This window comes from Eriocheir sinensis, chromosome 35, assembly GCF_024679095.1.
Source record: "Eriocheir sinensis breed Jianghai 21 chromosome 35, ASM2467909v1, whole genome shotgun sequence".
In the NCBI taxonomy this organism is placed as follows: Eukaryota; Metazoa; Arthropoda; class Malacostraca; order Decapoda; family Varunidae; genus Eriocheir; species Eriocheir sinensis.
Window position 1 is genome coordinate 15,686,877 of NC_066543.1, and position 70,663 is coordinate 15,757,539.

At 42.0% G+C, this 70,663-nt stretch overlaps 5 protein-coding genes and 1 long non-coding RNA gene across 7 annotated transcripts in view; 4 read left to right on the forward strand and 2 right to left on the reverse strand.

Moving 5' to 3' along the window:
* Positions 1-5,607: 5,607 nt before the first annotated feature.
* LOC127007476 (perlucin-like protein) lies at positions 5,608-22,669 on the reverse strand. Its single transcript, XM_050878548.1, has 6 exons — positions 22,157-22,669; positions 18,249-20,139; positions 9,940-10,149; positions 9,551-9,625; positions 7,455-7,656; positions 5,608-7,136 (listed from the first exon to the last, which is right to left on the reverse strand). The coding sequence occupies exons 2-6, from the start codon at positions 18,475-18,477 to the stop codon at positions 7,124-7,126; spliced, it is 729 nt and encodes a 242-aa protein (XP_050734505.1). The 5' UTR covers positions 18,478-20,139; positions 22,157-22,669; the 3' UTR covers positions 5,608-7,123.
* A 3,397-nt stretch (positions 22,670-26,066) lies between these two features.
* On the reverse strand, positions 26,067-32,674 carry LOC127007477 (40S ribosomal protein S3-like). Its single transcript, XM_050878549.1, has 6 exons — positions 32,576-32,674; positions 30,081-30,228; positions 28,279-28,450; positions 27,247-27,434; positions 26,720-26,823; positions 26,067-26,211 (listed from the first exon to the last, which is right to left on the reverse strand). The coding sequence occupies exons 1-6, from the start codon at positions 32,603-32,605 to the stop codon at positions 26,110-26,112; spliced, it is 744 nt and encodes a 247-aa protein (XP_050734506.1). The 5' UTR covers positions 32,606-32,674; the 3' UTR covers positions 26,067-26,109.
* A 539-nt stretch (positions 32,675-33,213) lies between these two features.
* LOC127007479 (mitochondrial import inner membrane translocase subunit Tim13-like) lies at positions 33,214-36,506 on the forward strand. Its single transcript, XM_050878551.1, has 3 exons — positions 33,214-33,396; positions 34,396-34,464; positions 35,434-36,506. The coding sequence occupies exons 1-3, from the start codon at positions 33,292-33,294 to the stop codon at positions 35,530-35,532; spliced, it is 273 nt and encodes a 90-aa protein (XP_050734508.1). The 5' UTR covers positions 33,214-33,291; the 3' UTR covers positions 35,533-36,506.
* Positions 36,507-38,594: 2,088 nt separating this feature from the next.
* Positions 38,595-52,602, forward strand: LOC127007480 (replication factor C subunit 1-like). Its single transcript, XM_050878552.1, has 19 exons — positions 38,595-38,617; positions 38,785-38,838; positions 39,868-40,033; positions 41,635-41,816; positions 42,482-43,198; positions 43,815-43,994; positions 44,517-44,616; positions 44,744-44,904; positions 45,338-45,569; positions 45,686-45,754; positions 46,022-46,168; positions 46,296-46,519; positions 47,155-47,349; positions 47,673-47,824; positions 48,003-48,120; positions 48,907-49,052; positions 49,324-49,537; positions 51,124-51,303; positions 51,899-52,602. Exons 2-19 carry the CDS (start codon positions 38,836-38,838, stop codon positions 52,019-52,021), a joined length of 3,309 nt encoding a protein of 1,102 aa, XP_050734509.1. The 5' UTR covers positions 38,595-38,617; positions 38,785-38,835; the 3' UTR covers positions 52,022-52,602.
* Positions 52,603-60,055: 7,453 nt separating this feature from the next.
* Positions 60,056-65,922, forward strand: LOC127007478 (uncharacterized). Its single transcript, XM_050878550.1, has 5 exons — positions 60,056-60,283; positions 62,714-62,906; positions 63,640-63,721; positions 64,270-64,338; positions 64,695-65,922. The coding sequence occupies exons 2-5, from the start codon at positions 62,779-62,781 to the stop codon at positions 64,881-64,883; spliced, it is 468 nt and encodes a 155-aa protein (XP_050734507.1). The 5' UTR covers positions 60,056-60,283; positions 62,714-62,778; the 3' UTR covers positions 64,884-65,922.
* A 4,284-nt stretch (positions 65,923-70,206) lies between these two features.
* The window catches only part of LOC127007483 (uncharacterized), a 7,330-nt gene continuing 6,873 nt past the window's right edge, over positions 70,207-70,663 (forward strand). The window contains exon 1 of one of the 2 annotated variants that reach the window (XR_007760265.1): positions 70,207-70,316. This is a non-coding gene — a long non-coding RNA (uncharacterized LOC127007483). The remainder of the gene's footprint in view (positions 70,317-70,663) is intronic. The other variant, XR_007760264.1, reaches the window with a different exon arrangement.

Below are 70,663 nucleotides of genomic sequence, written 5' to 3' on the forward strand. Positions count from 1 at the left end.
ACGAGCGTCTTGTTGTGGTGCGTTATTGATGTGCGGCTCCATAATTTCCCTTAGGTACGAAGCACGACAAACCAGTCGTAGCGACCCGTGCCACAAACCTCGGAAGAAAGGGGAGCAGGAAAGGGAGAGAGGGAAGGGAGGAGGGGGAAGAGGATAAAGGCGAGGGAGATGGGAGGACAAACGAAGAGGAAAAGAAGGAGAGGGAGGGGAAGAGGGGGGGGTAATCCGATGAGGGAGGGGATTTTTATGATGAGGATATATCAAGTGCATGGAGGGAGGGAGGGAGGGAGGGAGAGAGAAAGAGAGAGGGAGAGGAGGGAGAGGCGATGGGTATATACATTTCATCCCTCGCCTATTTGTCATCAATATGTATCTATCAATTTAATCTGGTTTTATTTATCTGTTGACTTATTGTTTTTGTTAATTAACTTGTTTATTTGTCGACTCACGAATGGAAACTACTCTTTTTTTTTATCTTGCTGTACACACACACACACACACACACACACACGTCCTTATATGGCTGGTTCTTGTCCAACTGTCAATCATCACCCCTTCTCTCTCTCTCTCTCTCCATATCTTCCTCATTTCTTACTTTCCTCTGTTCTTTCTCTTCTTCATACCCCTTTTTTTTATCTTCCTTCATTCGCTACCTCCAACGCTTCACTCTTTTTCTCTCTCTTCCGTCTTTTCCTTTCTCGTCTCTTCCTTCATTTCTCTCCCCTCTCCTCCTCTTCATATTTCTCCTTCCACTAATCCGGCACTTCATCTAACTCCATCATTCTTCTCAGCTCTCCCTCTCCCTCGCCCTCCTCGGCCTCATCTGAGTCTTCACCGTCTTGATCTTTACTTTATTCGTTAGGGCGTCCTGCTACAAATCCCTTTCAGGCTGCTCGAAAATTGGGCACCTGGGGGAACATGGGAACGGTAATCTGTGACAACCCGGATAGTGTGTTTGTAGCGTCGTCGCCTCAGCATACCTGGTGCTCCGCCCCTACACAGCTGCTGCTCCACCCTACAAACCTACTCCGGTAATCTCCAGGAAAAGACTCAAGGACCCCGCCTCCAGCACACCTGCGGGCAGTGATAATTCTATCCAGCCGCCGCCAGTTCGGAGACTCGCTAATACTGCCCCGAGGCCTGTGAGGTCAAGTCAGCAACCACCAGTCTCCCCGCAACACCCACACGCATCACAACTCACTCCCTCTCGTCTCGTTCATCTACGCGCCGTCGCCGCCTCCGACCGCGTACATTAGCGTATACAAATAAACCTAAGACTGCTTGACTGTGCTTTTCCATCAGTGTCCTGGCTAAGAAGAACACTACATGTTTGCCTTGTGTCATGGTGTAGTAATTTCTCACCCACCACAGGTTCAAGGAGGCCACGAGCAGCTGCAGCATATGCCCCAGCTACCTTACTACAAAACTACTAATGATGATGATGATAAGAAGAGAGTAAGAGACAGAGGGCGTTGGTAAAGCCTTTGTACTGCAGTGGACGAGTAATGGCTGACTAGGAGGATGATGAAGATTAGTTCCTTTATTTTCTCTTGGCAATTATGTGAAGAGAGGAACCCTGAGCTCTTTTGATCAACAAGGGTGACACAAGCCTCGGTCCTTTACTTTGGTCGGTCCTAAGGTCTGCGAAAGCCAGTATTTGTTAGGTCAGAGGCGGTAACCCAACTCTAAAGCCGAATTCAGATTATTCATACATACATAAAGACAGACAGACGCGTTCTAATGATGGCTACAAAGAAGATTGACTATGAAGATTTAAGGACTCAGGAACTTAACGTATGTACAAAGATCAGAGGCGGTAACCCAACTCTGAGGCCTAATTCAGAGCGCAGGTTGTGTAAAGCCCCTATTTTTAAGCGTATCGGCCCCTCGGTTGGCCTGTTTGAAAAAGTTTGAAAGTTAGGTCAGAGGCGGTAACTCAACTCTGAGGCCGAATTCAGAGAGCAAGTTGTTAAAGCCCCTATTTTTAAACGGATCGGCACCTCGATTAGCCTGTTCGAAAATCCTTTGGTATTGAAGTTGCTGGGATATTCAAGCTGTGTTTTATGATCCTCGTGATAGTTTGACACGACTTCTGCATCGTGAACGGGAAAATTACCCATGAAAATCCGGTCAATCTGCTTTGTGGCCTTGGGAAGTAGTCTCTCATTGAAGTTGCTGGTGTTTTCATGGACTGTTTTGTGACCCTGGTGATAGTTTTACATGACTTCTGCATCGTGAACGGGAAAATCACCCATGAAAACCCGGTCAATCTTCTCTGCGGCCTTGGCAAATAGTCGTAATGGAACCCCGCTACGTTTAAGAATACGGGCATCTCTTTCCATCTGGGATTCGTTATGATACAGAATTTCCACCACCACTTGGATACTACGGCTTATATTTGCATCCTTTTCCACTGCCAGCCTCCCTCCCATGCCTCTGCGCTAACTCAATTCCATAAAACTTACTGATATCATTAGCATAAACCATATATTAGGGGGGGAGAGAGAGAGAGAGAGAGAGAGAGAGAGAGAGAGAGAGAGAGAGAGAGAGAGAGAGAGAGAGAGAGAGAGAGAGAGAGAGAGAGAGAGAGAGAGACATACAGACTGACACATACATACATACATACATACATACATACAAACACAGACAGACACATTCATTCATACATACATACATACAGACACAGACAGACGCGTTCTAATGATGGCTACCAGCGTACGGAGAAAGGCAATAAAGATTAAAGTGAGTGAGCTAAAAAGTCACTGATTGAAATATTAGATCCTCTCTGTTACGGTGACCCTCGACAAAGGAGGTCAGTTCGTGGCTGAATCATCCCCATACATCGACGAGGAGGTGGGCGCGGGGGGGCGGCACGTGTAACCCCCTTCACCGTGCAACCGCCTCCAGGTCGCGCGCCTCACCGAGTGCGCCGCCAGGCAGTCAAGGTTCCTCCCCCTACAGGACTCTTCCCCCATAAAAAGAGTGTTTAGATGAGTGGCCAAAAGAGAGGTTAATTTCATGCTTTCCTTTGCCATGAGCTTAACAGGCGTCCCTTTTAGCTCCCCTCCTGCAGACACCATTTATAGGTTTCCCCTTGCATAGTCACCAGGCGTCCCTTAAATGTCCCCTCCCGCAGGCAGGATCTATCAGCTGTTCTTTAAAGGCCCATTCCACTGGCAGGATTTATCAGCTTTTCCCTCCCATGAACTAATAGGCGTCACTTAAAGGTTCCACATGCAAATTTATTAATATTTCCTGCCATAAGCTTTAGATGTGTCCCTCCGGCAACCCCTTAAGGTTCATCATAAAGAAAGAAGACGGTGAGCAAGATTGATGTTCATGAAGTCCCTGTACCATGGTGCACGGGTCAACATGGGCTAGAGTTGGTAACACTACACAGTCACCCTGGGCACGCACTCTGACGGCCATTACGAGGCGGCCACATTCATGGTCGGGGGTCAAGGAGCATCGATTTATACAGGCTATCTGGTAATAAGGTTGCCGGAACTGATCTTATGGCGAGGCAAGTCCACGCAGCCTGGCCAAGAGTAAAAGCCGCGAGTGAAAGCCCTTCAAACGGCCGTGTGCCAGGCATGGACTCTCAACCTCCCAGCCAAGAGATGAGTAGTGTATCTTGAAGTCAACCGCCCAAGGTGTTAAGTTTTGCATTTTGTGACATTTTAAGCTATCTGACTACCTCGTACTGTACCTAATCATTCAATAATACTCCTCACCTCCACCTCTCCGAGTAAGTGGTGGCCTTCCATGTGGCTCGGAACATTTATGCGACACACCCACAGAGGGCTGTGCACGAAGCACCGGGTTAGTCCCAGGTCAGTGTCCCTAATACAGAAGGATATAGATTCCCTCGAATCAGTACAAAGAAGATTGACTATGAAGATTCTAGGACTCAGGAACTTAACGTATGTACAAAGACTAAAAAATATAAAAAAAAGTGTTTCAACTTAAGGCCGCCTAGCCTCTTGTAGTCTCCCTACATCCTTGGCCGCCGCTGGCAGCCCTGCCACCATCAAAGTTAGCTTTTCATGGCGGCCACGCCTTTCATGGGGCGCGCGCCGCCTACTGCAAGGCATCAAAGCGGCATCAGTCGGTGGGATCCTCAGACTCTTAAAGAGTTATTAAAGCGAGTCCTCCGGTCCACAGTCATTATTCATCGTCCTCTCCTGAATAACTTATCTGTCATGAATCTGGATCAGAATCAGTTTAACGGTGACGCTCTTTCAAAACTCGACATTGAGTAGAGTACTCACACACACCACCACCACCAGCAATGGAGGACAGCAAAGGTTACATAAAGTGATGGAAAATGGTTAACAAACATACTTCTTCTTTAGGCTTCACTGAGCATGACACCACCGACGATGAATTATATGTGTTGCTGGCGAGGATTGGATACAAAAGGTCAAAGAGGGGGTCAATCAGGTTCTATTGAGTGTTTCTTTAGGTTCACGGTACAGAAGAAGGCTCAAACTACCACCAGGGCCATAAAACTAGTCCTGGAAATGCCCCAAACTCCTTCGAAAGCCTTGTCAAATATGTGAACTTGGGCGCCTAAATGTTTAAGAATGCGGCCCTAAAGTTTATGGCAGCATGTTATCGATATTGCGTCATTCACTGTCACACTTTTGCCTCAGATTTTAGCCGACACGATACACGAACAAGTACTGAAGGACGGCCGATACTGCAAGGTTACGTAGTGTGGAGACAGGCAGCGGGTAGATAAATACTATAATGAATTATATAACGGGGTAATACAACACGCTTATATAGGGAAGTGTGTCCAGTAAAATTCTCTCTCTCTCTCTCTCTCTCTCTCTCTCTCTCTCTCTCTCTCACACACACACACAACACACAAAGGAACTAGGGGTTACCTTTTTTTTTAGTCAGTATTTCCGCATCGACGAGGTTCACTTTAATCTCTCAGGCGGAACAGTTTATGTGAGAGAGAGAGAGAGAGAGAGAGAGAGAGAGAGAGAGAGAGAGAGAGAGAGAGAGAGAGAGAGAGAGAGAGAGAGAGAGAGAGAGAGAGAGAGAGAGAGAGAATTTACCTTCCGTCAGACGTCCAAACAACCATCAAATGCAGACTTTAATTAAACCAAGAGAGGAAAACATGAAACACACACACACACACACACACACACACACAGTGTTGCTATATTAAACGTCCACATCAAAGGAAGCATATGAAAAAAACTGGGCCATGAAAATGAAATAGTGTGTGACATCTGTAAGCTGCCTGGGTTTTTAGTGTGTGTGTGTGTGTGTGTTAACTAGTACTGTCAGTGTTATTTATCATGTCTTCACTAATAATAATAATAATAATAATAATAATAATAATAATAATAGAGCAGTAATAATGAGTAATAATAATTATGACCATCAAACAAATGTTTCTATTGGTATTCTGTTCAGTTCAAACGTTTATACTAAATAACTCATATATATATATATATATATATATATATATATATATATATATATATATATATATATATATTGTAGCAGGTTCACTAACAATACGTCAAATAGTAGCTTTTCATACTTTCCCCTCCTTTTCTTACAAGGTCTTTAGATGAAACTGATCAAATCGTTAGCATCTGTGCGGTCACTGCAACCTTCCCGAAATAGGTTAGCACGGTGTTTTCAGAAAATGATGTACAAGAAAACATTCGCCCTACGCTGACCCAGTCCATGATGCTCTCGTCAGCTCACGTCCAACAGAATAATCCTCTTCTTTTTGTGTCCTTTGTGAATCACATTTATCACTTTCTTCATCATGTTCGTGATGTATCTAGTTAACATGGAAGAACACGGTTCTCTCAAGTAAACGTAATTCATATTAACTTCTCTTCCTTATTGCTATTTTCAATAACCATATTTTCGCTTTTTACCACCTTTAGTAGATACTTGCCATCTGCCTGTGTGCTCCTGAAAGGCAACACTTATGACCCAGTGACTCTAGGAACCAGACTGAAGAATAGACAGGTCACCCTTACAATGCTGTGCAGTAGGAGAAAGTAAGGCTTGAAGGTTAACTACAAAATCTGGTTGAGTTGCGGAGTCGGTGTGACTTACCAGCATACCGAGTGAGACTCGTATGCCCCACTTGATGCTTTGCTGCTTCACCCAAATTACAGTCTGAGCTAATCAGGCTGGTAAGAGACACGCCAGTCCTCGTCGACAAATCGACTTAGACGGCGTCAGCCGATAAAGTCGGCGCCTTCTCCATGAGTCGTCACCCGACTAGGAGGCTCATGGCCCCTCCGAGGAGGGACTTATATTAATCTTTGAACAACAACATAATCAGGGTATATCTTATAAGTGGCTCATGCTGACATATATATACCTGAAATCATTCACTGATGTGGCCTCAACGATTGTGTTACCTGCCTGATAACCATCAGGAGCTGACCAGCGTGCAGCGGGAGAGATTGAGGAGAAAGGACATAACTACCATAATATGCATAAATAGTTCATCGACAAAAATACATAGTACTTTATGTTCCTGCTTAATGCTAGATAAAGAACGGCACCAACAATATAAACAAACATCTACAACAACTACAAAACAATAACAATAGTAACTACAGCAAATATATGCACGACAACAATAACAACAATAATAATAATAATAATAATAATAATAATAATAATAATAATAATAATAATAATAATAATAATAATAATAATAATAATAATAATAATAATAATAATAATAATAATAATAATACATGAACAACTACACACATACATACATTAACAACCTGCCAAACTTAATACCATACGTACTTTCTCTTCCCTTCTATAAAACTAAGCTCGAACACTACCCCCTCTTCCAAACATCTATTACCACTCTACATACCCCGCTACCGTCCCCTACTCTCCTCCAGCACCCACCAACCTCGCATCCGAAGCCTATCTGTCTCCTCGCCCTGCAGAGTGGTAACAGTGCGCCGCCGCCAATATAATGTGCTTGGTCGCCTCACAGCACCAGTGGGAGAGGGGCTCGGCAGGTGCAAGTTGGCTGGTCATTCTCAGTGTCGTATGTTGATGAGTTGGTGATGAAGGCAATAGGCAGCACAACGCAACGAGGACTGCAATGCTACCACAGACTCCTACGGTGGAAAGAGAATGAGGAAGGTGGTTGTTAGAAAAATATAGATGAGACCCTGAAGAGGCGGTGTCAGGTAGTAGAGTGAGAAAGAGAAGAGGCCCAGAAAAGACGGTAAAGAGTAGTAGTGTCAGAGAGAGGATGCTGAGGAGGAAATGAGAGCGATGGGGTTGAGGAAAAGAGAATATGCGTTCCTTTTCTTCCTCTGCGCCCTTATCCAATGCCTACCACAATACACTTCACATCCATACACTCAAATCTACCTCTTCTTCCTCCTCCTCCTCCTCCTCCTCCTCTTTCATACTACCTTCTTTCAAACTACCTTCTTTTCCTCTTCTTCTTCCTCTTCCTCCTCCTCCACACTTGCACTTGGTTGACGCTGTGTTCGCAGAGGAAATTCATGTCGAACTCGCAGTGGAAGTCGGCCCACTGGTACCCGAGCAGGCCGCCAACCAGATACATGCAGTGCTGGTCCCCGCCGCTGGGCTGAGACGGGCCCCAGTTGCTGTAGCTCACCAACTGGCCTGAGAGGGTGGGATCGGTGGAGGCAGGATTAAAAAAATGATGTCTCAGGGTTAGCTCACCAATTGGCCTGCGGGGGATCGGTGGAGGAAGGATTTAAAGAGGTGTTTCAGGGTTAGCTCACCAACTGACCAGCGGAAGATCGGTGAAGGCAGGGTTAACGGAGAGGTTTCAGGGTTACTGGTATACGAAGGGTCGGTTTTGAAGGAAAGGTGTTATCTCAAGAGTGAAGATAAGGCTATGAATAAAGATATACAGATTGCCGACGTTCGGGGCGAGTGGTAGGGGCCGGAGTGAGTGTGTAAGTGGTTTTCCAAAGGGGATGCTCCAGGAAGGGTGTGTGGACGGTGGAGTACGAAGAGAAGAAGCTCCGTTTACAGACAGTTTCCAGGGGACGAGATAGATAGATAGATAGAGGTTAATAGATAGAGAGAGATATATATACAGACACAGACGGACAGGCAGACAAACAGAGTGAGAGAGAAAGAAAAAAATAAAAAAAGAGAGGGGGGGAGGGGTGTGTATATGGTGTGACTTGTTTTTTTTATTATTATTATTATTATTATAGCACGAAGGGAGTATTAGGATGAGCAGCAACAGGGGGTGGTAGCTGCTAATAATAATAAAGGTATGTAGGATATCAAGACAGTAATATGAAGGGGGGAAAAAGTAATAGATAGACAGAGGTTAATAGATAGAGAGAGATACAGACACAGTAATCTAGTAGCGTCAATGCTTCTGTGGAGACTAAACTGATACAGGCAAAAATAGTGAGAAAACAATAACATACATTAGTCTGTATACGAGGAAAGTTGTTGGATAAATATTACTTACTGTTAATAATCACTACAACTAAACCCACTGTAATTTTATCACGCGCTATTCTCCTTTCCTCCCTAGCTCTTTCCTGCCCTCCCTCCCTCTCTAACTTTTTCCATCCCTCCTTCCTTTCTTTCTCTGGTCGGTCACGTACGATTGTCAAGCTAGCCGCCTTCCAGTGACAAGCACCACCGCCCTCGTGACCGTGTTCCAGTACGTGCCTTCCCTACCAACGCCCCGCGAGACACGACAGACTGCCTCCTGCTGGGGTCCCGATCATGTTGCTCTTCTAATACCCTGGAAACCTACACTTGTACCGTAAACTGTGGAAAACATTGAAACTACAAGACCACTGCAAGACCCAGCAGAGCCCAAGACAGCCTGGCATGGTGCAGCAAGACTTAGTGCGGTGCTTAACTGATTCACGGGACAACATAACTCAGCAAGGCCCTCAGCACTCCTTCCTTCCTCAGCAGCACAGCCCAGAACGAAGCACAGTGGCCCAGAATAGCCCCTCGCGGTACACACACACTAGCACAGTAGAGCACAGTACACCTCAACATGACCCTCAGCACTCCTTTCCTCAGCACAATGCCCCGCGGTCCTAAACAGCTCCTCGCGGCCTCCACACACTAGCACCGCCCGGCTCGGTCCACCTCCGTCCCGCCGACACGCTCTCACGCCATAAACCCAACCCAGGCGATGTAATCAAGCCAGCGGGTGTCCGGGCCATCAGATACAAATGAATTCAATGGCGTATAATAGCCCCCAACGCCTTTTTGTGAGCTTCCGGCTGAAACACAACTAACGCCGGCAGCCGCTCCTGTTGGGATTTACGTAATTTAATGCAACGCGCTGCACGTATTTCATGGCTGGTGTTTTAAAGAGTTCCGCGGGTGGAATATAATATCTTCATTAATACATTCATCACCCGCTTTATGAATTCTGCGTTTGATGATGATTGACCCTCTCCCCCCCACTCTCCACATGGCCACCTGCCCCCCTACCCTCACACCTGAATATGCCCTCCCTCCCCTCCCTCACCTGCAGTACCCATCCCCCGTCCCCCTCACTCACCTGTAGGGAACCACGCCCACTTTCCGTTGTGCCCGTTGTCAGACCCGCCCACCCACACGCCGCTGTTGTGGTTGCCTGCAAGAAGAGAGTCATTACGATTATCTACCATAGTCACAGAGAAAATCAATCCGGCTTTCATGGGTAGTTTTCCCGTTGAAGAGGCTGAAGACGTGTAAAACTATCACTAGGATCACAAAACAGTCCATGAAAATCCCTGCAACTTCTACGAGAGACTTTTCAAACAGGTAAACTGAGGGGCCGATACGTTTAAGAACACTGGCTTTAGTTTTTTCCTCCTTGCTTTCATCTCTAACACCTCCGATTCCTTCTTCTCCATCGTTAACCTCTACCCTCCTCGTCCTCCTCTTCTCGTCCCTGCACCTCCTTACCATTCAGCGTCAGCCACTTCTTCACGTAGTAGTTCTCCTCGGCCGTCTCCAGCGTGGCCAGGGAGACGCCGCGGCCGAAGGAGTGACAGAACTCGGCGGCGCGGAACCAGTTGAGAGGGAAGTAGCCGTAGAAGTAACACCGGGACCCTAACTTCTGGAAGGCCATAGGGCAGGGCGAATCCAGGCCCTGAAGAGAGTTGCGGCTCGGGGCTGAAACAGAGGGAGCGAGGGGAGATAGATATGAAAGAGCTGAAAAGAGAAAGGAAGAGAGAAAAGAAGAAAGCAATGATGGAAACATGAGAAAGGAAGAAGTGTGAAAGATGAGAAATGAAGGATGGACGAAGGTAGGGAGGGGAGGTTAAATGGTTAAATAAATGGAGAAAATAGAAAAAAGAAGAAGAAAAAGAGGAAATTGACAAAGAGAGAAAGAAAAAGGAAAAAAACTGAAAATGAGATAGAGGGGGAGGAAAGAAAGGTAGAGAGAAGTGGTATAGTACATTGACAAACATAAAAGGTTAAGTAGAAGTAGGTTTAGAAAAAAGAAAAAAAAGAAATGAGAGAGAGGAGAAAGAAGGAAAAAGAACTGAAAAAAGACTAACTAAGGAGAAGGTAGAAAGAAAGGGTATAAGATAAGTAAACAACAAAGTATCAAAAAAAAAGTTAAAGTTTAGGAAGAAGTTTAAAAAAGATGGAAAGGAGAAGATGACAGAGAGGAAGAGGTCAGGGAAATGAGAGAGGAAGAAAGATAGAAAAGAAGAAGGAGAAAGAATAAGGAAATGGACAAAGGTTAGGTATCAAGGGTAAGGATAAGAAGATTAGAGGTAAGAAAAGAAGAGATGACAGAGAAGAGAGGAAGAGGAGAAGAGATGAGAAGAAGGGGCAAGGAGAAGAAAAAGAAAGGAAAAGAAAATAAAAGGTGAAAATTAAATGGAAGCAAGTAGAAAGAAAAGAGAAAAGAAGAAAGAGAATAGAAAATGAGAACGAAGAGTGGATTAGATGAATAGGAAATTAGGATAAGAAGGACGGAAACGAAGAAAATAAGAGAGAGAGAGAGAGAGAGAGAGAGAGAGAGAGAGAGAGAGAGAGAGAGAGAGAGAGAGAGAGAGAGAGAGAGAGAGAGAGAGAGAGAGAGAGAGAGAGAGAGAGAGAGAGAGAGAGAGAGAGAGAGAGAGAGAGAGAGAGAGAAGGTGGAAGGAGTATTAAAGGAAGGTATCAAGATGGATGGAACAGCTGTGGTGGGAGTAAGGAATAAATATCTGCCTCCTTTTACGTCTTCCTCTGTTCTTTGAAAGTAAATGTGAAGCTAAAAATAAAAAAATAAAATAAATGAGTAAAAAATAAGAAATAAAGCAAAGAATTAACTGATGGAATAAAAGAAAAATAAATTGCATAAAAGCACAGCAAAAAAATGTATATTCAACATCGAATGGAAGGAGAAACACACACACACACACACACACACACACACACACACACACACACACACACCGCAAATTTTGTCATAATATAAATAAATAAAACACTTCAGAGATTCTTGCATTAACGTTTCTTCACAAAACTCTTTAAAACCAGAAAAGAAAATGGAAGTTTAAAAGAGTCACGCACATGAAAGCATTACACACACACACACACACACACACACACACACACACTGGCCAGTCAATGCCTTCCACGCTCTATATGCGAAGCTGGCGTGAGAGAGAGAGAGAGAGAGAGAGAGAGAGAGAGAGAGAGAGAGAGAGAGAGAGAGAGAGAGAGAGAGAGAGAGAGAGAGAGAGAGAGAGAGAGAGAGAGAGAGAGAGAGAGAGAGAGAGAGAGAGAGAGAGAGAGAGAGAGAGAGTATAATCTTATTCCATTTTAGGGTATAAGCAAGCTCTTCTCTCTCTCTCTCTCTCTCTCTATTGTAATTCATGTCTATTATAATTCATGTGTCTATTGTAATTACTGAGTATCTACTGTAATTTGCGTAATAACCACTTAGGTGGATAGTAAAAAATCTGAATTTGAATCTGAATATGAAAATCTCTCTCTCTCTCTCTCTCTCTCTCTCTCTGGCTCCGTGCACGCGCCGACAATGTGCAAAGTTAATGAGCAGAAAAAAGCGCAGCGGCGGAACACGAGGAGGCGGCGAGCGTGAGCCAGCAGCGTCTTCAAATGCTCGGGAGTATTATGCTTGCTATTCTGGTCTGGGGGAAGGTTATTTTATTTCTTATTATAATTTCTTTTTCTTCTTCTTTTTGATCTTCTTCTTCATCTTTTTATTCTTCCTCTTTTTTCACGGAGGTTGTTGGGGGTTGGAGGGTGAGTTGTTGTTTTTTTTTTCTTTTTCTTTTAGTTTTTGTTTTTTAGGGCTGGTGGTGGCTGGGGGTAGCTTTGTGTTCTTACTTTGAACTGGTTTTCTTTCTCTCTTTTTTTTTCTTCCTTTCTTTGCTTTATTTCATTCTGTCTTTCTTCTTTTTCTCTTTCCTTTCTTTCCATTATTTCTTTCCTTCTTTATTTTCTTTTTTCGTTCTTTCTTTTTGTTTCTTTGTTTATTTCCTTCCTTCCTTCCTTCCTTCCTTCCTTCCTTCCTTCCTTCCCCCTCTCTCTCTCTCTCTCTCTCTCTCTCTCTCTCTCTCTCTCTCTCTCTCGTCTCTTATCAGTAACATCAAACAATTCACAGTTTTCATGGTCGGCGGTAACGGCACATGGACAGGAAGACGGTTAACGCTGAGTTTGTAAACACTCGTAGGAGTCTCTCGACCATATTCTTAAACCTTTCAAGCCCAAGCACACTTATTTGACACGGTTTTTGTAAGAGTTTCGGGCATTAACAGAGATAGTTGAATGACCCTTCTAGTAGTTTGGCCCTTCTTCTACGACATGAACGAAATAAAACACTCATGGGAACGCGTTTAATCTCTTTTTCGGCCTCTAGAATTTATTGATGTAAGAGCAGGAAGCGTCTAAGAATACCGACTTCTGTGGGAGCTATGTCAGACCCTTGGCCACCTCTCACCCTCGCTCGGCCGCTACGAATGACTGCTGTGATGATGAATAAGAATGATTGCCACCCCCCACCCTCAAGGATTCAGGCCAAATACCAGACTTATGAGTGTACCTGTAACCTGGAGACTGATATATAGTGTAGTCAGTGAAAAGTGTAAAGAGACAGCTCACCCGTTTTCATATTTATTTATTGATTAGTGAATCCAATTATTTATCAAACTTTCGCGCACGTGGACGCGACATACGTGTCACTGTAATTGTCTGGTCCAAAAGCACAGCTTAAGATTGACGCGACTGTCGCGTCACAGGGACAAAAAAAAATCACCAAAAATTATGTAATTCTCATTGACGCGTGATACTTGGTCTGTAGACAGGCTAGCACATGTCGGCTCGAGGTAAGCTGATAGACCCTTCTGGCCAGGAAATCTTCCTGGGTGACAGAACAGAAAATCTCTTCAGTTGACTCTCTCTAGCGGTCGCGGACTGGTTAGTGTGTCAAGATGGGTGCAGGGTTCAATATTTTTTTTCTTTCAAGCCTAACTCATCAACTATACGTCATATAAGAAATCTGAATCTACCATTGTATAGATAATGATCTGTTCTTTAAAATGAAACCATAAAAAATAAAAAATAACTATAACAGTTAATAAGTTAATAAATTAATAAGTGGAAAAAGTAAACTTTTTTTTTAAATCGTTTTTCGGTTTTCAAATTTATGACCGTTATAATTGGTGTATCAAAATTCCGTTTGTTGCGCTAATTAGCTCATAAATGTCTCCTTCTTTTGTTATTGTACACAATTTGTTATATTTCTACTCCTTCTATGTGAAAATGTGAAGTTTTTTTTTTTCAGAAATCGGTTCGTGTCACTTCATACATTATTTTCTTTCTTTCCAGATGAAAGAGCTTACAATATACGGTGGAATGTATCTAGTTTCACAAAAGTGAACCGAGCAAGACATTCGACAAGCGAGTTTCGAAAAAAATTATACCGCGCGATCAAGGTAGCCAGTTAGGTGTGCGTTTTTGGACGAGAAAATCAGATGGGAGGGTGTGCGCGAAAGTAGAGAGATGACTCGACTTACGGCTTCTACTTCCCTTTATTCCTAAATGTAAAAACAATATATAATTGGGGATTTGTGGGCCTTGAAGTGTTGAAAATATAGAAGGAATGTAAAGCTTAAAAAAATATAGATATATATATATATATATATATATATATATATATATATATATATATATATATATATATATATATATATATATATATATATATATATATATGCACGAAAAAAAAATGGATGTTTGGTAATTCTGCCAAGGATATATTTTTGTTGTTGTTCTTTCTGTGAAATGAAAATAAAATGTAGGAAGAAATTAAATATGAAACGTCGAATAAAAATTATATATGGAACAGAAAATAGTTTGCGTGAGTAAAAGGATTACAAAGAGATGGACGTCCGGAAAGGGTAGAGAGAAATGGAATACGTATTCCATGAATATTGTTGAAGTAGGTTTACGAGCATAGAATGTTAAGTGAAAGAGATATCAAAGGTGAAAAAGAAACACAAAAACGTATCAAATATAACATAGAGGTATACCAGGTTTTGAGCGCATCGGGTCTAGAGTACGAGTAAATCAAGACTTATTTGCCGACCTACTGGAGGTTGAAATACCTGGGAGCACAGAGTAGGGCAAGCGGTGACACAGACCGAAAAATAAATTGCAGGACACAGGCGGGATGGAAAAATATGGCACGATTTGTTAGGTGTAGGTACTTTGTAATAAGAATATACCAGTAAAGTTGAAGGGGAAAGGTATTATAAAGGCCGCGGCCACACAGAGAGCGAGAAAGCGAGCGAGAGCGGCTAGGCGAGTTTCTGTGGCCACACAAAAAGCGAGGCGAGGCGAGGGTTGTCATAGCAACGCGACCCGCATTCTACAGATAGACCATCATCTGGACATAATGGCATACGTGCTGAAATCGTTTTTACAAGAGAATGGTATGATGAAGTGCCACGTGTTCTCATGGCTCAAGAAAGTGTGAGACATGTCAGTGTTAACACTAAAGCTGTATGCATATTTTATCTTGCAGACGATACATAGGACTTAATGAAAAAAGCTACTCAAGAATTGGCAAACATGTGAGAGAATCGAAGCATGTCCCTGCCCTAAAGGAGCAGAACGTACCCTGGCAACAGTTGTTGTGTGCACACATCCATTCATCCCTCGCCCACGCACCGCCGGTGCACACGAAAGATGAGGTGAAATGTTTTAATAAATAGCTCCGTGCTTTACTTATTTGGCGTTTTTTTTTTTTTTTAATCTGTATACACCATCGTGTTCAGGAGGCTTTTCTCTATAAGATGGAATTGTTTGTTTTAGTACTCATTTCATAGCCGCTGCAAATGGTAGTTATATGTAAAATGTGTTATAAACATTATGGAGTGATTCTTTAGCTTCAACTTTTCACTATTTATTTAGTTTTGGTTTTATTGAGTTTTCACAAACATATTTGAGTTATGCAATCACTGCTGCGTTTAACGGTGTTAACCAAAATGCCTTAGCTAGTGTATGAGTTGCGTTACGCCAAATAATAGGGAAGCATGTCTGTGATGTCACTCCTTCTGACCGAGCAATCTCGCGCGAGAAAAGCGAGAAAAGTTAATCGTCAACTCTTCTCGCTTTCTCGCCTACCAGTTCGCTTTCTCGCCATTACCTGCTCGCTGAAAGTGTGGCCACCTCTACTGATTATAATGTATTAAAGTTTCTCGCTCTCACTCTCGCTCGCTTTCTCGCTCCCTGTGTGACCGCGGCCTTATAAATGTTGTGACGCCTACGATGATGTGAGGACTGGAATTAAGCCATACCAATGAAGAGGATGAATGAATGGATGTGACTGGATGTGGCAGAGATGAGGATGCTGAGGTGGACGATTGGGATCATGAGATAAGACAGGAGTAAGGAAGAACGTTCAAGTTAGAGAGATGTCAGTTAAGTACAAGAAGCGAGACTGATTATATGTACAGACACGGGAAGAAACGAGAGAATGATTATGCTGGACGGAGAGTGTTGGAAATGGAACCACCTGGAAAAAAAAGAGGAAGACCAAGAAGACGACGACAAAGAAGATAAAGATGAAGCTAAAGATGAAGATGAAGAAGAACAAGAACATCGAACCACTGAACCTGATCTGAGGAAAGACAGGATTGGAGGAGAAGAATATTATGTTTGCCAAAGGAAGATGGGAAATACTAATCAAAAACAGCGGCCTCGTATACAACTCAAAAATAAAAGCTAAAACAGAACTGAGGGCCGAAATCAATTTTAGCCTGAATATAAAAACGAAGGTACTGGGTCTCTGTTACATGACCGTTACAACAGAAGAATAAAAAGATAAAATGTCGCGAGTTTTTTTTATATGTAGCTCGACACAGTTCTGCTTCGACTATTATTTTTTTTAAGTCATTCCTCACACTATATTTTTACCTTACAATTTGCTACGCTTGTTAAACTTAACTGGCGCTGATCTTTCGCTTTTTCTACTACCGATGCGAGGCGGAGAGGAAAAAAAAGAAACCAAGTGAAAGTTCGATTTATGCCTCGGATGATATACGGCAAATGAGGGAAAGGGAAAATTTGAAAGTGATATCCATGAATCACTAATGTCTATACCTGTGTGTGTGTGTGTGTGTGTGTGTGTGTGTGTGTGTGTGTGATGATACCGTAAATGGAAAACAGATTACGTTTGTGTGTGTCTGTGTGTGTGTGTGTGTGTGTGTGAGAGAGAGAGAGAGAGAGAGAGAGAGAGAGAGAGAGAGAGAGAGAGAGAGAGAGAGAGAGAGAGAGAGAGAGAGAGAGAGAGAGAGAGAGAGAGAGAGAGAGAGAGAAGGGGGGTTCTTCCGTATGTCATTCAGTCAGTCACGACCACTAAACCATCAAGAGAGAGAGGAAACAAAGACAACCAAGCTCTGCAAATAAAGAAATTAAGGACTTTAAAACACCTTGCTACCTGACCTCCCCCTTCGATACCTGCCCCGTCTCACCCCGTTCCACTCAACACCCCGGCCAGATCCAACTCATACCGTCCCACCCCACCCCCATATTCTCAAGTTCAAGTTCAAGGGGCTTAACACACCCACATTGGTTAAGGCTTTGATAGACGTTAACGGTAAGTCCATGGGTAGTTTTATGAGCCCAGTGATAGTTTGACAAGGCTTCTGCTGTACCATGAACGTAAAAAACACTCCTGAAAACCCGACTTACCTCCTATGTGGCCTTGGGAAACAGTGATTGTGGGGGCAAAAAAAAGCGTCTGCGAATATGGTCTTCGATTCGGAACCTACACGATCTCGGCCCCAAATGTGTGTGTGTGTGTGTGTGTGTGTGTGTGTGTGTGTGTGTGTGTGTGTGTGTGTGTGTGTGTGTGTGTGTGTGTGTGTGTGTGTGTGAGTCGGAGTCCAAAACCCAACGGACAGGGAAAGACAAACAGAAAAACAAAAAACTAACAAAAAGGCTAATTCGGCGCTGATTCGGTCCCTGACGGAGGCCGATTCACAAACACGGGAGCACAGATGAGTGTTTGCCTTTCTGACGCGGAATGACACTAGATCACGTGATGAAGATAAAACAAGAAAAAAGAAAAAAAGAAAGGTATATGTATTTCTCTTGATTTTCGCTTCGTCAATCAAGAAAAAATTAATACCCACTGAAATGGAATAAAAACATCTGCATAGCTATTTGAATCCTTAATGGTACGAAATAGCATCGGCCCCTCAACTTACGATAAAAGGTACCACGAAAATGAAGAGCTTATAATTCCTCCTCTTGAAATTATTTTGTAATCTTGCCAAATGTTAAAGGTAGGATAAAACCTCCGGGATAAATGTTACAACAGGCAAAAAGTCAAGCAAACGCCTCAGAAGAGAAATATATGCAAATGATCACGATAAAAAATAAAACTAGTGACAAATAATAAAAACAATGAAATCAATGGAATGAAAAAAAGTTCAAGGGTATAATAAGAAATAGAGGATAAGAAAATAAAGAAAAATATGGAAACCAATAACAAAACAATAATTAGGGCATATAAAGACAAACAAAAGCATATAATAAAGTAAATGAAAAGTGTTTAAATATAGATAAACAAATACAGATAAACATATATAACTTAGCAAACAAATAAAAACAAGAATTAGGGAATACACAGACGTACAAAAGCATATAAAGTAGACACATAAATGCTTAAGAAAAAACAAATCAATAAATACAAATGTAACACAGCAAGCAAATAAAAAACAAAAACATTCATCTATACTCACCCAAAGTGGACCGATTCGTCTTGCCTTCCACCGGGCTCACCAACACCACCACCACCGCAACCACCATCACGACCATGACCTTCACCATCTGCTTCCACGCCGTGCCACAGCCCACTATCTTGCGTCTCCTGCACCCTCCACGCCTCTCGACGCAGCATCCCCCGCCACCGCGCCCACAGCATCTGAGGGGGGCCATGGCACTTTCTCTCATGGCACTCTCAGGCACCATCTCGTCACCGCCTAGTTCGTCATCGCGTGTGCTGGGTCACGGCCTCGGCTTATGAGTTTCAAGAGTCTGTTTTTCTTCTTTTCTTATCCGCCTCTCGTTGTTGCGTGGTTTGTTTCTTCGTTCGCTGTCACTGGTTCGGAAGATTGGTTAAACAGGTTGGAGTATTTGTTCTGATCTTGTAGTCGTTGTTGTCTTTGTTTTAGCTTTGTTCTGCTCACTCATATAAAAGTTCCAGTGTTTGTTTTGAGCTTGGTATAGTTGTCTTTGTTCTGTCTTTGGTCGTTCGTTCACTCATAAGAAAAGTTCCAATGTTTGTTTTGATATTGTGATTGTCTTTGTTCTGTCGGTGTTCGTTCACTCGTAAAAAAAAGTTCCGATGTGTTTTGATATTGTGATTGTCTTTGTTCTGTCGGTGTTCGTTCTGTCGTTCACTCGTAAAAAAGTTCCAATGTTTATTTTTGTCCTATGGTTGTCTTTCTTGTATCTTTGTTCGGTTTGTGCAGTCTTAATAGTTCCAATGTTTGTTTTTATCTTGCAATTGTTGTTTTTGTTGTATTTGTGTTCGGTTCGTTCGTTATCGCGGTCACTGGCTCAAGGTTGTGGCTTACACGCTTCGAATAATTGTACTACTCTCGTTATTGTTTTTGTTTTCCTTTACTTCTTATTCTTGTGTTTCTCAGTTTAGTCGTCGTCTTCAGCGTTTCCAGTTTATGGGGCACTTCGTTCAGGTCGGTTTGGTTTGCGTCTTCGTTGTCTTGTTCCTGTTATCATTTGCAGAAACTCACCCGAACTTGAACTTTTGGATGGCAACGAAGTGGACTCGTGACTTATTTTTCCTTGTTTACTGTTAGTTTCCCTATTTATCACTCCAGTCACTCCCGCACATGTTTTCTATATACCGATTCTTGGAGGTCCTTCATAATGATTCTTCGGGGGGGGGGGAGGTGCTTGACTTCACTGGTTTAATATTTGCAGTCTGCTTCCTCTTGGGTGCTCACGGAGTTTCACAGCGAACACGCAGACAAACACTAATCGCCAGACACGTCCGGCTTGATGCACAGGCGAACGCACAAACACAAACGGACCTTTACGCACACACACGAAGTAAAAGGTTCTGCGAAAAGAAAAAGTCACTGTTTACCCTCTCCATCAGACATGCTTCGTGGTTGCCAACTTTGCTTCTTGTTCTTGTTGATCTTGATGCTGATGTGGGACTTCGTGGAGAGAGTTCATGGATTGGTTGGTTAAATATTCAGTCATTATTTCTTACATTCCAGTCCTTAGGGATATTTTTTCTTCTGGTTTCTGGTTGCGACATTTTTCTTTTCCTTTCTTTTCTCTCCTCTTTGCTTCCTAGTTGTTGTTTTTGTTGTTGTGGTTCTTTGTTTGTTTGTTTTTATCTTACAATGTTATTTTTATTTATTTATTATCTATTTTATTTTATTTTTTGTTCTTTCTTCCAATGATTTATTTCAGTTTTTTTTCTCTTTCCCTTCCAATTATTTTTTCACGGGTTCTTTTTTGTAGGGGGAGGTATTTCTCATACACTAATTTTTTTTTTCACAGTTTGTTTTCAATCACACTATTAGTTATGTTATGATTCCCCTTCGATGAGTATAATTACACTGATCACCGATATGTTATAGTGTTCCCTGACGCCATCTGTTGGGAAAGAAATGAGGGAAGCTTTTGTTAGGCTTTATATCCACCAAAATAGCACTAATTAACAGTATTGTTTTTCACTGACTGGCGTCCTGAAAATAGAAGAAAAACATTACCTGAAACAAAAGGAAAAAGAAAATTTTATTTAGTTGGAATGTTATATCAAATAGTCTCTCTCTCTCTCTCTCTCTCTCTCTCTCTCTCTCTCTCTCTCTCTCTCTCTCTCTCTCATAATAAAAGGCTGAAAGAACCACCGACCACACACACACACACACACACACACACATACCTTCTGGTGCATTGAAATTATGTCATGAAGTCAAACACACGCACACACTTACACAAAAGCAAACAAACGCGAGCACACACACACACACACACACACACATACATACATACATACATACATACATACACACACACATACACACCATATGGCATAGACGTTTCCAGACACATGCTGGATATATAGAGTATGTTTCCCGGTCAAAGACTCGGGTTGGTGATGGATGTTTATAATAATAATAATAATAACAATAACAATAATAATAATAATAATAATAATAATAATAATAATAATAATAATAATAATAATAATAATAATAATAATAATAATAATAATAATAATAATAATAATAATAATAATAATATAAATTAAAAGAACAATGATTATGATATTTTTTTAACAAAGGAGAAGAAGAAGAATTTACATTGATGGTAATGAGGATAATGAAACTGCAGATAGTGACAATTAAAAGGATAAGAATAAAGGTAACAATAACAGTGATGACGATGACCGTGGGAGAATGATGAGCAAGGTGATATAATTACCCTAAAACAGGTACTCGTGTGTGTGTGTGTGTGTGTGTTATGGAAAACATGACAGGATGAGAGAGAGAGAGAGAGAGAGAGAGAGAGAGAGAGAGAGAGAGAGAGAGAGAGAGAGAGAGAGAGAGAGAGAGAGAGGGGAAGGGCACCCTCCCTCCTTCCTTCCTTCCCTCCCTTCCTGTTCATCCCAGACTGTACCAACCGCAGTAAGACCCTCCCTTCCTCCCTCCTACGTGTTGTCTAACCACTCCCTCCTGTCACTAATTGCCTCCGTCCCTCCCGTCTGGCTACCTGGCCACTCGTATTACCTTTGGATTTAATTACTGGGTTCATTCTTTATTATTATGGTATTACGTGTAAGGGTTTTTAAGCACTATTTCCGGCACACCCACTTACCTATTTATCCGCCTGGCTACCTGAGGGCCTTCAAAGGAACATACAAAGACATTACTGCATGCATATATATAAATAATTAATGGCTATAATACCTGTCTACCTATATACATACCTATATGTATAAAGGGAGCATAGATAGATAGGTAAAGATAGATAGATATAGATAGGCAGATAGATATATACATGTAGATAGATATAAACGTACACACACACACACACACACACACACGAGTTCACGGAAATAAACCGAGGAAGGCAAGGCAAGGTGCTTGAGAGACCTGTTCAGAGACAGCTTTCCACTTTCCACCTCGAATGACCTAAAAAAAAACGCCAAAAAAGTCATGAATATTTACTTAAACTTCATAAACTGAGATTTGGAGACAGGACCCTGCATATTACAACTAGGTAAATACACACACACACACACACACACACACACTGAGATGATCCTTGCCCGCACGCGTTCCCATGCTTGCACGTGCACTCCCACGCACTGCCGGGCGAGCCCTCTTAACACACACACACACACACACACACACACACCTACACACACACACACACACACACACACTTTCTATGCATCACAAGACAAGCAAAACAAACAATACTGCAAGCCGTGCACAAACAACAAATACGCAAATCATGGCCTCAAAGAGCGAGTAAGCTTTTGGCTGTGGTCCCATGGCCTAACCAGCCCCCTCAAACATTGCGGAAGAACAAACATTTCAAGCAACCCTATAAATCAGACTAAATTGAGATATAAAACCAACGTATAAGCACACTGCATAGTCACCTTTAACCTGAGCTTCCTGGCGGCGGAAACTACACCGCCAACGACGAACAAAAGAACAGCAACAGCAAGAGGTCTCGTCACCCTGGTCGTGGATGGGAGACAGGAGCGAGGAGCGGCATCACCACCTCTACACTCGAAGCGGCTGCAGCACTGACTGACTTTGCTCGCCTCTTGTCTTCCACGCCACCGCCTACATTGAGCAGAGAAAGTCTTCCGCTAGCGACCTAAGTGCCGGGTGGGATGCTTACTCTTAAAGTTTCTAATTACCGCATAACCTGACAGTCGCCGGTGACCGATTGCCGTTTTCAAGAGCGGGCGAAACCGGTAATTATATGGGGAAGAGACATAATTGCTGCCTATATACGTGGTTCTCGGTTAGTTCACGTATGGGTGTAGTACGTAGTGTGATCCGCGCTAATTTCTCCTTTTTAAGTGGAACGCACGGCACAGTAAAGTTCCAGGTATTCTCTCATCCAGAACGGAAGTGCTTATACGTGAATCAACGCCTTGCCCATTTCCTTCCTCCCTTCCTTTATTTTCTTTATCCAGCTTTCCCTCATCCCTCTCTCTCCATTATCCGAGTTTCTGCTGCTTGCATTAGCTTATCAGGTCTCTCTCTCTCTCTGGTCTCAAGTTTCAAGCGTTTTCACCTTTTTTGCGGCTGTGTCCGCCTACTCCTCCCCCTTTCCCTCTTTCTTACAAAGCCGCGAACATAAAATCACCCAACGATTACTGGTTGAAGTGAATTATCCGAAACTTGAGCTATTCTGACAATCTAACATGACCCAGTATCTAACGTGGCTTGACATGACAACACGTAATCAGATATGACATGACACAGCTAACCTAACGTGACATCACCTGACCTGACACGTTTCAACCATTCACTTCTCTCCCTCGTGACGTCTTGGAAGCGTTACCCTCAGTCACAATATTCTTAACAGCGTTTTATTTCTTACAAATCCCATAAAATAATACCAAAATATAAAAAATACTTCTTTCTTTATCGTGTATTTGTTTTAGGACTGCTGGGACGGTTTTTTTTTTTTTTTAATCTTCCAATCGCGTGGACAACGAAGCGACGAATGTTGAAGGAGGGAGAAGACAACGGCTTACATCAAAACCATTACTGAGGTGACTAGCGAGTCCTTCACCTTGACAGTGGTTCGGGCAGGTCACCTTGATATCATCCTGCTCGCTAGTATACTTCCTGACCCCGACGCTGCCCCTCCCCCTCCCCTGCCCTCATCGCGACCTCTCACTTTCTCTTCCGACTACTTATGCGTTCTGCTTTCTCACTATTATTGGTGATACGCCTGCGCGCAGTGAGTCTTGGTATTATACGCTCACTGCATTCACGACTGTCTGTTCCCTGATGACTGGAACACTCCCCGGACCGAAGAAGAAAGTGTAGTACTGGTATACGCTCCTCGGTGTTATCGTTATTCTCTGCTTTCTACATCCACTAATTAAACCCCGCGCCATGACTCAACGCGCCGCCGATAGGCTGGACGTCGGCAGGTAGGCAACGCACCAGCGATGAGGCGCTGTTTATTACCGTGCGTGTGCCGTGTCGTGCGTCTATGGTGTGAGGCGCGTGACGAGGCGGCGCACTGAGCATTCAGGTGAGTACAGGCGGTGCGCGCGGGGAAACTTCGTACCGGTAACTGGCTATAGTAATTTCTTTTACGGAATTTTTATGGCACCCAGGTTTTTTTTCGCTTGCCTTCTCCCTCCATGCAAGTAATTCAACTTACAATGTTCACACACACGTCACGATGAATATCTTGCACTACAAAAAGTCAACTTGTCAGGAATGACGTGGAATGCTGTTCCCCTCGGAATAGTGGGGCGACAAGCCAGTAAGGTAGGCTTAGCGCGTGTACTGACGGTACTTCTGAGTTTTCTTTAGAGGGAAGTGATCCTCAAGGCTAACACTAGATGATGAGTTTCACACAGTTCAATTATAGACATAAAAGACAAAGTCCTTCCACTTGATTCTTTAGTTGTTGAGATATTTTGGCATAATATTACTATTGAAAATCTCAGCATTAATAATTATTGTTGATACGTTTGACTTAACATAATAGTTCTTGCATCGCATAACTATTCAATTCTACCTTGGTCCAAATGTGCATCTAAGCTCTTGTGTAGTCGAATACATAACAGGCATAATAAAAATATTATTTGTTACCAGTCAAACATCACATGTATGTTACACTGCTGTTGCTACAATGCTATCTCATATGTTGCAGTTTACTGCACCAGCCTCTAGGTACGAAGTTCACATCATTAACTTCATAAATCCTCTCCACCTACAGTAGGTTGGCAGTCTAATACTGAATTCAGTATAATACACTGTGTGTGTGTGTGTGTGTGTGTGTGTGTGTGAGAGAGAGAGAGAGAGAGAGAGAGAGAGAGAGAGAGAGAGAGAGAGAGAGCGAGAGAGAGAGAGAGAGAGAGAGAGAGAGAGAGAGAATGTCTAGTGGTAGATGCTAAACCAGATAACTAGCTAACCATCGCATTGATGAAAAATGTGAAGATTTTATATACCAACTATTTTCTAACCTATGCAATGCAGGAGGAATGCTGTGATACACTATTGATGGGGTTTGTCAGTCGGTTCATAATTTCAAGACACAACCCACACACACACACTTTTACAGATTATGCATACCCATACATACAATTAATCAAGCCCACAGCTAGACCGCAAAATGACTCGACAAGCAAAATCACTTTAGAAAAATTGATGCTCAGTTCTCACGAGATCCGAGTGCAATTCACTCTTGTAAGGTTCCCACATAACCCACACACTGCAACTCCTGAGATGGTTTTGCCCATCTTTCCCTATTTTACGGTAATCTGTAGTGATGAAAGCATAATCTTAAAAAAGGAGGCATTATTCACGCGTGCTCCACTTACCCAGTACGACAGCTCTATTATAACTTACCCCTTCCCATGTGGTAACATTTACATCTATCTTTTGGAATGTTTCAGTAGCAGAATGCAACACCTCTTTTATATATAAAATAAACAAATTGAACAATACTTAAGGGAAATATCACAGAAAATGTGCACAAAACATAGGAATGGGAAGGAAAAGATGGTTGGGGACAGGATAGGAGTTGCAGGTTTTTGACTGATCTCTCTCCTTCCTCACTGATACATACCATAAAAATCTCTGAAAATACAATTAAGTAATAAAAGAACCAGAAAAAAACACAAGGAACACAACTAACATTCACATTATTCAAAACAAAATCCACCAACTCTCATTCATTCATTTCATCGACGCCTGCTCCTAGGAGCTCCCACCAGGGGATGGCCACGGCAGAAGTTTCCAACTTTATCCAGACACTCCCTCCTTGCTTGCTCAAAGATCTTTCCCCCCTCTCCCTAACGTACTCTTGCACCCTATCCCTCCATTTCACTGGAGGTCGTCCTCTAGCATTCCCTCCCTCTATCTCACTCACACCCTTCTGGTTATCAGACTTTCATTCCAGGCCCACATTTCACTTGCATATGTGAGGGTTGGTACTATTATTGTATTTCTCAAATCCCTCTTTACCTCAATGCTCACACTGCCATTCATGATTTGTCCCAAAGACCCTACCACCCTTCTTCCTTGCAATGCCCTTTCTCTTATATCTCCCTCCATACCACCATGCTTACGCATTACTGATCTAAGGTACTTAAACTCATTGACCTCCTCCATTTCTTCACCATTCAAAATTATTTTGCATTCTTTTTCACATTCAATTCCCACTCTATATGGGCATACAAAATCTACAACCTCACTTCTACTTCGTTCACAAACAATCACTTTACTTTTGTTGACATTTACTTTCAGCTTTCTCTTTCATGGACTGGCAAACAACAACGGGTCTCAGTTAAGAAAATCAAGATCAGTGTTTGTGATTTTTTTTATTTCCCCAACTTAAGGTTACCAGTTACTCTGCCGGGACAGGCGCCGGGGCAGGAGCAGCGGCAGGTGGAGCGGCAGGCTTTTCCATCTTGTTTTCTGAGTGGGGTTCACTTGGCAGCACCTCATCCTACAGGCAAAACAGAACACCTTGGTTAACAATGGGACAGAGGTTGAGAGACAGGGAGAGTGAGAGAGAGAGAATAACAAAAAGTCACAACCAATTTTTATCAAAGCATATTTCTATACCCTTAATCAAAATGAGTAAGCCTCCACACTTGTCCCTATACATAATAAACGGATTAGCATATTAAAAATTGTCATTCTACTCATGAAAATACAAAAACTCCAAAATCATGCAGCAAAGATGGCCACTTTAATTGCTTTTTGTTCAGCAGAATCAGAGTCAGTCGCAACCTTCAAATTTCCTGGAGTCAGAGTCGGATATTCTGTCCACCTGCAGCTAACATAGCATCTGCAACTACTTCAGGCCACTAAGAAAATTGCAGGACATGTTGGTGAAAAGATCAATCTGATGAGACTCTAATTTGTGTACTATTCCTAGCAAGTTTGCAGTTGAAAAGCTGCAAGAAGCTATTTAACACAGACAGATACGGACATAATAAGAGCAAGCCTACCTTGGGCTCAACAATGTTGATGTGGTCAGGCAGAGGAGTGCGTGGGCCATTCTTGCCAGTGGGGTCCCAGGGCAACATGATCTTCACCTTGATACCAAGCACACCTGATGGAAAATAAAATGCACTCACTGAACCCACTGAAATGACTGTACATAAGAAAAAGGTTAATGTGGCACCTCAGCTATTCTTTCTGGAAAGACATGACAAAAAAAATATATAATTCTATATATTAAATATTTAAAGAAATTACACATGTTCTACTCCATGTCAATTTTAAAAAACTTTCTTCGTACAAACACACAATATGTAAAGGGATCATAGTCCTTACAAATGTGTTGCAACACTCTACCTTCGTGATCATATTCCTCATAAAAAGACAAATCTTATGAACATAAAGCAGACAGAATCTTGCGCATTTTCCATTTTGATTTTTTTTCTTTTATATCTATCAGCATATGCTACATTAATGCACTTAAAGTTCAGCATGTTATGTGTAAAGGGAGAGGGAAATACAGGTAAACACTCACCCTGCCTCAAATGCACGTGACGCACAGCTGTGTCAACATAGTGGCGACGTGGCTCTCCGGAGTGGATCATGAGGCCGTCAGTAAACTTCATGCTCTTGGCTCGCTGACCACGCAGCTTGCCGGACACCACCACCTCGCAACCCTTGGCTCCAGACTCCATGATGAAGCGCAGCACACCATAGCAAGCACTGGAGGGCAAAACCGAGGCAAGGCTGTAGTACATTTGAGACACTAGGAGCAATGGGGAAGGACAGAGGGTGCCTTTGGAGGGAGGTAGATTAAGTAGGACTATGGCACACAAACCATTAGTGTAAATGAGTGGTATGGAATATAAGTATGATGGATCCATAATTATGGATTATATATTGCAAATGTATTGTATACTGTTTATTTCCTTATTGCAGGTATTTATATACCTGCAATAAGGAAATAAACAGTACTGGTATACAAAACATTTGCAATATATAATCCATAATTCAAGTAATTCAGCAATACTACATACTAATTTTGAAGGTATTATCAATTAAATAGTAATAAACATCATTAACCTCCAAAACAGTATGAAAACAAAGTTCCTGCTTACTTTCAACTAATCACACTGTAGAATATTTCTTTCAACACTTCAGTGACACAATCATACTTCAACTGATAATACACAAAATAGCTTACCAGATAGTGATTTTCCTACAAGATTTCATGTACAACATGAGGAATATAAAACCAACTTGCAAAACTATGTTACTGACTATGTTAAGCATCAATTTTATACTTTGTAAATACACAATTTCAATGCTATCAATTTAGTATTGCAAAGTGCAACTACAATAATTGAAAGAATAGTAAATACTCAACAATATGATAAAAACAACCATAAACAATACATTCTGAACATCTAAATCAAACACTCAAAAAAATTCTCAAAAATTTCAAGAAGTTTGTTCATTTTTCAAGTCAATGAATCTGGATAGGAGTCGATGACAATTTTCGGTTCCCCCTTGCAGGGCAACATCAGAAAAGAAACATTCTACTTACCGGCGAACTGCAAGACCTCCAACTAGCTTGTAACGGAGAGACTCTGCCTGTGCGATGGCACAAAGACCACGCTGAGCCACCTTCTCGGCATACAGCTCCACCGACCCCTCGGCAAACCCAAACCTCTTCTGCACTAGAGAGGTGAGCTCACGGATCCTGCGCCCCTTCTCACCTGATATCAGAAACAGAGAAGGGGTAATTATAGGTACCATAACCTATTAGGGGGTTTTATCGTGTCAATTTATTTATACCCAAATGTAAAGGATGAGCTATTAGATTGAAAAATTATATTACAGACTTCAGACATGACAATATATATTTCAATAAATTTAAGTAAGTTTATATTGTTTAGAATATAATTGTAATCAATTTCTTCAATGAAATAAAAAAAAGAATACCATAATCAATAGTCTGTGAATTTGTGGTGAATATATTGATAGAATATGGTTCAGTACTGCGACAATGGTAGGTAAAAACCAGGGTTGTTTACTTTAAATCAAGTTGATTTATATCACTAATTTAAATAAAAAAAAAAAAATAATAATCATTGATTTACATCAAGATTTATATTATTTGATTTTTTTTTAATGTCACTGATTTAAATCGTAATCTTATTGCTGAGCAACAACATAGAATGGAGAAATAAACAAAGAAAACACTCTCTAACTTTGATATCAATATTTTCTTTGTCAGCTTCACAAAATTTATACCCGAGCTGGTTAGTTCATTATATATATCTTCCGTCAGCCACACCTGGTTCATTCACTGTCCTGGGGCAAAACAAGACACTGACCGCCTTTCTCATGGTATCTTGCTGAGGCAGAGTGACGGTTTCAAAAGTATTTTACAACATGAACCACATGTTCTTTTATGATGCCAATTTCCAAACCATGAGCCAATACATTTATAATGTGTGCAGGGCAACCATGGGTTAGCAGCTTCAGTTCATTTGCTTGTTGTAACTGTTTTCTTATCTTGCTGACATTGGCTGCATTAGATGCTTAAGTCAGTCCTCATATAGTATATTTCTCACCCCTTGTATCTTTCTTTTTTTTTTTTTATGCCTCGCACTGCGGCCACACTCAGCTGTAGTGTACCGTATGCCCCATCTTTACTCTTCTGGTTGGTCCCAGCCAATTGGTAGCACAGGCTATTTTCTTATATTGCTGCCATCTTGCTTGGCTAATCCCTCCCCCCCCCCAAAAAAAAAGCTTCACTTGGTCCTCTTTAGAGTTTCGCTGGAGTCCGGTTGATGGGCAAACATGAGGACAGCATGTGGGTAGTCTTGGACCCCTCCCCCTATTTATCAAAGAATCACCACATACATACATGGATCATCCACAGCCTTTTCTGATACTTTCATTTGAAGCTGCATTCATCTTTCTTTGTGCAATTTCAGTGAGGACATGTCCAAAACATGACATGATCTGGTTAGACTGTTAAGAGACTAGACAGAGTTGTGGTGTGGTGCTGGCTGGCTGCAGATGGTGTCTTTGGACTGGCTCAAACAGCCAGCCAGGTTACTTATGATGATGGAATATGATTCAAGAATACTCCAAGTGTTTGAAACTTATGTAGAGAATACAGAGGTTTACATTCATATAATTATTTTCATTAATAAAAAATATAAAAAAAATAAAAAAAACTGGTAAAAACCCTTAATTACAGACAAAGATCATGCTGTTATTAGCTCCCACTCTGCCGCAGAAGCGTAATGAAATAAAATGCTCAGGCGCATTACTTCCCGAGCTGCCATCATTTCTAAACACTACCACACAAAAGGACCCTGAGGCAACACCCACCAAGGACATTCTGTGTACGAGTGGCGAGGATGATGATCTCTGTCCTGGCAGGGGTGTGGCGCACCTGCACCCCAGAGTAGCCGTCCTCAGCCAGCTCATTGGTCAGGAACCTGTTGAGCTCAGCCTTGAACACGCCATCCTTGACGAACTGTGGAGAGAAATAAACATTATGCTAGAGTGAGTTGAAGCACAATTTAAACAAAAATATACAAAAACACAAAGGGAGCAAAACTGACTTATCTAACCCTGTACGTATCTAACTTTTAAGGATATATTAACTTAAGCAACTATTATTTGTAATTAAGTCCCTAAATTAAACTCAGCAGAATGGTATGCCCACTACTGTAACAAAATAAAGCCCAGTGTGCCATGGTTTTGTTATATTTGTTATGCGTTATCTCTGGCCATTCAATCCAAGTTCAGTTATCTGAAAAAATGTATTAGTATTAAAAATTTAATTTATATTTAAGATGTCTACAAGGGTTGTTATATGTATTCTGGACATGATTTAGTTATGCTATATGCACACATATGCTGGTTAAATAACTTTATGGCATACATATTTAGTGAGTTGCTCTGCTGATGTAAATATTTAAGTAATTATAAAGAATAACTCAACACTGATAAGAAGATATTTCATCTCTAATAGTCAATATGAAACAAAATAACTGTCCCTAAAGCATAATATGAATTTGAAATCGTTCTGAAGATAAGCAAATGCGAGAAAAAAAAAAAAAACTGAAGGATCCAACAGTGCCTGCTAAAATATTCACTCTCAGGGATGGGTACACGAGGGGCGAGAGGTCTTCATACTAACTGTTGAATGCTTGTGCTCACCTCAACAGCACATTCACCTCAACATAATTTGTGTTACTACATTAATAGTTAGTTTCATTTTAAATATTTTTTTTTAAATGTTTATTAATTTTAATATGTATTTGCACTCAAAGGTCTTACGTTAATTTTACGTCTCAATAAGGCATATGAGGATTTTGAGGATACCATGAGAATCCTCACTATATTCCGCTTCAAAATATATATTCACCTAAAAAAGTTGGCCCACAAAATTTTGAGCTAGCGAATGGGGAAGAGTTGGTACTTAGGATTTATTGTCTACAATACTCTATATGGAGACTTGAAATGAGTTTGTATTGTTTTTTTTTCCTCTATTTTTATTTGCGCATGTTCTAGTACAAGTCCTTATGAAGCCATTGATACCAAATTTATTGGGGTACGATATATCAGTGAGGGTAAAATACGTCCGGGAATGTAGAGTATTGTGGCGGAAAAGAAAGGCCGGTCGGGCCTGAGAAATGCATGGTGAGTGGAACAGAAACTTATTGGAAACTTAAGGTGCGCGAGAGGGTTAAGAAACTTATCCCAACAAATAATGCTCCCAAATTTGACGCACTTTCCCAGAACTTAATTATTAATAATTTTTTAAAACTTTTATGACGTGTTTCGCATCATCGTGCGCCAGGACCTTTTACCCTTGATGACGCGAAACGCGTCATCGTGCGCGAGAGGGTTATGTTAGATTAAGTTCCGTTACGGTAAATATTAAGCCTGTTTGTGCTGCCCTGTTGTTGCCGATGGCAGAGGAGACTACATTTATCTCCATATTCCATGATAAAATCAATTATTTTGAGGTCTCCAGAAAATAAAACAATCGCCATAATAAACTGCATATTTCACCCAAAAAATTGCCTAAAAAATAGTAGACTACCCCTTCCACCATAATCCCATAAAAATGTCAGCCTTGACATGTATATACATAATGGAATATCATTAGGGTAGAGACTTCAAACCCCCAATGAACATAGGAGTGAAGATGGCATCACAAAAGAATGGACATTTTTGCATCAACGGGGGTAATAAGACATTACAGCTCCATTCAGGTATCCCTAGCGTACACTGGGGTATGAAAACGTGCCCCAGAAATATGGATCTCGTCTGTGGGTCCACTAGGCACCTAAGGATGGGGCACCAGAACACGCAGCGGCCAGTGACGATAACACACATCATGGCCACCATAAAAGTAAATATCTGTAATCACGACCAACACATTAGCCTCGCCGGGCAGCCTGCGCCTCCACGTCAGCGGGACACGCCTGACTAGCCCCTAAAACACCCCTCAAGAGGTCAGCAGGACACGCGTGGAGCAGCCTTCATCGTCTCTTATGTACCGAAGATCAGTTTGTTTATATCGCTTCGTAGGTACTCTAGTCCTTACACTTTGATCTCCCTTTCCTTGTATCCGTTAATTATTCCTCCCTCTTCTTCTTCAACGGACCCCTGGCGCCCCACACCACGGCACCACAACACGAACACATGGCTGGCCCGGCCCCTCACCCCGGCACGTTTCCCCGCCTCACGCACGCCCTACCGCCCTTTTCACGCCACGCAAAGCACCACTGTCCCCTTATAGTTCACTAGGTATAAGTATTTATCTATGGGTACGGTAATAAGCGAGATATCCCGGTCCAATACGTCACCTTCTTCTTCTTGCTGATCGGGGCGGCCATCTTGGTGGAAAGGGCGCCTAGGAGCTACTGGCCACATTATATTCGCGGCGGTAAATATGTACCTCGTGGGCATTTTCAGCCTCAAAACCTGGTATGCATTCTAATAAGTACTATCATGTGTGTTTTTTTATGTTATATTATAAATTATGCACCTAATCTTCCAGGAAAGCACTCTAGTATATGTAGTACAATTCCACCGTAGAATGTAAGTTTTGCACATGCATGTAATTTTCACAGTGAATTATTCTATGTATTTATCTAGTAAGTAAGTAAGTGATTATTCTTATATCACCTTTATGAGATTATGTTTAGCCCCTTAGGTTATATTACCAGGACCACAATGGAAATGAGTCTACTATGGACTTTCTTGTGTCATCCTCCAAATAAACAATCATTCAATCAATCAATCACACAGTCAAAGCCCTCACTTCTCCTCTACTGTTTACTTGCAACAATAAACAATCAATCAACACGATAATATCTGATGCGTGCTCATTATTTCAAACTATCCGCAGGTACTGGAAGGATATATTTATTTTCAACATGATCAAAATGATCTAACTCCAAACTTGCAGCCTATCTAATTATAAATCACTTTTGTAGCTATGTGTTCGTAGTCCGCCTTTCCTACCCGGCACAACAACAACACGGGACTCGTGGGGGCGTGAGGAGCACTTTTCGTCATAATGGACTCGATAAGGCCGGAAGGGATGTCGTCCTCACAGCGGGAAGACCTAATGGACCAAGTGAAGCAGCAGATAGTCATCGCCAACACACAGGAGCTGCTCACGGTGAGGGAGAGAGGTGTGAGGGCAAGGTGCCTGGCGCTGCTGTCCTCTTCTTCTTTTGAGCGGTATGGTCGCTTTGTATCGCTTCATAGGTCCTCTTCCTCTTGGTCCTCTCTTCTGCTTTTTCACACACTGCTTTTCATTGGTATTATATTATTTACCTTTCTTCACTGTAATATAATATAGCAATATGATTTTTCAGTTTTGCAGCTTGAATCACTTGTTTTCAGTCCTCTTCCTTTTACGTATTCAGGCATTTATACCATTTTTTTTCCAGCACTCCATTAGTGACACTTGTTATTTTTGCAATCCTTTGTTTCTAGCACTGCCGTCCTCCTCAGTGTACTCAGCTGAGGGGCTACTGTCACTATGCCAGACGTATTATGGTTCCAAGTATTTATTTAGGTAAATATGGAGATTCACTATGTCCCTCCAATATTGCCCCCACGAGAATAATAACTTTTACAAGGTCTCACATAGTTATACTTCTCTAGTTTTACTGACACATCGTACATGTGGGTGGTCCATGGAGGTGAAGCCCCCCTGTAAGTGGTTAGGTTATGTAAAGTTCATTCGGAGTAATTTAAATATGCTCCCCCACCCAAAAAACCTGATTTCCCACAGGTCCCCCAAGATCGTTAGGGGAAGGGGATTAGGCCTTTTTCTTTACTTTTAAGTACTTGCGCCTTCACATTATGGTTGAGGGACATGTATTTCATCCAACAATAATAAGGAGGCGTAATATCGTATTTTGGAGGCGTGGAGTCAATCTCCACAATTACCACTTGATATCTGATCACTTATTTGATTCACAATTGCCAGTCAGTACCCTTCCCCTTTTGAGCTTGGAGCTACATATTTATGGATCTTTGGGCATAGCTGGGACTTCACATTTCACCCATTATTACTTGATATCTGGCAACATAAATCATGGCAGACTATCCACTGTGAGGCATATTACAAGACTGAACAGGTAATTTGAAATTGTCTTTTTTTTTTCAGAAAATGGGGGAAAAATGCTTTTCCAAATGCATCACCAAGCCAGGCTCCTCACTGGACAGCTCTGAGCAGGTCAGTGTTGCATCATGCTATAGTATCAAAGGGAAGAGAAAAATATCAATGGGTATCTGCAACAACTGTGACAGTGCCCTATGTGATTATTCGAAGATTAAAAATTAAAATGTATTCAGAGCAGATTATGTATGTTTGTATTTTGCACTTTGCATCTATATAGCATTATTACTTGATGTTATTCTTAGTTGTGATGATCCATAATTTTTGTAAGGTTGCAGTGTTGTGTGCATATTACATCATGTAATATCGAAAATTGATAAGTATTTATACTAAACACTAAAGTGGCTTACAACCAGTTCCTTCTCATCAGTTACAAAATCATATCTTGGTTAAGTTGCACTTGCAAAGAGTACATGACCAATTGTACTAACCATCCATAACTTTTAGATTTCATATCACAATTATACCAAAATCCTATTTACAAGATGACTTTGAAACTGGTTCCAATTATCTGCAATAGGTTGAATAATTAGATAGATAGGTAGTGATAGTTTATCAATTTAGTTTATCAATTGCTATAATAGTAGGTTACTATTATAGCAGTTTTTTATGACTAATTTAGAAGCAATAGGTTATTATTTCAAAGTAGGTATTATGTTTTTGGGGGCAGGGAGATTTGGTTAGTTAATACCATGGCTAATATTCAGTTAGGTTTATTTTTTAATCATTTACACTTTCTTATTACAATTAGGGGTCTTTCATCCTTTAACTAAGGAATGGAGACATAAAATGTATCATTAAATGCACAGAGTGACTTCATTTTCATAAAATGTGTATGTATATTGAAGTTACAAGGAATGGTACATCAAGACTAGAATTTTGTGCATTCAGCCCAGGAAAATGGTTCATTCAGACTAGGCATATGGTGTGTTCAGACTAGGGGATGGTTTATTTAAGTCATGGTGCATTCAGGCAGTGGTACCTTTGATCTTTCATTCATCCAAAGGTAATTTTGTGGTGTTTCAGAAATGTCTTGCAATGTGCATGGACCGCTACATGGACTGCTGGAACCTTGTCTCACGGACCTACACAGCCAGATTGCAGCGTGAAAAGAACTTCCAGTAATGCTGAGTCTTCTTTGTGTGACATGACCAGCTCTTTTTTTGCCAAGGTAGAGGAACGAAGAGCTGTAAGTGCGAGTGCCCAGTGGCAGCCAACGAGAATGGATGAGCACAATTGGTTGTATGTCAGGTATTGGAGGATAGAGCCCTGTTGTTAGTCTCCAAGCAGCACACTTGCCTGAATACGCCAAGAGTGTGTCTCACCTCACTGATGCTTCACAACTCCTGAAATGTATATATGTGCGTGTGTGTGTGCGTTATTCACTATGGTCTGATCACTTACTTGATTCACAATTGCCAATCAGTTCCCTTCTCCTTTTGAGCTTGGAGCTACATATTTATGGATCCTTGGGCATAGGTGGGACCTCACATTTCACCTACACACACCAAGAAGGTGGGACACAACTCTCTCATGACAACCTGTATTCATTCACTGCTGGGTGGACAAGGAGCACAAATGAAAAGAGTCTGCTCATTTGTCTCCACCCCACTCAGGAATCTAACCCAAGATCTCTTGGTTGTGAGGTGAGCATGCTAACCACTGCATCTCGGTGTGTGTGTGTGTGTGTGCCAGATATTAGGTTTCTTGTGATAAGCGGAAAGAACCTAAGAGACATGTGACTTTGAAGCATTAAGGATGGATGATGTTAGAGGAGTTGTGTTGCATCTTACATCTTGCAAATACACTGTAGCATATATGGATTTGTACATAAGGCCTTGTGTTCAGGGTCTGAAGTATTAAAATAAATATATGATTCTTATTTTAATCATGAATAGCTCTACATTTTTACATGACTCATGCAAAAATTGTATAAAGTAGTATTGCTGAGCTATGGACTAAGTTATTAGCATTGGATCATGACTCGTTTTTCTAAACCTTCATGCAGCAGAAAGTTACAGATATCTGTAATGCATTCAAATGAACATTATGTTGTGATAGGGAACAAAAATGTTTTGTAAATATATAATTTGAATGTTTATCTCTTTCTTCTTGCCATCATTGAAAGTTGTCTAAAACTAGCTGGAACAAATAAGACAGTAGCTGTTATTCTGAAATGTGTAACTCCTCAGTTTGCATTCACCTGAAACACCGTAGGAACTGGACTGGTTTCTTTATTATTCATTTAGATAGGTCCTCATCTATCTAGTTGGGTAAAAGATTTAAAATGAATTAATCTATAATAAAACTTCATAAACTCTGATTTATAGCCGAGACAATCAAGAAACATGTACATATGACCCTGCAGTATTCAAGACCCTCTACACTGCATTGGTAAGACCCCATTTAGAATATGCCAACCAGGTATGGAGTCCACACCTGGTGAAGGATGTTGAGGCTGTGGAGAACGTGCAGCGAAGAGCAACGAAGCTGGTGCCTTGCCTGAAAGACCTGCCATATGGAGAGAGACTGAGACAGCTTGAGTTGCCCACACTGGCATATAGAAGATCCCGGGGAGACCAAATTGAAACTTTTAAAATTGTAACCAGGAAATATGATATAGATTGTACAGAGGGACTTTTTGATTTAAGGGAAGATAACACCACACGGGGAAACTCTAAGAAAATCTTTAAACCAAGAGCTAGGCTGAATGTTCGGAAGTTTTCATTCCCCAACCGGGTGGTTAATACCTGGAACAGTTTGCCAGAGTGGGTAGTGAACGCTGACTCAGTAGAGAGTTTTGAGGCAAAACTCGATAAATTTTGGAAAAATTTAAGAACAAAAATTTTCATATAGAGCACAAATAGTCACCACGCGCAGCCCACACAGTGTTCAGGCTGCTGAACTGGAGCCACAGGCCACTTAAGGCCTCTTCCAGGGAATCTTCTGTGAGTATCTGTGAGTATCTCCTGTACCTTGTCCCATTACACAAACTTTAGCTGATGGTGGCCACTACAAAGTGTCATCATATTTTCCTGCTCCAGCACCCTCTCTTTAAAAATCACCCACTCTGTTGATCAAAAAAAAAAAAAAAACTACAAAATTATACCGAGAACTTAAACACCATCGACTGGATCGCAGTATTTAAACCCGACGACACCGACACACACAAACAAGGCTACAGGGGGCTCAGGCAGGGCAGGAGGTCAAAGGGCACAGGCTGAGATCCCCGGAAGGTCAAAACAGGCTAATACAGCAGGAATTATCTGGTCTCGTATCGAAACTCAAACAAAAAGCACAGCAGAGTAAAATGCAGCCTGTATGACAAACGCGCAAGGGTAAGGTCAAGAGGTGAGAGGTGCCGGCACTCTTGTATGGCCTCGGAGTGGTGCTGAAGTGCCAGGGAGAGCTCTGGCCTAGGGTGTGAATTGGAGCTTATGGTGCAGTGTAAATATATATCATTCCGAATAACCTAGCAAGCTTTGGAGGGGGAAACAGAGGAGGAGGGGGAACTGTTGCGACATTTCTGATTTCACAATAAAAATAAAATGTAAAAAATTATACCGAGATGTCTGTGTGTGTGTGTGTGTGTGTGTGCGTGCATTCTTAGGCGCTTATAGTAATGTCAAAATGAAAGTTAAATAAGTGACTGCTGGATCTTTTTTTACAGTAAGTCACAAAAAAATTAAAAATAATAATAGAAAGAGAATAGAGGGAGGAAAAGAAGAATAAAAGAAAGAGGAAGAAGGAAGGAGAAATACTTCCACATGTATCCTTAGTTGTATAATCACACTCTGTACTGCCTGGGGGTTGGGATGGCATGCTCCTCACTTCTCCTTTGTTGTTTTACTTTAAACAATAAACTATCAATCAATCATCAATCCTACGCTTTGTTCGCTACACTTGGTGATGTTAAAATTCATCCGCCATTTCTCTGACCAAGCTGATCAACAGTTTGTTGAGATCTTCCTGCAGTGCTCTAGCATCCTCCCTTGCCCCAATAGTGCGTCCTATTTTGGTGTCATCCACAAATTTACCTATGTCACTAGTTATCCCATTGTCTTTGTCATTGATGTAATGAATAAAACCGGGCCTAAAACTGAACCTTTTTTGGGTGGGGTATTTCGTTGGGGATGTACCCCAATGGAGGAAGGCGGTGCATGCCGCGCACCCCCCCAGGCGGCTGGTAGAGCCTTGAGGAACCCCACTGGTATCATTACCCCATTACCCTTTATTAGTGCTTTGTTACACATTAACCGATGATACTTTACTGATCATTTCAAGACTAAAAGATTCTTAGAATCACATGAAAACTGCGTGATAATTCGAGTGCGCAGCGCGTTGCTCAAATGTCCTCTTGTTTACCACCCCCTCAAGGAACCCGCGGAAAGGAGATAGGAAAGAAGAAAGTGGCGGGAGGCTGCGGCTATGGTGAGTGGAACGAGTCCCTTTTGTGTGTGTGTGTGTGTGTGTGCCACTTAAAGGTGAACAAGGGCGAGAGCGAGGCATAATGGAAACATTAAATCAACCATCGTCAATGGCAAGCTTGTATACCCATGGGGGAGGACATGTGCTGAGGTTTATGTACAGGCCGAAGCTCAGGATATTGCATTGCAGAACAGTTCAACAGTGCCTGGTAAATAAGGTCACTGTCGTGTGGTTATTTGCTGGGTGGCTTAGTGAAGGGGTATGGCCTCAAATGGGTTAATATTCAGAAGCTGTTAACTAAGTCCTCTATTAACCCATTCCATTTCCCACCCCCATTTCCCCCCCTTGCACACTTTTCAAATTTTTTCTCCCCATTATGTCAAATGAAAAAAAAAAAACATAGTCATGAAAATGAAAAAAATCAACAAAATGACATGACGTGTGTTGTAATTGTGTGTCAATCGTGATGTACCGTGATTCGCCCGCCGACGGCTGGGTGAGGTCTCAGCCTGTGTAGTACATGTACGACGCCGACGCTGTGAGGGTTAAATAGAAATATGCTGTTCGATAAAGAACGTCACATCTTTTGGTATTTTTTTCCTTCATTGCCGTCTCCTATTTTTTTTCTCTTCCAAATGCTTGTATTAAAGCTCGAGTGTTTTGAGGCACCATTTAGTAGTAAATATATATGACAACAGGACTAGTTGGTCGGTACGAAATGCGATATTGGCATGTGAATGATAACAATCTTTACACACTTGTAATGGCAATATTATGGTTATACATTGTCCTCATATATAGGGCCTCAAAACACTCACATGAATTTGAAAGTAACCTAACCTAACAGGGTCTTGACTGCCATATTAAAAATTAACCAAGCTAGATTAAAGTAACCTTCCCCAACAGGGGAGACCACACCATCCCTCAAACAATGACTAGGCTGTATCCTGAATGATAAGAATGAACACAACAGGATGTTGGTATGGCTGTAGGATGAATTATATTATCTGAGTTTGATATTATGTGTTCCAGGACATCCGTCGGTACTTTACTCCCATTGGTGGGAGTAAAAAACCAGGAACATCATCCCAGTCCTCTAAAGAAACCAAGAGGAAGACTATTATAGATATCTCTGATGATGAGGACGCACCACCAGCTGTGACCAAGAGGCAGCGGCGGATTGTGGACTCAGACTCAGGTGGGGTGGGGAGGATTATGTTTTTAGCACCAAGCAGAGATAGCAGTACAAGTAAATTACAGGACTACTTTGCTAACTAAATCTTACATTTTAGGAACGAGAATTCATTTGCATCCCTGTAGTCTTTTATTAATGTTTATTTTTTAGTCTACTTCATGTATTTTCACTTAAATTCTTATGTTTTCTTGATAGATGGATATTATACAACTATTATGTCAAGCTGAAATATTGTCCCATTTATAATTATTTCCAGTGGTGGGCATGGTTCTGCTAACTGCTAATTAGTGAAGCTAACTTTTTTGTTAGTTGTTTAACGTTATCACTAACTTTGGAAACAGCTAGCAGACCAATTAGCTTCCGTTAAATGTAGTTCCTCTTCTGCTAACTTAAGTCCGCTAAAATTCATACAGGTTTGTTCTTGTCTATAGTGGGCAGACACAGCACCAGTTGAGCCACATGGCGTGATAATTCCAGGGCTTCCACTTTTGGGTAAATTACGCCTTAAAGTTGGGTAATTGGACAATTTTTAGGGAAACTTATGGGTATTTTAGGCTAATGCATCTTCCATTTCCAACTGTTTGAACTCGGGTTTTAATAACATCATCCTTAACCTTTCTCTTTATTTTTATATGAGTGTTTCATATCTACAGTTGATATTTCCACTTGAAAAAAAGTAAACCTAAAATAATACAAATAAAAGTGTCAGTTATGAAAAAAAAAGTAAAAAATGCATAAATTTTGGGGAAATCTTTGGTAAAATATACAGATTTAGGATAAACTGGAGGCTTCTTTCTCTTCTTGTTGTTGCTTGTTGGGCTCTTTGTTCAGTTCAGCTGCGACGTTGTCACCGTGTAGTCGTCACGTTCATTATTGTCGCCGTGTTTATCGTTATCGACGTCGTGGAAGGTTACCCGGATGAGGACATTTTTGTTCCGCCTGAGGATGCTGACCCTGTTAAGGAGCTGTTAGCAGCTGTGGCTGAGGCAGAGAACACTCAAGCTGACAGCCAGGAGTCCCAGAAGTGGCCCAACCAGGAGAAGTATTTTGTCCTTAAATCAAGAGATATGATGAATGCCAATTTCTTGCACTTCTGGTGCGTCATGTGCCACCCCAAGAGGACCATGATTAACAAACAGACGGCGACCCTTTACAACTTGAAGTCACATGACAAGAGGACACACCCAGCACATGCCACCCGGTTTGATCATCATCTGATTTTGACATGCTATACTGTTCTGGAAAGCTGTATGTCTAAGCTACAACATATTGAAATTTCAGTTCACTAGGTCTGTTAAGGATTTTAGAGCCAAAATACTAAACCGAAACTAAATCCATACACAAAAAAGTTAGTGGTTAGCGTTGGCATCCACTAATTTCTTTATCGTTTTAGCGTAAACGAAGCCAACTTTTTACATAGTGGATTACCAGTTAGCGAAGCTAACTTTTCAGTTAGCAGTGCCCACCACTGGTCAGCAATTTCTAATGGACTCTGTTGTTTATAAGCATTTGCTCTGTGTACATGTCTTTACAATTCTTGGTATACACTATTAGGTAAATTTCTAGTTGCTTGAATGTGCTGTGTTATAGTCTAAATGTTTCAGATGATGAGTTGTTCACAAAGACTCAAGAAAAGACCAGACTGAAAGAGAAAGAAACCACCCCGAAGGCCAGTAAATCCAAGTCTCAGCAGAAGCAAGAGCCTCCCAAACTTAAGCCTGTAACAGATGTCAACTTTTTTGGTAGAGAACCTGTCCACATCAAGGAGAAGATCCCTAAAAAGAAGGTATGCAAATCAAATCTAATACCTGATGAAGTTTAACCCATCCGCTGTGATAGGCACGGATTTGTCTTTTACTGGTAGCCTGGCAACTTATACTCCCAGGTCTCTCTGCCTCTGTGGTAGATAGTGGTGTGTTTCCCATGTGGTATTGGTATGCTGGATATCCCCTCCCAAGGTGCATGACTTTACATTTTTCTTCATTGACTTGTAGCAGCCACTTTTTGTTCCATTCCTGTAGCAAGGTAATGTCTTCTTGTAGGAAATCTGCAGTCAAGGGGTTAAGGGTCTCCTCCAGTCAGTCAGTCATCTGTTCTGCTCTCTCCATTTCCATGCCACATTAGCCACCATTTTAGCCATCTTCTAGGTTACTTTCTCCGCCAACTTAGTTCATATGTACTTATTCCTTTCATCACTTAACCCTGCCATCCTTTCAGTGTGGCATTACTACTTGCCACATGACTAGCATTCTGTTCCCCTCCCACACCTCATCACTCATCTCATCTCATGCATGTCACAGATTTTGTTCAAGTCCATGACTCATCCTTAACCTTTCTCTTTATTTTTGCATGAGTGTTTAATTTCTGCAGCCCATTAAGTGTAATTTTTCCGAGTTAAGTTGAATTGTATGCGCAGCATTGTCAATCAAAAGCATTTGTTTTGAATTCTAGGATACTGGCTGCAATGAGGATGACTTTGAGAAGACCTTAAAGCAGCTGGATAAAGAGCAGAGTCGGCCTCGTAAGGAAGTCAAGAGCAGCCCCAAGCACCATCCTGTTGTGGAGCCCAAACCAAAGCCAAATGAAAACAGTCCTCCAAACAAGAATCCCCCTAAGGATAGCTCCATCAAAGAAAAACATTCTAAGGAAACACTGTCTCATAAGTTAAGTTCAAAATTGAAAGGTTTTGAGTTCAAGAAAAGAGACCATGATGGTTCTGGTGACTCAAGCAAAAATTGTAAGGATGAAAGTGAGCTGCAGCACAAGGACAAGAAAGCAAAACTGGAACCATATGATAAAGAGAAACCTCCCAAAGACACAAGAGACAGTTATGATGTTAAAAAAGAGACACCACAGAAAGAAGTGAAGACTAAAACTGAACAGGTGAAGAGTGTCAAAGAGGAGAACAGTGAAAAGGAGTCAAAGAAAGCGAGTGGACATTCCAGTAAAGGAGCGAAAATATCCCCAGTGAAGAAAGAGGAGGAAAGTAAAACAGGTAATCCAACTGCCACACCCAAGAAGGTGACTCCAAAGAAACCTACCAAGGAGGATTCCCAGCCCGGGGACACCACCCCACAGGATGAGAAGAAGCAAGCAGCCAGAAATTCATACCTGAAGTTCCTCAAAAGGTCTGGGCCAGCAAACCCAGGCAGCAAGTCCATACCTGAGGTGAGCCAAGTTTCCCTTCCTTAACAATGGTTCCTAATTCAGCAGTTGTAAGGTTTGGTGTGCTGTGTAAATCTGACCAAGCAAAGGGTCAAAATTCACTGATCTGTTATTATATAAAGATCCCACTTTACAGAGAGGCTGTCATTGTATAATATAGAATCTTCTCTGGCTAGGAAACTAAAATCATATGTCTGCCAGAGTTAAAAGAGAGCTCTACCTCTCTTCAAGGTGCCATGAGCTAGGAGAATTTGCAACTACTAACTCTTCACCCATACCCATATTCACAGGGCCACCTGGCCCCCCAGTGATGGAGGCTGCATTTCTGCATTTCCCTATCATATTTAGATCTCCATTATTTGATGTTTATAATGTTCTAGAATTTTCAATAATTTCTTATTAGTAGAGTTTTATACTCATTATTAAGTTTTAGTTAAAGTTTTTCTTTGTAATAGCTTGACATTGACACATAACACTTATTGCTGCCTGCATTACAAAGGTGTAATTAATATAACCCTGAAGTACCATTTCCAGCCATTGTTGACAAAAATCGTTTTCTGAAAATCAGTCCATTTATAAATATGAATTTTCCTTACTAGAAATTCTACCCACTTTCTAGGGCAAGCCAGACTGCCTCCAAGGACTTGTGTTTGTCTTGAGTGGTGTGTATGACAGTCTGGACCGTGAGGAAACCACAGAGCTCATCAAGAAGTACAGTGGGAGGGTCACCTCGTCTTTGAGCCGCAACACCTCATACCTGGTAGTGGGTGTGGAGGCAGGAGAGGCCAAATTGAAGAAGGTTGGTCCATCTTGTACTTGTAAAAGTATGTTACAGTGCAGTCAGTAACCACTACTGCACCTTCACATGTAGTGAACTGTGCAGTGGCCCTTAACCCTTTCACTCCAGAGTTGTGCTTACAGTCTTGGATAATATATGGGGTGCCCGCATGTGGGAAATTCACATATTTAAACTACTAAAACATCAATATCTTTGTATAAAATTTAATTCATGAATATTGTAATGTATATCACTTAAAAGCTTATTGATTTTTCTACATTTTACCAGTGTATATATTTATAATTATTAGATATAAAAGTGAAGAGAATAAGAATATAAATTATTAATGCCAAGATTTTTCTTTTTTGTTTATGGACAAATGGCTTTCAAAAGTGAATCTGTACTATATTACATAGTGCATAAGTCCCACTCCACATTATGTTGGCATGATTTGCTAACAGGCTACATAACTTTTCGTATATACGAGTATGTGTGTGCGTGTTTCATGTAAGTGTTCTCTTGGGACAAAATCTTTCTTATCAGGCTGAGCAGCTGGGAACCAAGCAGATTGATGAAGATGGGCTGCTGGAGCTTATTGCAACACTGCCCGGGAAGGAGAGCAAGGAGGCCACCCCCAAGCAAGGTGGGTTGCATCCCCAACACAGATTGGAAAATATAACAAAGATGATATTTCTGTATTTTAGGGATACACAAATTTTATCTAAAAGAAGGAAAACACTAGAAAATGTTATATTCATAATCCTTTGCAGCAAGTTCTGGTGCAAGTAAATTAAAGAAATTTGCCAAGGAAGAGAAGCTACCAACACCTCCTAAGAGCAGCCCCGGCACACCAGGCAGCCTCAGCAGCAGCCTCAGTTCTGCCACCACACCCAAGACTCTGCCAAGTTCTCAGCTGTCCTTGGGATCACAGGTGACTTGTGATAAAGATGAGAGGTGCAGCAGTGTAACATGTTGCAGTGACCTGTGCTATTTTAAGCATATTATTATCATAGATAATGTTTGGTTAACTGTGTGATGATCCATGTGAATGTAAAGTAAGGTTTGATTGTAGCCTTCATTTATGATAGATATTTTTTAAACTTAAAGCTCCTGAGTATTAAGAATCTATGATATAAGATTGAATTTTACTAAAGAAAATTAAGATTATGAAAAAAGCTTCATTGTAGTATATTACATTATCACATTGTTGTTCTTACCAGATTTTGATTTTCATATCACAGAAAAAAAAAGAGAGTTCAGTTCTGTCATGTATTTCACTGTTGTGCTTTGGGCACTGTTCCAGGTGGGAAATGGTTTCTTTTTCACAGCAGTAATATTGACTTCATGCATTTGTCTCTGAATAGGAGAGTGAAAGTCCCTCATCGAGCACCTCCTCCCCCAAGACACAACCCATCTCATCCCAAGATCTGAACTGCAGGCCCCTGGAGTGCCTCATGTGGGTTGACAAGTACAAGCCAGCCAGCACGAAGAACATCATTGGGCAGCAGGGTGGCAGCTCAAATGTTAAGAAGTTGCTCACATGGCTTCAGAACTGGCAGAAGAACCAGCTGGGAGACAAAAGGCCACCTATGCCCAGTGAGTGAGACTTGCTGTGCTCAACTGTATCCTGTTGGTGAATGTGTCAATTTCTTTCACATATCTCTTCTTTATATAGATTGTGCCTTTGGTTATTACTGCATCTTGGTTGGCAGGTCCCTGGGCCAAGGACGACTCAGGAGGTTATTACAAGGCTGCCCTTCTCTCCGGCCCCCCTGGTGTAGGTGAGGTCTCTTGGTGTTATTTTGAACAGCACTTCTTGAACTGGAATATAAAAATCTGTGAAGCAACTTACTACAATAACTAATGTTGTGTTGCCTTAAATTCTCAAATTATTAAATTAACTTCATTTCCTTTGTCTGTAAGTGTTGTACTATTTGTCATTTCCTATGTCTGTAAGTGTTGCACTATCTGTTTTTTGCTAAGTCATAGTTTCTCGTTGATATTTCCTAGGTTGTCATACACAATACTAAGCAGATCTTTGCTCTCAGGAAAAACCACAACAGCTCACCTGGTGTGCAAAGAGCTGGGCTATGATGTTTTGGAGCTGAATGCCTCGGATGCACGGTCCAAAAAATCCTTGGATCAGCTTGTGTCCGAACTCCTCAGTAACAAGAGCCTGGCAGGGTTTGCAACAGGTGAATTGATGTGAAGAAGTAACATTCATCTAAATGGAAATCTTACTTATGCATATATATTTAAAGAAACTATGAGAATACTTGACATTAACATACACACTCTTTCTTTCATTCTTTCTTTTCACAGGCAAAGGACAGACTAGCTCCAGGCATGCACTGGTCATGGATGAGGTTGATGGGATGTCTGGCAATGAGGACAGAGGAGGAGTTCAGGAGATGATTGCACTCATTAAAAGGTCTAAGATTCCCATCATTGCCATGTGTAATGACAGGAACCATCCTAAAATCAGATCTTTGGCCAACCACTGTTTTGACCTCAGGTTTTACAAGCCCAGGGTTGAACAGATTAGGGTAAGTAGATCATTTAGTTCATGTGTAATTTTAAGGGCTTGCTTTTTTACTGTCGTTTAATTGCAGTAGCTTGATGTTTTTATCCTCTTAGCTAAGGCAATTGGGGGAGAAAGTAAAATATATGAAGTGTGTTTAACTTTTGTAACTGCAGTAGTGTGTAGAGAAGTGGTGCTACAGGTGATCAGTTCCTTCCCTTATTGCCCCAGGATGAAGTAATTTTTTTCAGAAGATACTTCCTGTTGATACTTTTGAAGATAAAAGGGAAAGTTTTGAGACCATGGTAAAAATGATATAACCAAAGGAACAGGGAATAAGGAACACAGTCGAGGGGAACAAAGGTGTAGTGATTTTTGTGTATTTAAAGATCAGCCAGTGAAGATTAGGGAAAATAATGAGAATGCAACTTGAGAAGAGGTGGAAGAGATTCACTGTCACCACCACCACCTCTTTGGATTCTTTTTAGGAGCAGTGGGCTTTTTTTTATTATTTCCTTTTTTTGTGTGCCCTTGAGCTGTCTCCTTTGTTGTAAAAAATAATAAAAATAAAGAGGGAGAAACTAGGGATAGGGAGGCAAGAAAAGTACTGGAAGCTAAACCAAAACCTTAGACAATGGAAACTTTCCTGCTCCCATACAGGGCCCAATGATGAGTGTGTGTTACCGTGAGGGTGTAAAGATCAAGCCCGAGGCCTTGGACCAGATCATCATTGGCTCCAATCAAGACATCCGCCAGGTCCTCCACCACCTCTCCATGTGGTCAGCCAATGAGAAGAACCTCCAGACTGAAGATATGAAGAGGGAAGCTTCAAAGGCCCAGAAGAACTTTAAAAAAGTAAGATGTATTTTTTTATCTTTTATTTGAATCAGTTCCATAATTCTAAGTAATTGATCATAGGGCAATGATAGAACTTCATGGAACTAAAGACTGTGAGGAGCAGTGCAAGTGCTGACTTTACTGTAGCCACTCACAAGGAGGTTTGAAAATGTACCATGCTTCATATGCTTGTGCTCTGAGCGATAGGTAAATTTTGAGAATATTTTATCAATGCAAGAGACATTTGAAGTTTGTTTATTGTTAGCGAGTTAATTTTCTTGATTAATGCTACAAATAACTGTATCTGAATGTGATTAGTATGACATGATCCTCTGATGCAGGGCCCCTGGGATGTGTGCAGAGCTGTCTTCACAGAGTCTGAACACAAGAATTTCAACATTCATGCCAAATCTGACCTGTTCTTCCATGACTATTCCATTGCTCCTCTCTTTGTTCAAGAAAACTACCCCAAGGTGGTGCCTCACTGTGCAAAGTAAGTTAGATTGCTTTTGTTTGTTTAATTTTTAAAACAAGTATTGGACTCTTGATTGTAATACAACCGATTACAGATTAATTCTTTGACTTTAAGTAGGTCATGCTCATTATAATATATTTGTTAGGTAAATATTTATATACATACTGAACTGACTGCAGCCCATACCCCATGACAGAGGTAACCGGCGGACTACCCTCGAGCAGCTGGCCAAGACTGCCGCCTCGCTGAGTGATGGCGACCTGGTGGAGAGGCTCATCAGGAGCCACAACGCCTGGTCTCTCTTGCCCACTCAGGTGATGGCTCAGGGAGACTGGATTTTTCAGTTGTATCCTTTAGCTGCTGGTGCTTGTTTTAATGTCATGACAAGTTCCTCTTCACCAGCTACTGTTTTTAAGTTTTAACTCTCTTGTGCATGGACCAGTAGTATGTTTCTTTTTTCAATTTTTTTATTACTGTTCAAAAGTTAACACACATGAACACAAGGGTATTAACCACCAACCCACAGACACAGGTGGGCCATGAACAACACAATATATACAAGGTAGACTCGCAACAGAACCAGAGTGATACACCATTTAAGAAAAGAAATAGCTATGCAAATTTGAAGAAAGGGTGGTATTGATACCTGTGAGGAGTGAGAGAGCAAAGACGCTCCTCAGATAGTGAACCCAAACTTAGTCACAGCTGGCTTGATATCCCATCGCTAGGCTCCCCTTCCAGTTCTGCTCGTGGCATGGGTGGAAGGCCAGTATTGGCTAGGGAGATAAGGGAGAAGACAGAATAAGGAAAGAAGGGGAATAGAACAGGAGAGGCTGTATAAATTTCTAAAGCTGCACAAATTTCCAAGGTGGCCAAACAAAAAAATGTTCCTGCTGGGGGAGATAAATAGTCAACTAATACACTTGAAGTAACTATGGAAGTCACAAACAATGTTGAATTTGTTATAAGAGGGTTTCCTGTTCTGTGAATTTATAGGCACTGTTACTGTTAGTGCTGGTACATATATCAGATATCCCCACTTACTCTATTTATGTATGTAGGTTATATATCTCATGTTGTCTCATCTTCCCCCACCTCAGGCCATCTTCAGTAGTGTCCTGCCTGGGGAGTACATGTCTGGCCACCTGGCGGCACAGATAGAGTTCCCTGCCTGGTTTGGCAAGAACAGTCGCCGCAACAAGTTTGACAGACTCACACAGGAATTACAAATGCACATGAGACTCAGGTTTGGAACAGCGTCACTCTTAATTGTGCTAGTACATATTGATGTTGGTACAGATAGATTATTTAACATCCCATCTTGTCAGTTCATGTCAATAATGTAGCTAACAGCTGGGAGTTGGGATGAAGTACTTTGTAAATACTGAAGATGGCAAATTAATGGTCATAGGAAGGTTTGTTGTTAAGTTTTTGGATCAGCCTTAGGATACAAAGTGGAATGTATTAATCAGTCCATTTTCCTTCCTTACTCTGAGGTGTTGTGTGTGTCTTGGCAGGATATCTGGAAGTAAGAGAGATGTTGGCATGGACTACTGTGAGACCCTGCGCAATGCTGTGGTGAGGCCTCTGGTGAGCCACGGAGCGGAGGGTGTCGATGCCTCAGTGGAGGCCATGAACTCTTATGATCTTCTGCGGGAGGACCTAGAGGCATTGCTTGAACTGTCCAGCTGGCCGGGCTCCAAGAATCCCATGAGCACAGTGGAGAGCAAGGTGAGAAGTTTAACTCATGGTTGTAAGCTACACATTAGTCCTTACGTGGCCTGGTGGGGGGGGGTCTATTCTCTCAGGGTTTCTTTGTCCTTGCCCACAGCCTTTTCAAACTATTTCAAATAGTCCGTTGAGGCGTTTGATTCTGTGAGGCGTTTCCTCCCCTCTACTCTGCCACACAGTCTCAACACCTATCCCTTCCTCTCATATGTTACCTATAAGTAACATATGAAGGAGACATAAGAGAAAGGGCATTGCAAGGAAGAAAGGTGGTAGGGTCTTTGGGATGTATTATGAATGGCAGAAGTGTGAGCATGGAGGTAAAGAGGGATTTGAGAAATACAGTAATAGTACCAACCCTCACATATGCAAGCAAAACATGGGCCTGGAATGAAAGTCAGAGGTCTAGAGTGCAGGCAGTGGAAATGAGTTATTTGAGGAGTGCATGTGGTGTGAGTAGAATGGATGGAATGAGTAATGAAAGTGTGTATGAACATTTTGGAATATGTCACGTGGGTGAAGGGAAAAAGTGTGGAGTGGTGGAAGAAGTGAAGTAACAGACTTTAAGATGGTTTGGCCACATGGAGCAAATGGAGGAGAGTAAGATGACCAAGAGGGTGTATGTGAGTGAGATAGAGGGAGGGAATGTTAGAGGACGACCTCCAGTGAAATGGAGAGATAGTGTGCGGGAGTATGTCAGGGAGAGGGGTGAAAGGGAGAGGGGTGAAATTTCCTTGAGAAACTTTGAGCAGGCAAGGAGGGAGTGTCTGGATAGAGAGAGAGATGGAAACTCTTCTGCCGTGGCCATCCCCTGGTGGGAACTCCTAGGAGCAGGCATCAAAGATGAATGAATGAATGAATAAGTAACATATGAGAGGGAAAAATAAGTATTGGGACTGTGTGGCAGAGCAGAGGGGAGGAAAGGACCTGCAGAATCGGACGCCCAAATGGACTTTTTGAAATGGTTTGACTATAGTCTATTGTAATACTAGCCTACAACACACTCTTGCCAGTAATGATTTCCAAAATTAGTTTTGGCAATATTGAAAAGTTAGAATATATTTACCAAGATTCTACAATAACATTTGGATTCACTAGAATAACAAATTTTTTCCTTGAAAGAAATGTCTGGGAGCATCTTGGATAGCATTTATTTGCCACCATGTAATTCAACCTTGTGTTTGGTTGAGAAAATGGCCACCATCGTTTGGCAACAGGGTGAACAAGTTGCACTGTTCACTAAGCAGGCGGATAAGTTGTTGTGCAGGCGGCTGTCAGTTGGGGGGACAATGTGTGTAAACAAAGGCTACTTTCTTTAACCTAAAGGTTTTCTAACAGACTATTTGTTCTAGTTTTGTATTTAGTGAAGAGTGAGTCAGTGAGTGGCATGTCTCATAATCAAAAATGCTCTCAAATGTTTATAGGCCAGGAGACATTTAATTTTTGTCTTAATTCTCAACATTTCTGGTGACGTGGTGCATGACAGCATGCTTTGATACGGTAGTAAGAGACTTTTATATAGCTGTGTTTGTAACTTTGTAACATTTATAACTGCTCTACTTACATTGTCTTTAATTCCTTTCCTTTAGGTGAAGGCAGCATTCACACGCAAATTCAACAAGGACGGCCACTTGACACCATTTGCTGCTCCATCCATTAAGAAAAAGAAAAAACGAGGTGCGTCAGATGCCTATGGTGATGAAGAAGAGGAGGAGGAGGAGGATGACGAGGACGAGGAGGACGACCTGTCAACAAGCGGAATGGTCAAGGTGTGTAAATCCACACTTGACATATATACAAGCAGGTGTTTAAATATGTAAAACATAAAAATTGTAATAGAAGTTGGTTTGTGGAATGGCTGAGTGAGTGAAATGGTAGAACTACATGTTTGGAGAGAAAGGGTAAAGATCAGCTATTAATGAGCAGAAAATGACATTAATATTAGACTAAAGAACAGACCAAAGGTAGTTGGTCAGTGAACTAAATTCTAATAATTCTGTGTAAGTAAAGCTTCATTTAGTAACAAGTGAACTGAGAAATGGGAGAACCTTTTCCATTTAAGGATACAGGTAAGGAAGGCCCGTCATGTCCTGGCAGCTCTGGACACCTGAAAGAAGTTTTATGTTAAGCAAAAAGAGGAACCACAAAAAATAGAATGAATATATGTTTATTATTTTATATTAGCACAGCAGTACCTCCTTTTTTACCTTGGTCACAGCATCATCATTTCCTCTCTTGTAGTCATGGAGAGTTATAAAATTTTGCCATTAATTTAACATGTACTTTGGTTTCCATCATGTATCCCATGCATATTTTACAGTTGAATTCTGCCTGACTGTGTTATTTATATATATTTTTTTCCAGGTGAAGGGAGGTGGTAATAAAGGACAAGCAGCAGGCAGAGGAGGAGGTGCAAGAGGAGGAGGAGGGGGTGGAGGTGCAAGAGGAGGAGGGGGTGGAGGAAAGAGGGGTAGGGGCAAAAAGTAATGTCTCTAATTTTATATGTATTAACTCTATGATCTAATAATGAGGTACGTTTGCCCGTCAGACAAAAAGTGTAAATTGACTTCCTTTGTTCTTTATAATATCTTAAAATGTAGCTTTCAAGAATCATTATATTCTGTCTATTCAGACTACTGGTCAAGGATACAATGTGAAGGCATGTGCTTTGTGCTAGAGGCAGGTATTTAAATATGTGGCTTGAAGTGGTTTGTACCTGAAAATTTCTATTATATATATATTATTTTAAACATACCTTTAGTCCTTGAGAATGAGTGAAATACAAAAATGTTCATGCTATTTTTGGTGTGATTTTAATAAGCCTGTGAAAGAAGCAGCACATTGCCTCCCTCCCTCAAACAAGTCATGGCATGCCAGCCCTACCTCATGTGTTCCACGTAGTGGGTGGCGAGTGCGTTCCCAGTACAGGTTAATCTTCTTGTATGAATCTTTCTTGTCCCTTAAGTTCTATTCAGTTGCCAGTATTGAAGAATGGGTCAACTCACTTGTCCAGTGAGTCTGTAATGAAGGATTCATTCTTGATCATGAAAAATAGATATTCTACCTCATCAAGTTTTTTATTCACAGAATGAGTGTAAATAATAATAATATATTCAGTATATATTAGTTTGGGTAAGAAATGGGTGGGATTGGAAATGCATACAGTTGTGTGAATATTTTTCTTCCATTTTCATGTGAAAGCAATAGGTAACTCACTAGTTGGTGGTTTAATGGCTTCTGAAAGGACACTACCTTTTTAGGACCAATGCACTGTTATGACCTGTGCAGCAACCAGAGAAGACTAATATTTTTTTATGTATCTGTCACATTTTCTGCACATTTTCTGCAAGTTTAAACATGGTAGTCACTAGTCACATATAAACAAATGACAAACACGCAGGCCAGGCCACCCTCTGCCCCTTCTCAAGAACTACATGATATATCAGAAGGCAGAAATTGTAACTACCAACTTTATTTTATGTTGCCATAGTGACATTTTTTTAAACAAAATAGCAAAAGGATAGAAATTATACGCTGCCTTCATGGATTTGGAAAAAGCTTATAACAGAGTCGATTGGATTGCATTGTGGGATGTTTTAAAGATTTATGGTGTGGGAGGAAAACTGCTTATTGCAATAAAGTCTTTCTATGAGGATGCATCTGCTTGTGTCAAAATTAGTGGAGAAACAAGTGAATATTTTGAGATAAAAGTGGGTTTAAGGGAGGGATGTGTCATGTCACCATGGTTTTTCAATATTTATATGAATGGTGTTATTAGAGAAATGAAGGGCAGAATTGGGGAAGTTGGAGTAAAAATGTTTGCTGAGGGAAGGAAGTGGGTACTGAACTCGATACTGTTTGCTGATGACACAGTGCTCACTGCAGAAAATGAAAGTGACTTACAAAATTTGGTCAGTGTTTTTGATCATCATCATCATTTCATTGACGCCTGCTCCTAGGAGCTCCCATCAGGGGATGGCCACAGCAGAAGAGCTTCCAACTTTCTCTATCCAGACACTCCCTCCTTGCCTGCTCAAAGTTTCTCAAAGATCTTTCCCCCCTCTCCCTAACGTACTCTTGCACCCTATCCCTCCATTTCACTGGAGGTCGTCCTCTAGCATTCCCTCCCTCTATCTCACTCACATACATCCTTCTGGTCATCTTACTCTCCTCCATTCGCTCCATGTGGCCAAACCACTTTAAGGTCTGTCGCTTCACTTCTTCCACCACTCCACACTTCTTCCCTTCACCCCTGTGACACATTCCAAAATGCTCGTACACACTTTCATTACTCATTCCATCCATTCTACTCACACCACAAGCACTCCTCAGATAACTCATTTCCACTGTCTGCACTCTAGACCTCTGACTTTCATTCCAGGCCCACGTTTCACTTGCATATGTGAGGGTTGGTACTATTATTGTATTTCTCAAATCCCCCTTTACTTCCATGCTCACACTTCTGCCATTCATGATTCGTCCCAAAGACCCTACCACCCTTCTTCCTTGCAATGCCCTTTCTCTTATCTTACCCTCCAAACCACCATGCTTACACATAACTGATCCAAGGTACTTAAACTCATTGACCTCCTCCATTTCTTCACCATTCAAAATTATTTTGCATTCTTTTTCACATTCAATTCCCACTCTATATGGGCATATTTTGATAGTGTCTGTTAAAGGAGAAAGCTGAAAGTAATTATCAACAAAAGTAAAGTGATGGTTTGTGAGCGAAGTAGAACTGAGGTTGTACATTTTGTATGCCCATATAAGTGGGAATTGAATGTGAAAAAGAATGCAAAATAATTTTGAGTGGTGAAGAAATGGAGGAGGTCAATGAGTTTAAGTACCTAGGATCAGTTATGTGTAAGCATGGTGGTACGGAGGGAGAGATAAGAGAAAGGGCATTGCAAGGAAGAAGGGTGGTAGGGTCTTTGGGACGAATCATGAATGGCAGAAGTATGAGCATTGAGGTAAGGAGGGATTAGAGAAATACAGTAATAGTACCAACCCTCACATATGCAAGTGAAATGTGGGCCTGGAATGAAAGTCAGAGGTCTTGAGTGCAGGCAGTGAAAATGAGTTAGAATGGATGGAATGAGTAATGAAAGTGTGTACGAGCGTTTTGGAACGTGTCATGGGGGTGAAGGGAAGAAGTGTGGAGTGGTGGAAGTGAAGCGACAGACTTTAAAGTGGTTTGGCCACATGGAGCGAATGGAGGAGAGTAAGATGACCATAAGGGTGTATGTGAGTGAGATAGAGGGAGGGAATGCTAGAGGGCGACCTCCAGTGAAATGGAGAGATAGGGTGCAGGAGTATGTCAGGGAGAGGGGTGAAAGATCCTTGAGAAACTTTGAGCAGGCAAGGAGGGAGTGTCTGGATAGAGAGATGGAAACTCTTCTGCCGTGGCCATCCCCAGGTGCGAGCTCCTAGGAGCAGGCGTCGATGAAAAGATGATGATGAAATAACTAGTGTTTTCATTTAGTTGTAAATTTGCACAGTAATTTTCTACAATGAGTATTGATATATACATAGTAAAGCCTACAGTACAATAGGGGCAGAGGCCTTGCTGATTTAACCAAAAGTTTATCAGCATGGCCTTTCCCTAAAAAAAAAAAAAGGACACAAAATTAAGGGAGAAAATATAACTTCACTGAGCAATCTATTTAAGAAAAGAGGATTATTTATTTCATGGTAAGATCTGATGCTTTTTTCACTTCAGGATAGTTTTACAGGTAACTCGATTTACGCGAGTATTGTGTCAAAAACAATGTAAATCAAACAAGAGGTAGATTTCTATCGAAAAATAAATATTCACTTCATTCAGTGGAGAGAGAGAGAGTATCCATATCACCGAGATATCCATTCAGGCACTCAGTCTCAGCCTCACTCGTGTGAGGAAGAAATGAGGGACACCATGAGCGACTGGCTAGTATTGGTACCGGTACCGAGCAGTCTGGTACCGGTACCGTACAGCAAAGCTGGGACCGTTAGTACCGGTACTGGTACTGGTACCTGCCCATCCCTATTGTTGAGTGGCGTGGGGACTGTATTGTTGTTCAAGTGGCGCGCGGAAAGAACTGAGCTCAGCTGTGTGGCCGCGGCGCCGTGTGAATCCAGTTGCGTGAGACATCTGGTGGCCAGTCCATAAAATATCGCGTATAAGAGGAAAAAAACGTGTAAATTAAACATTTATTTGGATTTTGGACCCCGTGTTATTTTAAAAACGCGTAAACCAAACTCGCGTAAATCGAGAGTTACCTGTATTTACTGGGAATAGCCCATAAAAGCCCAAGAGGGATTATCACTGCATCACAATGTGGTATTTCAAGGTAAAATCTAATATATTCACACTGAAAAGCATCACATTTTACACACATGAATAGTCATTGTCTTGATAAATGGAGCAACACCACCTAAATGCACAGCAATGAGGGAAAGATTAGCACTCAAGTTCTCACAAGATCATGAGGAAGGTTGGTTCTGCTGCTGCTGCCTCGAGGGCCATAGAGACATCGCGAAGCATATCAAGCAAGTACTGTATTTATCGAAAATGAAAAAAAAGGTAAAGTTGGGGCCATGCAGTATAGCTGTGCATGGCCTTGGGCCTCATACTCGATGTATTGGCCCTTAACTCCTTGACTGCGGATTTCCCACAAGAAGACATCACCAAACTACAGGAATGGAACAAAACGTGGCTGCTACAATTCAGTGAAGAAAAATGTAAGGCCATGCACATTGGGAGGGGATACCCAGTATACCAATACCACATGGGAAACACTTCACTCCACCACAGAGGCAGAGAAAGACCTGGGAGTTTATGTGACCAGGCTATCAGTGAAGGCGAAATCCATGCCAATCACAGCGGAGAGGTTAAGGCTGTGGTTAGAACCCTTTCTTTGGGACACAAGGCAGATGTGACATCCGGATTACCATAGTTTACCTATCCCCGGATTTCTCCAGGTACCCATTTATCGACCAGCTTGAAAAAGAGGATGAACAGCTGGATGAGCGGCATTCCATCTGCTCAGGTTGGGATTCATAGATAGGCATGCTAACTTCTCAACCAACAAGGGGGCCTTTGCCCACCCCCCTCAACCCCCATATCTAAATCTGACCAAAATCAACATTTGAATATAAGTAGACATGGAACTTTGCAATGAGCCAATAATACCATAAGCAATAACTGTGACAACTGCTCAGTTAAGCTATAGAATATCCAAGCATAGGGAGGTCCTTTTGCAAGATATAAGAGGTATTACGGGGACTCATGACTACCTCCATGAGAATAGTTGGTGGTGGGCAGTGTCTAGGCGCCCCGCAGTGTGTGCTACCCTCGATTTGAGGACATTATTTTTAGTCCATTGATTTTCAGAATCAAATGATTATTGTAATATAAAGACCATTAATATCTTACTTCTGTAGTATAGGGCAAAATGTCCTTCACAGATTAACAATTTTATTTTCATCCAATATAAAGGTACTACACGAGATGGCGAGTCGTGTACCATTGCAGAGAGAGCTGTTTCAGCCGTTGTCTTCACCCGACGCAGGCGTGGCCGCGCGGGGCGAACCAACAGGTGTGGCGCACATTTTGGCAAGTGTGCGTGCATCTAGTTCTCTCATTACCTTCCTCTCCTGCCACGTAGCGTAGCTGATCCATTTCTCATTATTTCTGGTGTTGTTGTTAAGAAGACTGATGAAACGTTTAGTTATTATTAATGTTAACTGCTTTTGAGCTTGAATCGACGGCACGGATGATCATACCCACGGCCAGCAGAATATATTCTCTTGGCCTTGATCATACCTTGTGTGTGTGTAGCGAGGCTCATGCGCCGCGCCATTACACTTTTTTTTTCCCTTTACGCCAGAACAAGCAGGTGGTGATCAACGGGCAGTCATCAATGCCTTCACCAGTGCATGCCTCAGTTCCACAGGGTTCCGTGCTCGGCCCTATCCTGTGGAACATATATATCGACGATCTCCTCCGGCAGCTATCGGCAGTCTCAGCGTACGCCGATGACTGCACACTCTCCCGCTCCTACTGCCGCCCCGACAGCCAGTGCGCCGTCGAGGAGATCAACAGGCAGCTCAGCCTGGTGGAGCAGTGGGGAGAGGAGTGGCAGGTCACCTTCGCCCCGGAGAAGACGCAGGCCATGGTCATCTCACGGTCCCCAGACGCATCTCGAACAGTCTCAGGCCAGCTGCGTCTTGGAGGCAAGAGCCCCTCCAGGACCACATCAAGGTCCTGGGAGTGTCTGTGGACCAAGGCCTGCGCTTCGACCACCACCACGTTTGAGCTGTTGCACGCCAGGCCTCCCTGCGAGTCTGCCCTGCGAAGAGTAGAGTGATCCCTCGACCCACGGGGCATCCTCACTCTCGTCAAGGCACAGATACGGCCGTATCTGGAGTACGGTGCCCTGTGCTGGATGTCGAGTGCTGCCACCCACATGCAGAGGCTCGACGCAGTGCAGCGACGAGCACTGCGTCTGGTGGAGGCCAGCGAGCACCTGGATGAATCGTCTGCCACTGTGACGTCGCTGGAACATCGCCGTGATGTCTCAGCACTGGTGGTGTTCCCCACTTCAGCAGCTTGAGGCTCCCTCCACGCGCTGCCCAGAGGTTCACCCGGACTGCACTCGCCAGTGACCAGCTAGTGGAGGTGCCTCGATCACTCTCCAGACCAGCACCAGCGCACATATACAGCCAGGACCACATGCCTGTGGAACGTGTTCACGGCAGCCACTCCCCAAGTGGAGAACATGAACATGCAGCAGGTGAAGCTGGCTGCTTACAGGTGGTGTGAGGGACACCCAAGTGCGCTAGTGGTATAAATATAAAGTGACAAACTGACATTATTCCAAATTGTTTTTACATGCTTTTTTCTTTCTTTTTCGTATTTTGAATTTGTATGTGTCAACATTCGACAATTCATTTTGTCACATACACAGGCTCTTAGAATAGTTATACCTAAAAAAGTGTAATTTTGAGCCCCCTTTTTGTGGAAATATGTTTAAATAAAGAGAGAGAGAGAGAGAGAGAGAGAGAGAGAGAGAGAGAGAGAGAGAGAGAGAGAGAGAGAGAGAGAGAGAATTTGATTTGATATGGTTTATTGACAAATTACAGTCAAATGAATGAGGCAGATTTCTGCTTGCACCCCTAAATTACATTTCCCTACTGTGGCGTACTCTTAAGTGCATAGAAAATATAACATACATATTGTTGGCATTAGGCAGTGCATAAACAATTCATTATTCACGCACACACACACACACACACACACACACACACACACGCAGATCCCGCAGCTGAGCGGATAAGTGACTTGACTGTGGTGAGGTTTTGTTTTGTCGTATTCGCTGGGATTAATGTAATAAACCGTCTACAGGCATAAAACAGCCAACTGGACTGTGGGCCACGACACGACACGCCAGTGTGCTTGGGATTTGAGTACCACCCCGCCAGGGGATTTGAATATACGTCATAAAAAAATACATTAAAAACATTTATGATATACAATGTCATAGAGTGTTAAACTCGATTTCGATTAGATATAAATATACTCAAAATATTCCACGCCAAACTCGCCGTTTAATTAAAATGAAGTCCACCGTAGAGGTAAAATAGTAGAAGAATTTACTACATGGATTGTAACACTAGGTGAAACAGGTAAGATAAACAATACAGACAAGATAAACAGTGCAGATGTATTTAGCAATAGAATGAAATTTAAGTCTTAGCCAAATGATAAGAAAAAATTCTCAAGAACCATGGCTGTGCACGGGTATGATAGCAAGTAATATTATAATAACGTACAAAAGGGCAGCATCCAGCTTTGGACTAACATTAAGGATAGAGAAATCAGGGGGAAAAGAACAGAGATTGCTCTCATTCGCCTCAGAAATTTGTAGTTTGATTAGGAAGAGAAGATGAGGTTTAGAGAAGGAAAGACGGCGTTCCACAGAGAATAGAAAATAGAACGAAGACCACGAGTGTTGTACAAGTTAATGAAGAGAAAGTTAAAGGAACTATCATCATACCTCTTTGGGTCGTCATCAGAAGTGGGGTCCGACCCCCCCTCCCCCCAAGGTTACAAGTTCAGTCCCTCTCTGGTCACGGCGGCTTTTCGATGAGAAAGATAAACGCCCTCTTGTAACTCTGGCAGACCTCAATGGTCTTAGCATCCTAGCTCGAGAGGATTCTATATATATATATATATATATATATATATATATATATATATATATATATATATATATATATATATATATATATATATATATATATTTGTGTGTGTGTGTGTGTGTGTGTCTGTGTGTGTGTGTGTGTACGAAAAAAACAATATCCAAGGTTTTGATCAAAGAGTTTCCTTGGTTCTGATCCATTCCGCTGAGCTGGCGGTTAACTGATGCAGCTCACCTTTTTATCTTTCCTTGACTATTGTTTGGGAAATCTGTGCAAGGTGATCTTTTGTCACTGCCATACTATGATCAAAGGGAATTATTTAGCGTTCATCCTCCGTTTCAATGTAGATTTGTGACAGTTCGAAGGAATAAATTACCCATATCTACCACCACCAATGTTCCTCTGTGTCCTTCCATAACCAAACACTCGCTTTTGTTGAGCGCCGGATGAGGTGGGGACAGTAACACCTGATGCACCTAGCAGGTGTGGAGAAGTCTGCTGCGTGGCGCGGAGCTGCTGGACTCACACGGCCGCAGCCGCCTTGCGCTGACACAACGCGGTGAGGTAAGCTTACGAGAGTACCCATCCTTCTGTGCTTGTGCTTACTGATGTACCGCAGCTTGCCCTCCGATAATAGCTTTTTTTTTGTGAATATATTTTACAGCATACATACGGTAACTTTTGTGCACTGGATCCATTCCTGACAATACAGTCAGATTGTACTCGAGGAGGATCATGCTGTATAGTCAGGTCACTACTGCAAGGAACCCCAGAAGAGGCAAACTACAGAACCCCAGTAAGGGACGTTGTAGAGCAAATTAATTTGTGAGTGATATGTCAGCTTTGTCACGCGCTGGGCACAGTTAATCGCTGAAAAAACTACTTACATCTGTCGGTGACGGTTTCTCGAATGAGCTCAAATTTCTTCATATGTGTATGTGGCTGTTTTTACAAAAGTTACACTTCTCTAGATTCTCTGGTGATTCTTGCGCGAACCAATCAGTGCTTCGTGGAGCCGTGGAGAAATAATACAAAAAATAACACAATCTTCTCACCATGCTCCGCTATCTATAGATGAGTTAAGTTGCCTTCTGAGATTGTGATCGCAATTCGTCCTCTTGATCAACGGTTCACTGACTTCGGTGTATTTCCTCTCTCTTTTATTGTGTCTGAGGATGTGTGGGCGTGTAATTGATCACTATCCGACACGAGAATTTGGTTCACAGCTACGATTTTAAGATTCTCTCTCTCTCTCTCTCTCTCTCTCTCTCTCTCTCTCTCTCTCTCTCTCTCTCTCTCTCTCTCTCTCTCTCTCTCTCTCTCTCTCTCTCTCTCTCTCTCTCTCTCTATATATATATATATATATATAATATATATATATATATATAGGGTATCGGAAAAGCCGCCCAAATTTTTCCACTCCGCCCGGGAGTCTAACCCGGGCTCTCTCGGTTGTGAGCCGAGTGTGCTAACCACTGCACCACGAAGCCCCTTGATTGACACGAGCTGATGAGTTGTATTCTTTTACCTCACTCAGGTTTACACGCATATTAAGAGCGAGTAAAACAAGACGAGTCTTCTGATTTATCCTGCCCAAGCCGCCATATCGCGGCTACACATAAGTAATGCAAATCCACGAGACGCTATTGTCTACCAAACGACCGTAGATGGAACCTGCCGGGCACGAATCACACTAGACGACTCTCTGCCCCCCCCCCCCTCCCCTTCACCTCACAGACCCGCAACAAAGCTGGCATGTGTATTCGGTGTAGCAATGACCAGGGTTCATCCATAATGCCCACAAAGTAGCAGCAGGAGAAGGATGGGCAATGATGATGTTCAAGGCGCTCCGATCGAAACACTGAATCAATTAAGGCGAGGGAAACGTTTGTGGTGTGCGAGTGCTTGTTTGTGACTGCCGCGTAGGCGCTGTTCGCATGCTCAAGTGCGTTAGTGAGAGTAGTGTTGATGCCGTAGATGTAAATGAGGTGGCACGGACAGCAGTGTGTTTAAAAGTGGGTTTAGTTTTAACGTGACTTCCCTGAGCGTTGGCGTTTCCGGCCATGACTCGAGTCTCGGGCCGTCTCGAGTCGTACCGGGTCAGGCTAGTTCGAAAATGATGAAAAAGAACTGCTGTCATTTTCAATAAAACTAAGATTTAAAAAAATACTAGTAGATAAAAAAGAATGGTTAAGTCTAAAAACAAGCACAAGGTCAGATAATGTATGATTTATAACAGCTGTATGTATATTCACTTAGCTGTGGAAGGGCGAAGGAGGGAAGGGAGGCAAGGCACGTCCACACTCGGCGAGAACCAACGGCCAACTGGTCCATAAAACACAAGGAGACTATTAGTACTATAGTCTCCTTGATAAAACACATTATCACCATATCGCGGCAGACGCTCGATTCCTCACACTAGCCGCAACTTATGCATCAACAAGTCGTCCCAATCATCTGCATGCACGAGAAGTTACCATCGAGTCAATAGGATCATCTGAATCATCTTTTAGAGATTTCATCATAAATCAGTTTCGTCCTCCGATTTATCATTGGCATTGAACTCGATTTCCTGACTAATGTCACAAATATATCAGGCGATGATGAAAACTTTCTCTGTACAAGACTTTTGTACATGTTTGCATATATTGGACAGCAGGAGTGAGTCACAGCTGTAGTGAGGAGTGGTTTGGTTTTATTAACTCCTGAGTCGAGGTAAATCGAAATGCTTCTGATAGGGAATAAGGTTCATCGGGCCCAAGTAAGAATACATGGGCGTTGATTTCTTAGTGGTCATCTGATTAGGTCAGCATTCCCCTTACTAATTTTGTGAAACCCAGAGTCTAATTAAACATTGCATTTTGAGTTTTATCCAGCAAGCCATGTTTTCACATTCGAAATAAATGCTGGGTGGGTGGTGCACATGCTATAAGTGTGGTGTAATAATTGTCAACAGAAACGCAGTTCCTAACATTAGCTGCATCACCTGCACAGGCACTGCACTCCTTCACCCCAACGCTTCCCACCTTGCCTCCACACGCCGGAGCTCGTGAGACAGGATGCAGCGTTTTAACCTACTGCTGGTACCGCTGGTGGTGGGGGTGTTCTTCTACGCCTGCTACGTCAACAATAATCTAAGAGAAAAAATTCATCGCACTACCCGAGCCTTACGAGAGGCCAACAAAACGTAAGGAAAACTAAGAGGGCGTGTGTGGAACGACTGCCAGCCATCTGATCACATTTATATCAACATATTATCAGGATAATCTTTTCTTCTATGCGTTACATATCAGAAAAAAGCCCCGTTCAGGCCGGGATTTTTCTGCTGACAAGGAGTGGTTACTGTCCCCCCCTTGAGCAATTGGGGGGGGGGGGGGTGCAAAGGTTCCGGCAGTACCCAGAGATCGACTATGAGCTTGCTCCAGTCGGCGATTGCGAGTCCACCTTGTGATCAGGCCGTGGTAAATTACACACACACACACACACACACACACACACACACACGGATACAACTGCTACTTCTACTATTGCCACATCTACATTTACTACTACTATAATACTATACTATATTACTACTACTACTACTACTACTACTACTACTACTACTACTACTACTACTACTAATAATAATAATAATAATAATAATAATAATAATAATAATAGTAATAATAATAATAATAAAAATAAGAATAAGAATAAGGAGGGGAAAGAAGAATTAAAGGGAAAAAAACAAAAAAAACATGAACTGGCTTTGGGGACGGTAGAGGCCGCAAGACGTCAAAAACTTCACCCTGATATTATAGGACCATGAGCCCATGAAAATAATAAATGCACATAAAGTGTAAGACAAACCATATATGTGTGTGTGTGTGTGTGTGTGTGTGTGTGTGTGTCATCTTACTGCCGCGCCTTTCTCCCAGGGACCTTCAGCTCCAGGTGTGCCGCAAGAGTTTGGGTGAACACAAGCTGTTTTCCATCAGGGTGGACTCCGAGAAGAAGACGGTGAGTGATAACGAAAGGGGTCACACACACACACACACACACACACATACACGCTTATAGCCACGCATGTTAAGTATATATGTTTTAATTTACTTTGTGACATGGAATACAGATGCCAACAAAACAATTCATATGACATGTAAAAAGTAAAAAGAAAATGATTATAAACAGATGGTAATTTATCACCGTAGAGTCTGAGGGACACTGTATAATCTATGTGCGATGAACCCTCGTGGTCATTTAACTGGTTTGCCATATGGGTATCTGGACACCTCTCCTTCCAAAATTGACCTCTCTTTCGGCCACCTCTTTGGATTCTTTTTAGGAGCAGCAAGTAGCCGGCTGTTTTTTTTTATTATTGTTTCCTTTTTTTGTGCCCTTGAGCTGTCTCCTTTGTTGTAGAAAAAAAAATTCAGACATTAGTTGTGTAAGTATTGCCCTACAGCTAGAGAGATCTCAACGTGGCCTTCCAGGAAACTAAATACGTCTGCTAGATTAAGAAAACAATCAAAGGTGTGTCACTCAGCCTCTTACCTGTTTCTTTGCAGCTCAACTGGAGAATCCGTCATTTGGATACGGATATGAAGAAACTGAAGGAGAAGGCGGATAAGCTCCCAGTGAGTTTGGTGGAGGGTCTGTTTGTTGTCTTCCGGCAGCACGTGATAGCAGCATTTAGTGATCCTTGCCAAGCTGTGTTATTGCATGCTTGATGTGTATGTATGTATGTATGTATGTATGTATGTGCGCTAGTATTTCTCTCTCTGACTTATTCACTATCATCCCCTTGCCTTTTCTCTACAAAGCCAGCCTCCAAAATCTCTTTTATAGCAACCTACTACATCTAACAAGCAAGCACACACACACACACACACACACACACACACACACACACACTTATAACCACGCATGTTAAGTATGTATGTTTTAATTTACCTCCTCTGCTTTCAACATGTCCCCTCTTCCGATCTTCCAGGAGAAGGACAAAAAGATCAAGGAGCTGAATGAAGAGTTGAAGAAGGTCATTGAAAAGGAGACCACGGTGAAGAAGCTGCTCGAGGAGGCACAGAAAGCCCTAGACATTTTGAATAAGGAGAAGGAAGGGAAGGCCAAGAATGCCAACGCCGCTCCCCCAGCGCTGCCAAACCCTCCGAAACAGCAATGACGAAACAGTGTCAAGTGAGGAAAATCAAAGAAACAAAAAGAGAATGAGGCGGCATGATTTTGTACTATTCTGCAAAGTTCAATTTAGTGTTCACTCGCGTATAGTCTATGTATGTATTTAATAATTGTAAACACTCTGCTTGGCCATGGGCTGTACGTCTGTGATGAGTTTATGTGACGTCGGATGACACTGTTTAGTAACCAAATGTGAGGAGCTAAGCAGGCCGACCTCTTCTTTACGACTACTACTACCACTACTACTGCTACTACCTCTACTACTACTACTACTTTTACTACTACTACAACTGCTGCTGCTACTACTAGTACTACTACTACTACTACTACTACTACTACTACTACTACTACTACTACCACCACTACTACTACTACTACTACTACTACTACTACTACTACTACCACCACCACTACTACTACTACTACTACTACTACTACTACTACTACCACCACTACTACTACTACTACTACTACCATCACCACTACTACTACCACCACCACTACTATAGTCAATCCAGGAGGAACTGGCGGATTGTGGGGTGAGAGGTGCGGGTCAGCCCCGCACCGCACCTTGCCACACACTCTCAACACTTCTCGCTTCCTCTCATATGCCAGCTATTTACTACCTTTGAATGAATTTAATTAAATAATTGGATAATCCAATAAGGTCATATAGCGTTAAGATTGTTTCCTTTTTAAGATAATAACAAATATTTTGTATAAATACCACGACACTTGACAACGTTGTATTCCAACGTTGTCATTCTACACATCCAGAGCCCAGGTCACTTCTCTCAAGGTCATGGAAGGGTCAGCAGGTGGGCCCATGGGTGGCCCAAACAAGTACTTTTTAGACGAAAAAAACAACAGAGGATTTATCATACCACTCACAAGAGTAACTGCAAGAACAGCAACAGCCACTAATGTTAGTGAAAGAACTATTGAAAGAGTCTGCGCCAAACTGGATCATGAGTGCATGACGAACAGGTCACCAAGACAGCCTGTATTCTCGTCCCCTAAGAAGAGAGAGAGAGAGAGAGAGAGAGAGAGAGAGAGAGAGAGAGAGAGAGGCTAATGGTGGTCCACTTAACACCTTGACTCCAATCCCACAATTGGAGACAAATATTTTGTATATATTAACAAATATTTTGTATAAATACCACGACACTTGACAACGTTGTATTCCAACGTTGTCATTCTACACATCCAGAGCCCAGGTCACTTCTCTCAAGGTCATGGAAGGGTCAGCAGGTGGGCCCATGGGTGGCCCAAACAAGTACTTTTTAGACGAAAAAAACAACAGAGGATTTATCATACCACTCACAAGAGTAACTGCAAGAACAGCAACAGCCACTAATGTTAGTGAAAGAACTATTGAAAGAGTCTGCGCCAAACTGGATCATGAGTGCATGACGAACAGGTCACCAAGACAGCCTGTATTCTCGTCCCCTAAGAAGAGAGAGAGAGAGAGAGAGAGAGAGAGAGAGAGAGAGAGAGAGAGAGAGAGAGAGAGAGAGAGAGAGAGAGAGAGAGAGAGAGAGAGAGAGAGAGAGAGAGAGAGAGAGAGAGAGAGAGAGAGAGAGAGAGAGAGAGAGAGAGAGAGAGAAAGGAGGAGGAGGAGGAGAAGGAAATGAAGGGAGGCTAATGGTGGTCCACTTAACACCTTGACTCCAATCCCACAATTGGAGACAAGAGATGTGGCAGCGTGGTGCGGGAGGAGAGACCCCCGCAGAACCCCCCCAATCCGCCAGTTCCTCGTGGATTCACTAAACTACTACTACTACTGCTACTACTACCACCACCTCTACTACTACTGCTGCCGCTGCTATTAAAAATAAATGTGTGATATTAATTTCTTCAAATAAATGGTCTGGGGGAATATATCAACGGAATTAATTCTGTTTCGCCAATTTTAGCAGTCGAGCTCAGATCAGGTATGGTTAGGAGACTTAGTTACGTCAGGTCATAATATAATAATTTATGATGAATGCATGATACGCCTCGCACTGAGCCGCTGGTTGTAGTCACTGGCAGTCGCCCGGTAGGCACAGCGCGAAGCATATCATGTATTAAACATTAAAATCTAACTTATCTAACTTGGCCTAACTTGACTAAATCTAACCTAACCAAACTCCTTTGCCAAAGTGTGATAATCGGGAAGAAATCCTTTGATATTCCCTTCCTCCCCCCCACCCCAACCCCCCAGGGGAATATTTTAATAAAGAATTCTCGCAAACGATTGATTTGCTACGGAAAACAATACCTCGGTGTTTTGTATGTGCGCAGAGAGCATCATACAGCATAAAAGTGTCCTTCAGTGTCTGGTGTACTTCTAGAATAGTGCCCAATAGATAATGTCAACCACCAGAATGAGTTGGGAGTAATTATTCGGGGGTGGCAGCTATAGTACTGTTAAGCGCCTCCGCGGTGCAGTGGTTACCGTCCCTAACTACAAATATGTGCTGCCCTGAGTTTGAATCCCAGGCCGGACAGTCGGCATGCAGCCCACCCAGCTGTTCATCCTTCCCTTCGGGCTGCTTGATAAATGGGTATCTGAGGAAACTTGGGGAAAGTAAACTGTGGTAACCTGTGGTTGCCCGTGGCCAGTGTTTTCACCCTGGCCCTGTATTCCGAGCTGATGGGTTCTCTTCCACCATAGGGACAAAGGGACGGCGATGAGCACAGCCGCCACGAGCAGCTGTAACATATTCTCCCAACTTTACCTTTAACTGTACAAATTGGTCAGTTGTTCCCTAAGTCTATAGTACATACATATACACACCTGTCCACCCAGCAGTGAATATATACCTGGTATCAATTAGGGGTTATGTCCATCCACCCAGGGTGGTCTGGTCTGGCACTGACAAGGGTGAATAGCCAAGGAGTTTAATGCTAAAACCTTCTTATTTCTGACACATGAGTTTTTTGATTGCCCAAGAAATACACACAGAGGTGAAAAAAAAAAGTATCAACCCCATACACAAGGCAGAGCGGGAGAGGAGACAGAGCGGAGCGCGGACCGCAGCTTGCTGACGTCACTCCCCATCCCCTAGGCCTCCCCTCTCGTAGGCCTTGGCCTATGTCGGTACTCTATCTATCAAGGGACTCTATAGTGAAACCAAATTGTCGAGTCCGTTTTGGCGTTGGCTCCCGCGGGTCCATTTTCCCCCTCTGCTCCGCCACACAGTCCCAACAACTATTTTTTCCTCTTATATGTAAGCTATAGGTAACATATAAGAGGAAAAAATAGTTGTTGGGACTTGCATGATGTCCTCGGGCCTAAAATGCAGCTCACACACCTGCAATACATAAGGTATACGTATATAAGACATATAATAATTGCATTTATAAAAGTTATATATATATATATATATATATATATATATATATATATATATATATATATATATATATATATATATATATATATCGTGGGCCTTGCATAGGCGGCCCTGCGTATACAAGGCTGCTGGGCGCCATCATTGGCCCCTCGAGCACCGCGCCAGCTTTGAACTGATGACCAAAAACATAATTTTTCCTATTTTTGGAGCGGACACGGCTGCTTTTTAATGTAGCAATGCCTTGCTGCCTGGCTTGTGGCTGTAGTTACAGGCCGGAGAGGGGATACAAAGTTTATAAATTCCCTGCAAGTCCGCTGAGAAGACAGAGTTGTGCTAACAAAGTCAGTCTTCTTGGGAGGAAACCATCTCGTTGGTCAGGTTTATGCCAGACATGCAGTGTGTGTGTTTTGCTATAATAACTGCCCTCCCTTTGTACTCTCTATGGAGATTATTGTAAGAGATAATGCTACGAGGGCTGAAACAATCGTTCACCTCACTGTCATTAGAGGTCCAGACATTGTTAATGGTGATGAGGGAAGCTGTCGCCCATATATATGGCCAATATTATTGGATGTCATTTCTCCCACAGGGCTTTAGACTCGTAATGGATATTTCAGTCTGATAAAGTTCAGTCTCACGGACTGGACGTACGTGTTACAAGATTTTAGATAAAAAGAATTATTGTAAACGCTGGTATGCCATACGTCTTGGTAAAACCCTAGAATCACACCCAATTCACTCTAATGGTTAAAACATTATTCTTTTAGATAAGTTTACTAAGCATCACTCCGATACCGGTTTCCATTATTATCACTCGTTTCTGAGATTTTAACATGCGGGTACAGTTACTGTTTGATAGGTTATAGGTAACTTTTTATAAAGATATCTTAAAATGGTTTTAATACAAGATAGTCAACATATTGAAGTGTTCATTTATGATTTTTTATGCAGATATATTAGTTTTCGTGGCGTCAGGAAGGTTTTTCGTCGCGGCGCGTGAAATGAGTCAGATTCGGCGATGTTCGTCGCGAAACCTGGTCGAGCTCGAGCAAAAACTACTAATGCTAGGAAGGCGTGTTTGGCTGCAAATGAGAGCTCTTTTAATACAGATTAATAATCAGAAAAAAAATTGGAAAGCATTAAATAAATAAAAAAAGTTATAAGCAAAAAACTAGGACGTGTCCAAATCGCGGCAAAAGGGCCGAAAAAACAGGCTATTTTGTGACGGCTCGACGATGAACTTGGAATCGAGCTATCAAAAACTCCTTCGAGCTAGTCAAACTACATTGCAAAGAAGGGATACATGGCAAATTACAGCCTTCTAGAGGTAATAGCAAGGCCACACTAGACGAAAACGGAAAAGTGTCTGGAGTTCGTCAAAATCGCTCTCGTTTACGTTTCGAGCTCTAGCGACGAAACTACTGGGAGTAGGGAAGGGTTATGCACCATATTGGAAAGCACATTGGCAGGGCTAAATCCTTTGTTAACTACGTTTTTTGAAATTCTCAAAAAACTGAGCGGGTTTCAAGGTTGGGAACTCAAAAAAAAGTTTTTTTCGAGTCGTTTTTTGCGAATTTATTCAATTTTTTACCTTTTCGAATCAGTTTTCGAGCCCGGTAGCTCATTAAAAAATGTAGCCCTTTCATTTTGCCGTCGATTGATACCAAAAACCTTTCTGTAGCCCCAGAAATAAGGAAGTTATGGCGATTCGCACCAAAGCGGTTGATTTTCCAAAATTCGCGGCTTAATGACAAGGGCGCCGCAAAATCAAAAGAGTATTTGAGATGTCACTGGCTATGGTGATGTTAGGTGCACCTATTTGACGAATGCTATTTTTTTTTTTTCGAATGACTGAGGGCATCAAGAGACCACATGTAGTTTATTTGCTGAGAAAAAAGTGTGGACAGTTTTCCCTTTCAATTTTTTTTATACCTCATCGTTGGTGAGTGAGTGGACCGGTGTGGGGAGGGGCAGTAACACCTGGCGAGGGAAACAAGTGTGAGGCTGGTGGCCGCGTGGCACTGGCTCTGTGCTGTCTACCGCCCTGACTCTCCCTGTTGTAGTGGACACAAAGTGAGGTGAGGAAGGAAAGGTAGACCGTCTCTTCCTTGGTGATTGTGTTCTCTCCGCGCAAGTACTTTCCGTGTTTTGAACTTTTACAGATAACTTAATGTAAATTGCGAGAACTGGATCATCAGCAAACACGTCAGAACTCAAAAGTTAATCGGAGTATGGAATATAGTTTTTTTTTTTTTTTAAGCCTGATCGAGTGTGGAGGCCAAATGGACGTTTGTAGAGTAGCACGGAAGGTGGATGCAAGACAAAATAAACGTTCACTATATGATTCGAAAAGCTGAACTTCGTTTACTAAAAAGTAGTCTACTTGTGTTTGGCAAGCAGACCGGCCGGAGGGAGGCGTGCAGCG

Excerpts from the sequence above, each read along its gene's own strand:
- LOC127007476 (XM_050878548.1), bottom strand. The coding sequence starts at position 18,477 with ATGGTGCCTGAGAGTGCCATGAGAGAAAGTGCCATGGCCCCCCTCAGA. Across the intron at positions 10,150-18,248 it reads GACGAATCGGTCCACTTTGG|CCCCGAGCCGCAACTCTCTT; the intron begins GTGAGTATAGAT and ends CCTCTGTTTCAG. Across the intron at positions 9,626-9,939 it reads GAAGTGGCTGACGCTGAATG|GCAACCACAACAGCGGCGTG; the intron begins GTAAGGAGGTGC and ends CTCTTCTTGCAG.
- LOC127007477 (XM_050878549.1), bottom strand. The coding sequence starts at position 32,605 with ATGGCCGCCCCGATCAGCAAGAAGAAGAAG. Across the intron at positions 26,824-27,246 it reads TCACGTGCATTTGAGGCAGG|GTGTGCTTGGTATCAAGGTG; the intron begins GTGAGTGTTTAC and ends ATTTTCCATCAG. Across the intron at positions 26,212-26,719 it reads TCAACATTGTTGAGCCCAAG|GATGAGGTGCTGCCAAGTGA; the intron begins GTAGGCTTGCTC and ends TTTTGCCTGTAG.
- LOC127007479 (XM_050878551.1), top strand. The coding sequence starts at position 33,292 with ATGGACTCGATAAGGCCGGAAGGGATGTCGTCCTCACAGCGGGAAGAC. Across the intron at positions 33,397-34,395 it reads ACACACAGGAGCTGCTCACG|AAAATGGGGGAAAAATGCTT; the intron begins GTGAGGGAGAGA and ends TTTTTTTTTCAG. Across the intron at positions 34,465-35,433 it reads CACTGGACAGCTCTGAGCAG|AAATGTCTTGCAATGTGCAT; the intron begins GTCAGTGTTGCA and ends GTGGTGTTTCAG.
- LOC127007480 (XM_050878552.1), top strand. Across the intron at positions 45,570-45,685 it reads CAAAAGGCCACCTATGCCCA|GTCCCTGGGCCAAGGACGAC; the intron begins GTGAGTGAGACT and ends CTTGGTTGGCAG. Across the intron at positions 47,825-48,002 it reads GTGGTGCCTCACTGTGCAAA|AGGTAACCGGCGGACTACCC; the intron begins GTAAGTTAGATT and ends ACCCCATGACAG.
- LOC127007478 (XM_050878550.1), top strand. The coding sequence starts at position 62,779 with ATGCAGCGTTTTAACCTACTGCTGGTACCGCTGGTGGTGGGGGTGTTC. Across the intron at positions 62,907-63,639 it reads TTACGAGAGGCCAACAAAAC|GGACCTTCAGCTCCAGGTGT; the intron begins GTAAGGAAAACT and ends CCTTTCTCCCAG. Across the intron at positions 64,339-64,694 it reads AGAAGGCGGATAAGCTCCCA|GAGAAGGACAAAAAGATCAA; the intron begins GTGAGTTTGGTG and ends CCGATCTTCCAG.